Source organism: Leucoraja erinacea, chromosome 4 (genome assembly GCF_028641065.1).
Source record: "Leucoraja erinacea ecotype New England chromosome 4, Leri_hhj_1, whole genome shotgun sequence".
Classification (NCBI taxonomy): Eukaryota; Metazoa; Chordata; class Chondrichthyes; order Rajiformes; family Rajidae; genus Leucoraja; species Leucoraja erinaceus.
This window is the reverse complement of record NC_073380.1, coordinates 74,379,509-74,451,597: the sequence shown is the minus strand read 5'-3', so window position 1 is coordinate 74,451,597 and position 72,089 is coordinate 74,379,509. Positions and strand designations below refer to the sequence as shown.

The 72,089-nt window shown below is 42.4% G+C and overlaps 2 long non-coding RNA genes across 2 annotated transcripts; both read left to right on the top strand.

Moving 5' to 3' along the window:
- Window positions 1-15,164: 15,164 nt before the first annotated feature.
- Window positions 15,165-28,822, top strand: LOC129696557 (uncharacterized). Its single transcript, XR_008723353.1, has 3 exons — window positions 15,165-16,930; window positions 24,460-24,573; window positions 28,605-28,822. It is a non-coding gene; the product is annotated as an uncharacterized LOC129696557 (long non-coding RNA).
- Window positions 28,823-59,077: 30,255 nt separating this feature from the next.
- Window positions 59,078-71,063, top strand: LOC129696556 (uncharacterized). The gene is made up of 3 exons (XR_008723352.1): window positions 59,078-63,868; window positions 64,753-64,871; window positions 68,647-71,063. It is a non-coding gene; the product is annotated as an uncharacterized LOC129696556 (long non-coding RNA).
- Window positions 71,064-72,089: the final 1,026 nt, after the last annotated feature.

The window sequence follows — 72,089 nt, the reverse complement described above, 5'->3', positions numbered from 1 at the left end:
AATCAATAATGCAAAATTGACATTGATTTGTACAAATACTACGAATAGCAAGGGTAAATAGAATAAATAATACGGAAAGATGCAAGGTGATTCAAGTGTGCACTAAATAGTTGTGTGTATATTTCTACATATATTTGGTTTTCTTTGCACAATTTTAAACAATTATTAGACAAAGATCTGCATGATATTTTAAATTACTTTTTTGGAAAATATCTGTTGAATACAATTTAGAGCTGCATACTTGGAATTGGATTGTAGTATATAACTATAACTTATATCTTGGCAGGATTGCATTGGACATTGTTGTAAATATTTGAGTATATTAATTAGATCGTAAGTAATGGTACATTGAGCCATTGATGATTCATGGTATGCTCAATGGATTAATGTCCGAAAGGAAATATTTGGTTTCCAGAGGGATAGTATGGACATTGTGGGCCAAATGGATTCTTGAGGTGGCAGCTCAGTCACTCAAGCCTGATGTGCTGGCAGCTCACTCACGGCTGGTGGGCTGGCTGTTGACTCACGGCTATTCTTTGAAATTCCATTTCAAGCAGAATGTAAGGCAACCAACTTCAAATGCAGTTTCCTACCACTTCAAGCAGGGTGCAAGGTCACCAAATTTGTGCTGTTTCTTACCACTTCAAGCAGGGTGCAAGGCCACCAAATTCGTGCAGTTTCCTACCACTTCAAGCAGGGTGCAAGGTCACCAAATTCAAGTGTGGTTTCATGCCATTTCAAGCAGGTTGCAAGACCAGAAAATTCAAGTGCAGTTTCATGCCACCAAGCAGGGTGCAATGCCACCAAATCCAAGTGCAGTTTCATGCCACTTCAAGCAGGGTGCAAGGCTACCGAATGCTAGTACAGTTTCATGCCATTTCAAGCAGGGTGCAAGTTCACCAAATTCAAATGCAGTTTCATACCATTTCATGTAGGGTGCCAGGCCACAACATTCAAATGCAGTTTCATACCATTTCAAGCAGGGTGAAACCACCATAGAACCACCATAAAACCGCACAAAACACCACATAAACACCACACACAGTTCAGTAGACATTCAGTGTGCTCAGTTGATTCACAGCTCAGACAGAGTTGTGACCTCTCCCTCCCCCATCTTGCAGAGACTGAGCCACACCCACACTTCCGGGTTTTATAATCCCCCTCCAACCGAAAGGGGCGTGACCTTCATGGCGTGATTGACATCAGAGATATTCTCATCATTTTTTAAACACTAATAACACTTTTATTTTTCATTGATGGGAAGAATCCTCTGCACCTGATGAGCGGCGGGGGACTGAGTAAGATGGGAAAAATCACAGCCATAAGTGGTAGCGTTTTATCTAAAATCAATATACAGTGCAAACAGCAAGTTGTCAAGTATCCACTAACAACCATTTTTGCAGTGCAGCATTTCAAAGCAGTTACCATCACCAACAACAACCATTTTTTGCAGTGGTGCAGCATTTCAAAGCAGTTACCACCACCAACAATAATCATTTTTTGCAGTGCAGCCTTTCAAAGCAGTTACCACCACCAACAATAACAACCATTTTGCAGTGCAGCAATTCAAAGCAGTTACCACAACAACAACAACAATTTTTTGCAGTGCAGCATTTCAAAGCAGTTACCACCACCAACAACAACAAAAAACATTTTTGCAGTGCAGCATTTCAAAGCGGTTACCACCAACAACAACATCCATTTTTTGCAGTGCAGCATTTTAAATCAACCACATTTTCATTTTCAAACAACATTAAGGTCACTCACAGTTGAGTAGACACGTGATCAGTGTTATTCACAGCTGACACATGACCACCTCGCTTCCTCTATCTTGCAGATATCATTTAGTGTTCCTACGAATGTTTCTTCAGCTTTTATTCAAGTTTCATGGACATAATGTCCCCTGATGAAGTCATTAGGAGGCATAATGTCAGCATTACTGATTAAAATATTGGTCCTGAAGGAAACATTAACTTCTCCTGCTAGTTCACAAACTGTTATGAAGAGGCTGTTTGTGCCACCTCTCTTTGGCTACTATTTACCTGCACACTTTACTGGATCCCATTCTTCCCAGACTCCCAACACTCTCCATTTTTGTTTCTGTTCACCCATTTCTGTCTATGATCCCTTTTGCAAATTCCCTTTTGATTTTCTTTTTCCTTACTATTATCTATGGATCAATTCAGCTGAATTAAAATCTCCCCACCTAACCCTGGCCTTTTACCATGGATTGGGAACTTGACTAACTTTTAGAAACATTTAAATACTGCTAATGCAAAAGTATGCAGCCCATCATTTCAGTGAATGTTGCCTACTCAGTTCCCTGGTAGGTCAAAGATTCTTCTTATTCGTGCAGATTTGATATTTATTTACAATGTTTTATGACTTGTGGATGTCCTAATGCATTTGACAGTGACAGTCAAAGTTGAAATGCATTTTCTGTTGTAAGATAGAGAAGCAGGCAAACAAATGTAGCATGCTTACACAGACATGTTCACAGAGAAATATGACTTTGATAGACAATATATCCAAAATATGGCATGTGCATGTTGGTACATTGGGCGCCATAGATTAGTTGACAGATACAGCATGGAAACAGGCCCTTCGGCCCACCGAGTCCACACCGACCAGTGATCCCCGGACCTTAACACACACACTCACACTCACACTCACACACACACACACACACACACACACACACACACACACACACACACACACACACACACACACACACACACGCCAATTTTTACATTTATACCAAGCCAATTAACCTACAAACCTGTACATCTTTAGAGTGTAGGAGGAAACTGAACATCTCAGAGAAAAACCCACGCAGGTCACGGGGAAAACGTACAAACTCTATACAAACAGCATCCGTGGTCAGGATCGAACCCAGGTCTCTGGTGCTGTAAGGTCATATGGCAAAAGCCTTCTTAAAGCATCAGAGATAATGCTTTGCCACCGTGCCGCATTATCCTATTTGTTCAGGCATTCAGCAAAATCACCATCTATTAACTGTATGCAGATGATGTTGTGTGGATTTGATGATACCCTATCATTTTGGAGATGTATGGTTCAACTAATGCCATTGCTTACCTTCACAAGGGTGAATGTGCATTTTCCAGCATCAATGATCACTTCTCACCCATCTCCAAATAGGGGTCGGGGTGAATCATTCAGGGCCAAATGTACAGTTAAAGCATGGAAGCACTTGGAGAACGACACAAAGCTGATGTAACTCACCTGGTCAGACAGCATCTCTGGAGAGAAGGAATGTGTGACATTTCAGGTTGAGACCCTTCTTCAGTATCTGCAGTTCCTTCCTGCAGAACTTGGAAAACGTGCTCCTCAGGGTTCTTTGCTCAAAATATTGAACCCCTCTGATCAAAATTAACTTTGTCCATAATCTAAGTTATACATTAGATTAGAACCACTGAGAAGGGCCATCAGTAAAATGTGGATTGGCTGGGAACAGAAATCAAAGATAGTTGAATAGTTGGCGCAAATCAACTCCTACCCCGACAAAAACCTGGACCCACTGCAGTTCGCTTTCCTCCACAACAGATGAGCGGTGTATGCAATCTCGCTGGCCCTCCACTCCGCTCTGGACCACTTGGACAACAAAAACTCATATGTCAGGCTGTTATTGATTACAGCTTGGCATTTAATACAATCATCCTCTCCAAGCTGGTTACCAAACTCGCAGAACTGGGTCTCTGCGAATCCCTCTGCAACTGGATCCTCGACTTCCTCATTCAAAGACCACAGTCTGTTCGTATTGGTGGAAATGTGGCTGACTCGATAACAATCAGCACGGGAGCACCTCAGGGCTGCGTACTCAGCCCCCTTGCTGTACTCACTCTATATTCATGGCTGCGTAGTCGGTCATAGTGCAAACTCCATCATCAAGTTCGCTGACGACACCACTGTTGTGGGATGTATCACTGATGGGGATGAGTCAGAGTATAGAAGAGAGATCGAGCGACTGTCCATATGGTGCCAGCACAATAACCTGGCCCTCAACACCAGCAAAACCAAGGAACTGATTGTGGACTTTGGAAGAGGTAGGATGGGTTCCACAGTCCTGTTCATATAAACAGGTCAATGGTTGAAAGGGTCAAGAGCTTCAAATTCCTGGGCATGCACATCTCTGAAGATCTTTCCTGGTCCGAGAATACTGAAGCAATTGTTAAGAAAACACATCAGCGCCTCTACTTCCCGAGAAGATTACGGAGAGTCGGTTTGTCAAGGAGGACTCTCACTAACTTCTACTGGTGCACAATAGAGAGCATGCTGACTGGTTGCATTGTGGCTTGGCTTGGCAACTTGAGCGCCCTGGAGAGGAAAATACTACAATAAGTAGTAAACACTGCCCAGTCCATCATCGGCTCTGACCTCCCTTCCATCGAGGGGATCTATTGCAGTCACTGCCTCAAAAAGGCTGGCAGTATCATCAAGGACCCACACCATCCTGGTCACACACTCATCTACTACCTACAGGTAGAAGGTACAGGAACCTGAAGACTGCAAAAACCAAGTTCAGGAATAGCTACTTCCCCACAGCCATCAGGCTGTTAAACTTGGCTCGGACAAAACTCTGAACATTAATTGCCCATTCTCTGTTATTTGCACTTCATCAGTTTATTTATTCATGTGTATATATATTTATATAATGGTATATAGACACACAGATCTGTTTTATAGTCATGCTGACTATGTTCTGTTGTGCTGAAGCAAAGCATTATCATTGTCCTATCAGGGACACATGACAATAAACTCTCTTGAATCTTGAATCTAGAATCTCCTAAAGAAAATTGAATAGAATTGCAGAAATGTCCAACTAGCATGGACGTTTTCACTCTGCAGACATAGGTGATTCAAGGAAATTCAGGGACAATTGAATGGAAAAAGGTGAAAGACCTTTTAGTTAGTGATGGGAGGTAGAAAGGAGAAGTTCACAGGTTCTAGGAGCAGAATTAGGCCATTCGGCCCATCTCATCCACTCCGCCATTCAATCACGGCTGTTCTATCTCTTCCTGCTAACCCCATTCTCCTGCCTGCCTTCTCCCCATAACCCCTGACACCCACCACAATATTCAACAATCTATCCCTCTCTGCCTTAAATATATCCACTCTCGGCCTCCACCCCACCACCCACCGCCGTCTGTGGCAATGAATCCCACAGATTCACCCCACCCTCTGGCTGAAGAAATTCCTCCTCATCTCCTTGCTAAAGGTGCTCCGTGCTTTGCTGCTGCTGCCCCCTCCCTGCCCGCTCTCCCAATCTGTCCAAGTCCCCCTGCAGAGAGAGAGTCCCTGCTTCCTCCACACTACCTGCCTGCCTGCCCCTCCACCGATGTTTGTATCATCAAAAAGCTCTTTCGCATAGTCTGCTCATGATGCTCAAGCTTTATTCTGTAAATGTATTACCTTTTCTTCCAATTTTTTAATACTCTGAAATTGCCTTTTGCATTAAATTCACCTCTCTGCGAAATGTTCACATCAACATCTATCCCAGCACCATTCTAAAGGTGTCATTATGAACGACAGACTTGAATCCAATACTCTTCTGGCACTGGAGTTGACAATCACCATTTATTGTTTGAGATGCATATTTAGTGCATGAATTTTAAAATTAAAAGAACCATAAGACGTGGGAGCAGAATTTGGCCCATTGAGCCATTTGATCATGGATGATCTATTGTTCCCTCTCAACCCCATTCTCCTGCCTTGTCCACATAACCTTTGATGGCCTTATTAATTAACAACCTGGCAATCTTCACTTTTAAGATAGCCCACTGACTTGGCCTCCACAACCATCTGTGGAAATGAATTCCACAGATTCACCACCCTCTGGTTAAGGAAATTCCTTAACGGTCATGGTGGTGCTGCGGTAGAATTGCTGCCTTACAGTGAATGCAGCACCGGAAACCGGGGTTCAATCCCGATTACCGATGTTGTCTGTACGGAGTTAGTACGTTTTCCCCGTGACCTGTGTGGGTTTTCTCCGAGATCTTTGGTTTCCTCCCACACTCCAAAGAAGTACAGGTTTGTAGGTTGATTGGCTTGGTAAATGTTTAAAAAAAAATTGTCCCTCGTAGGTTATTATGAGAGGATCGCTGGTCGGCATGGGCCGAAGGGCCTGTTTCCACGTTGTATCTCTAAATTAAACTAAATCTAAATCTCCATTCTAAAGTTACATCCTTTTATTCTGAAAATGTGCCTTCTGGTCCTAAACTCATTAGTGGAAATATCCTCTCTGCATCTACTCTATCAAGACCTTTCATTACTTTATAATGGCTAAATTTGATAATAGCCAAAACCTACACCAAAATATGCGGTAACCAAAAATCAAAAACCTCAAGATTCTAAAAATCTAAGCTTAAAGCCAAAAGTGCAGAGATGAGGGATTAATGTTAACCTGGGTCACTCATCAAAAGGTTTAATAATCTGCAAACTATTTCCAGCACTTTCTGTTTAAGGTTCAGTCTCACCCTTGACTTTACCATCGAATGCAATAATTTGCCATCAAATTCTACTATTTCTGAACTCATTTGAAGATGTCTGTGTGTCAGTTATACGAGTGATTTAGTGCTAACTTTAATAAAATGCCAAATGACCCTTCTTGACATTTTTCAATATTGTATCTTAGCTTTGTGAGATTCTGCAATTAAATGTCATGCAGAAAGGCTGCAAACAGACCCTGGGGTCAATGTGAATTTTCTGCTAACAATGCAATCTCTGGATGTCATTAAATAATAATATTCAATGCACCAGAAGCAAACTTCCATATGGATCATGTGCAGGAAGGGATTGCAGGTGCTGGTTTAAACCAAAGATAGACTCTAAATACTGGTGTAATCTTTGTAATGATCTGACTGTGCAGTGTTAATATGAACATAGACACAAAATACTGGAGTAACTCAGCGGGACAGGCGGCATCACTGGAGAGAAGGAATGGGTGATGTTTTCAGGTCAAGACCCTTCTTCATAATGTGATTCAGGGGAAAGGGAAACGAGAGATATAGATGGTGATATGGAGAGATATATAAAACAAATGAATGAAAGAGATGCATAAAATAAAGTGATGTTGATCAAGACAAGGTGGAGCCCACAATTGGCCATTGTTGGATGTGGGTTAGGTGATAATGAATTATAGCGACAGTGAATCTAGCAGGATGACTAGGGTGAGGGAGTGCCATATGGATTAGTTAGTTTATCTTCATAAAAGATGGCTAATGGTATAGAGGGTAAACAAAACCATAATGGGCCAGTCCCACTAACGCAACTTTTTCGGCGACTGCCGGCACCCATCATAGGCCGCTGCAGGTCGCCAAAAATGTTCAACGTGTTGAAAATCCAGCGCTGACCAGAACAAGGTACGACTCTTTGTGTGACTACTCACGACCATACAGGCTTCACCCCACGACATGTCGCCAGGGTGTCGCCTGTATGGCCGTGAGTAGTCACCCAAAGAGTCGTAGCGTCTTTCTGGTCGCCGCGGGATTTTCAACATGTTGAGAATTTTCGGCAACCTGCAACGACCCATGACGGGTGCCGGTAGTCACCGAAAAAGTGGCATAAGTGGGACAGGCCCATAGGAAGAACAACAAGAAAAAGCATTTGTGCCTCTTATGTTACAAACTATCCTAAGGTGCTTCTCAACAGAGATATCGGGAAGATTTTGACACCTATCAACATAAGGAAATATCAGGAGAATTGTCAAAGCTTGGACAAAGAGGTAGGTTTTAAGATTGTCTAGCTCCTAAATGAAATTGACTTAGACAGAGACATGTGAGAAGAGAAATCTCTTACTCAGGCCTTAAGAATTGACAACAGTTTATCGAGGAAGTTGTATTGGGTTGATGGCGTGGGGAGCTTTAAAACAAGGATCAGGAAAAAGGTGAATGAGACATGCTGTGAACTGTGAGGAGAAAAGCAGGCCATAAAGCTGTGGAATAGCTTTATCGGGATAACACTATGGTGCTATTTGACATTTATGACATCAAATTTTTCAAAATTGCTCATAGGGCACGTAAAGAGATGTTTTCACTTGCTAATCAACAGAGTTATGGTAATAAAAATATCAGTGTATATATTTGGCAGGAATTGATAGTTTCTTGATTAGTACAGGTGTCAGAAGGTTATGGGGAGAAGGCAGGAGAAGGGGGTTAGGACAGAGGGATAGATCAGCCGTGATTGAATGGCGGAGTAGATTTGATGGGCCGAATGGCCTAATTCCGCTCCTATCATTTATGACCTTATGACCTAAGAATCTAAGACAGTGGCTTTCATTGACGCAGTGTAAAAAATTTATGTTCATCCATAACTGGATGTTCGATAAACAATATAACTAATCAGAGACTATGATAGAATTGAGAGATATGGTACACCAGCGTGCATGGGAAGCTGAGATTGTAATCTTGGAAGAAAGCAGAATTGAAGGGCCCGGAAACAGTGGAGGCAATTCTGAATATTATCCCACCACCAAACTGATATTGGTTTATTATTGTCAAATGTGTGTGTAGGCAAAGGGCACAGTGAGTGAAAACTAATTACTGGGCAGTATTACACCTTATCTTACAGTTCGGTTTATTGTCACGTGTACCAAGGTGCAGTGAAAAGCTTTTGTTGCGTGCTATCCAGTCAGCGGAAAGACAACACATGATTACAATCGAGCTATTTACATTGTACAGATACATGATAAGATAATGACGTTTAGTGCAAGGTAAAGCCAGTAAAGTCTGATCAAGGATACTCACCAATGAGGTTGATAGTAGTTCAGCACTGCACTCTAGTTGTGGTAGGATGATTCAGTTGCCTGATAACAGCTGGGACGAAACTGTGCCTGAATCTGGAGGTGTTCATCTCAGGCATCTGTCTCATGCCTTGAGTCTGCTCTCTTGCAGCCATGCTAAACACTTGCATCACAACAGCACCGATTGAGCTTGAACCTCTCAATACTCACAATTAAAAATGAGACCTGCTGGAAACATCACAAACAAAAGTTTATAGAGACACAAGGAATTGCAGATGCTGGACTCCTGAGCACAAAGTGCTGGAGTCTCTCAGCAGGCTAGGCAGCATCTGTACAGGAAATGGACATGTGATTATAGTACAATCAGTCTGAAGAAGGGTCCCACCCCAAAATGTCATCTGTCAATTCCCTCCACAAATGCTGACCAATGTGCTGAGTTACTCCAGTGTGTTTTGTGCGTTAACCTTTCAGTTCTAGAATATGAAGTTCAGTTTATCTTTCCCCAGATGCTGCTTAATCTGTTGAGTGTTCCCAGCATCTTCTATAGTTTTTTAATTTCTGGCCCATTGCAGATACTTGTTATTTGCCAGCTGGTGCTATATGTAGAACAGGATGTTATCAGGGGATAAGTAGAAAGAAAGATAGCTCTGTGTGGTAGATTCAGAGGCCCAGCTTCTGATCATAATAATAATAATAATAATAATAATAACAATAATAATAACAATATATCTTTATTGTCATTGTACAAAAACAATGAAATTAAGATTGCAACTTCCATATCGATGCTATAAACTAAATAAATAAGGTAAAAGTACAAATAGGTCCATGTACACTGAGGTTAATGATTACAGCCGCTGTCACTATGTTGAGATACGTCAGTTGTGCCAGTTGATTATGGGGGCAAAGACAGATTCAGGGGGGCACTTAGCAGACTGATTCGGTGCTGTTGTAGCTCTAGGGGAAAAAGCAATTTCTCAGTCTGGAGGTACAAGATACAAGATACAAGATACAAGATACATTTAATTGCCATTTGGACCCCTTGAGGTCCAAACGAAATGCCGTTGCGGGTGTAATAGGCCTTATAACGTCTGCCAGATGGAAGAAGCTCAAACTGACGGTGGCATAGGTGTGTGGGGCCTTACAGATGCTGATGGCTTTTCTGAGGCAGTGGGCATTGTAGATGGCCTCCAGAGCTGGGAGCTGTATCCCAATGATCTTCTGTGCTCTGGAGACGACCCGCTGGAGAGCTCTCCTATCCGCTGCTGTGCAGCTAAGATACCACACAGAGATGTTTGGATGCTCTCTGTGGTGCAGCTGTAGAAAGTCACCAGCATCTGTTGGGGCAGACCAGCTTTTTTCAGCATCTTCAGGAAAAATGTCGTTACTGTGCTTTATTGACCAGTGCTGTGGTGTTACTGGTCGTCTGAAATGTGTGTGCCCAGAAACCTGAAGCTGGACACTCTCTCCACTCTGTCCCCGTTGATGAAGACTGGAGCGTACTCATCAACTTGTGACCTTAAGTTGATGATCAGCTCCTTGCCATGTCAATGGCCTTCTGACACCCTGTGTTACTCATGCTATCACAGGCCCTTTCAACCATTCCTTAAATCGTCAGCCGTCAACAGATATTTAAATAATTAAATACTTAAACACATATATCTGAAAGATATTAATTGCAACCACATATTAAATAAAATAAATAAAATAATTTTATTTAACATTTAATTCAATGTAATTACATTTAATACAATTATCTTTCCAGGTTAGCAATCCGATTCAAGTAGGTGAAGTTATGCTATAGTACAAACCATATCTGAAGTATAGATGATAGGTCAGGTTCAAAGTGTTTCCTGCCCTTAACTCTGCAAGTACTGGGCCTTGTTCCTGGACTCTCTGCTGAATTTGAAATGCAGTAGAGGTCAGGCACAGTGTCATTCAACTTCATTCACTCAGACTAAAATAGGGTCTCGACCTGAAACGTCACGTAGAAACATAGAAAATAGGTGCTGTAGTAGGCCATTCGGCCCTTCGAGCCTGCACCACCATTCAATATGATCATGGCTGATCATCCAACTCAGTATCCTGTACCTGCCTTCTCTCCATACCCCCTGATCCCTTTAGCCACAAGGGCCACATCTAACTCCCTCTTAAATATAGCCAATGAACTGGTCTCAACTACCTTCTGTGGCAGAGAATTCCACAGATTCACCTCTCTCTGTGTGAACAATTTTTTTTTTCTCATCTCGGTCCTAAAAGATTTCCCCCTTATCCTTAAACTGTGACCTCTTGTTCTGGACTGCCCCACATCGAGAACAATCTTCCTGCATTTGGCCTGTCCAACCCCTTAAAAATGTTGTAACTTTCTATAAGATCCCCTCTCAATCTTCTAAATTCTATCCAGGCTTTCTTCACATGAAAGTCCTGACATCACAGGAATTAGTCTGGTGAATCTTCTCTGTACTCCCTCTACAGCAAGAATGTCTTTCCTCAGATTAGGAGATCAAAACTGTACGCAATACTCCAGGTGTCGTCTCACCAAGACCCTGTACAACTGCAGTAGAACCTCCCTGCTCCTATACTCAAATCCTTTTGCTATGAATGCTAACATACCATTCGCACTCTTCACTGTCTGCTGAACCTGCATGCCTAATTTCAATGATTGGTGTACCACGATACCCAGGTCTTGTTGCATCTCCCCTTTTCCTAATCGGCCACCATTCAGATAATAGTCTGCTGTCCTGTTTTTGCCACCAAAGTGGATACCTCACATGTATCCACATTATACAGCATCTGCCATGCATTTGCACTTTGTAGCCTCCTAGCATCCTCCTCACAGCTAAAACTGCCCCCCAGCTTCGTGTCATCTGCAAACTTGTAGATGTTGCATTCAATTCCCTCATCCAAATCATTAATATATATTGTAAATAGCTGGGGTCCCAGCACTGAGCCTTGCGGTACCCCACTAGTCACTGCCTGCCATTGTGAAAAGGACCCATTTACTCCTACTCTTTGCATCCTGTCTGCCAGCCAGTTCTCTTGCCACATCAATACTGAACCCCCAATACCGTGTGCTTTAAGTTTGTATACTAATCTCTTATGTGGAACCTTGTCGAAAGCCTTCTGAAAGTCCAGATATAACATATCCACTGGTTCTCCCTTATCCACTCTACTAGTTACATCCTTAAAAAAAATATATAAGATTCGTCAAACTATGGTTTACCTTTAATAAATCCATGCTGAATTTGCCCAATGATTTCACCACTTTCCAAATGTGCTGCTATCCCATCTTTAATAACTGACTCTAGCAGTTTCCCCACTACCGAGATTAGACTAATTGGTCTGTAATTCCCCGTTTTCTCTCTCCCTCCCTTCTTAAAAAGTTGGGTTACATTAGCTACCCTCCAATCCTCAGGAACTACTCCAAAATCTAAAGAGTTTTGAAAGATTATTACTAATGCATCCACTATTTCTGGAGCTACTTCCTTAAGTACTCTGGGATGCAGCCTATCTGGCCCTGGGGATTTATCAGCCTTTAATCCATTCAATTTACCTAACACCACTTCCCGGCTAATCTGGATTTCACTCAGTTCCTCCATCTCATTTGACCCCCGGTCCCCTGCTATTTCCAGCAGATTATTTAAGTCTTCCTTAGTGAAGACAGAACCAAAGTAGTTATTCAATTGGTCTGCCATGCCCTTGTTCCCCATGATCAATTCACCTGTTTCTGACTGCAAGGGACCTACATTTGTTTTACCTAATCTTCTTCTCTTCACATATCTATAAAAACGTTTGCAGTCAGTTTTTATGTTCCTTGCCAGTTTTCTTTCATAATCTATTTTCCCTTTCCTAATTAAGTCCTTTGTCCTCCTCTGCTGGACTCTGAATTTCTCGCAGTCCTCTGGTAGGCTGCTTTTTCTGGCTAATTTGTATGCTTCATCTTTTGTTTTGATACTATCCCTGATTTCCCTTGTTATCCACGGATGCACTACCTTCCCTGATTTAATATTCTGCCAAACTGGGATGAACAATTGTTGTAGTTCATAAATTAAGTTTTTAAATGCCTACCATTGCATAACCACCATCAACCCTTTAAGAATCAATTGCCAGTCTATCTTTGCCAATTCACATTTCATAACCTCAAATTCGTAAAAGCTATCACCCATTCCTTCTCTCCAGAGATGCTGCCTGTCCCATTGAGTTTCCAAGAAAGTTTAGGCAATAGAGGGATCTGGATCACATGCAAGCAGAGGAAATTAGTTCAACCAGGCATCTTGTTTGGCGTGGACATTGTGGGTCAAGGAACCTGTTTCGTGTGCTGTACTGTTCTATGCTCTTACCCCAGGAGCTGGTGCAGAAGAAACTTCTCATAAGAAACTTCTCATAAGAAATACAATTACTTTCAGTGTATGTAATCAAACCCTACAATCCCCATCAGCCCTAAACCTGTACAATAAAGTGCAGATGCTTCTCTCATTGTCTGGTTATTCCTGATTCAATCGGTTGGCAAAATTATCTTTCTGTGGGACTTCCTGGATGATAGCTTTTACGAATTTGTCAAGTTCAGCTTGATATTATTACTGAATGCCTATCACCAGGTTACTTTTTCATGAGAATTGCACAGTTTGGTATAAATAAGTAAGCAGGTGGTTTGACGCACTTGGCTTGTGGGTTTCCATTTAATACTAAGGCACGTCTAAGGAGACGGACACCTCACTCCAAGGTTTTTGCGGAGATGTCACCCGCTTACAATGTTTTAAGTAAGAACAGCTTCCACTTATATACCGTCTTCAACTTAGCAAAAGCTTCCCATGACCCTTCAGGGAATGTATAAAACTGCAATAATCTGTTACCTAGCTACATGAGAGGATACTGGCCAGATGATCAAAAAGCTTAGAAAAAGAGAGGTTTGCAAAAGCATCATGAAGTGTGAAGAGTGCTAAATGTTCACAAGGTTTAGGGCGGGGACTTCAGAGACTTGGAGCTGAAAGATTCATTACATTTGATGTTGAGATTGAGGCCAAAATTAGAAGGCTGTGCAGGAGTTGTAGGGCAGGAGGTATTTTGACAAGTTGATCAGCCCATGGAGGTGTTTGAAAATGCAGTACACGTTTGTTATTACACATTTATAATGGATTAAAGTACTGTGGAAGCTCTTGAAATTGACAAGGCATTAACATTGACCAGCGATTGCTTTGATCAGCACTTAACATTACACAATGTAACAAGCAGCCTTTAGTATTGTTATCATGCAGTAACAAAAATACATTTTTAGCTATTAAATATAACTTTATATATTCGGATACGAATCTGGGTCTCTCTGCAACTGGATTCTCGACATCCTGGTCAATGGACCACAGTCTGTATGAATTGGCAGCAACACTTCCTCCTTGATAATCATCAGCACAGAGGCACCTCAAGGATGTGTGATTAGCCCCCTGCTCTTCTCACTCTATATTTACAACTGTGTAGCCGCACACAGTGCAAACCCCATCTTCAAGTTTGTGGATGACACCACCATCGTTGGATAAATTGCAGAGTCAGAGTAATGGAGTAATTTGATTGACTGATCAAATGGCGCCAGAGCAATAGACTATAGACAATAGACAATAGGTGCAGGAGTAGTCCATTCAGCACTTTGAGCCAGCACTGCCATTCAATGTGATCATGTCTGATAATCCCCAATCAGTACCACGTTCCTGCCTTGTCCCCTTATCCCCTGACTCCGCTATTGTTTAGAACCTTATCTAGCTCTCTCTTGAAAGCATCCAGAGAACCTGCCTCCACCGCCCTCTGAGGCAGAGAATTCCACAGACTTACCACTCTCTGTGAGAAAAAGTGTTTCCTCGTCTCCGTTCTAAATGGTTTGCTCCTTATTCTTAAACTGTAGCCCCTGGTTCTGGACTCCCCCAACATCGGGAACATGTTTCCTGCCTCTTGCGTGTCCAAGCCCTTAACAATCTTATATGTTTCAATGAGATAGCCTCTCATCCTTCTAAACTCCAACCCAACTGCTCCAATCCCTCAGCATATGACAGTCCCACCATTCCAGGAATGAACCTTGTAAACCTACGCTGCACTCCCTCAATAGCAAGAATATCCTTCCTCAAATTAGGGGACCAAAACTGCACACAATATTCCCGGTGTGGTCTCACTAGGGTTCTGTACAACTGCAGAAGGACCTCTTTTCTCCTAGGTTTGATTCCTCTTGTCATAAAGGCCAACATGCCATTTGCTTTCTTCACTGCCTGCTGCACCTGCAACAACCTTAATGTCGGTAAGATCAAGGAACTGATTGTGGACTTTGGATGAGGAAGGTCGTCACTTCACAATGTTGTCTCCACCGGTGTTGGAGAGAGTCAGAAGCTTCAAATTCCTGTTTGTGTATGTCTGTGAAGATCTGTCCTGGACCCTTACACTGATGCAATCATGAACTTCTACAGGTGGAGAGCATATTAACTGGTTGCATCACAGCCTGGTTCAGTGACTCAAATGCCCAGGAAGAAAGAAGACTGCAAAAAGTGGTGAACACTGCCCAGTCCATCACAGATTATGACCACCCCACCATCGATGGGATTTACCAGTCGCTGCCTCAAAAAGGCAGCCAGCATCATCAGAGACCCACACCATCCAACTCACACACTCATTTCACCCCTGCCATTGGGAAGAAGGTACAGAAGCCTGAAAACTGTAATGTCCATGTTCAGGAACAGTTTTGTCCCTGCAACCATCAGGCTATTAAACAATACAACCTCCAAATAGGCTTCAAACCATAGATTGGGAGTATTACTTTTTTACTTTGCACTATTATTGCCTATTTACTTGTCTGTTTTGTGTACATATACTGAAGTTATGGGTTTATTATGGGTTTTACAGAGTACTCTGCGGTGCCACGGCAAGTACGAATTCCATTGTTCTGTTTTGTGACATAGGACAATAAAATGCTCTGGCCCTTGAGCAGGACAGGGTTCCCTCACCCCACCACCCCAATGGCCCAGACCTCCCATTTAGCTCTTAAATTCTGAATGTGGGAACCAGCAGCAGAGGCAGGGATTTTTCTTAACCCCCCAGCTGCATTGGACAAGGAGCTGCGGAGCGGCCTTCTTGCGCCGCGGTGCTCCATGTGGTGACGGAGGTCTCACTGGGCTCTCAGTGTCAGGGCACCACGGTTTTGACCCAGTGATGTAAATTGGGGGGAAATCCCTAACTCAGTTATAGCGGACAATCAGCAAAAACAGAACACATCCCACACTCAATGTGGTCTACTATAGTAAAGGTTCACTATGGTAATACAAAAACACTGAATTGTCCCTTAATGATTTATTTGATGTTTCCTTGCCGTAGAGCGGATGGGATATTGCACTAAATCTCTGTATAAAATGAGGTGGTTGTTTCAAATGACCGGGGAACAAGATTTCGATGTTGAATGTCCTAAAATATTTAGATATTGAATGCTCATTTGCAATGAATAGCCTGCATTGTTACAAACTTAGCCTTGTTGGACTGTAATTAGTAAGGTTGCCTTGAATGAGGATGATCCAAAAGATTTAATAGACTGTATTCAGTTCCATGTGATTCTTCCAAGCCAATTCTGCCTAAATCAGCATGAAGTCTAATCTTTCCCTTATCCATTTGGGTTCCAATCTGAGACTCACAAGATGAAATATGATCAAAATGCCTCTATCTTAAAACTGAAAAGGACTTAATTTCTGAATGGCACCATCAAACTGGCTTACTCCAGAATGCATTTTATTTTCAACCAGAATGGATTTACAATTCACTGTGACATTTATGCGCTCTTTGTGAAGAGCCCCATTGCTGTGAGCACTCAACCCTGCCAATGGCAGTAGGAAGGCTTTGTGGAAGCAATAGGCAAATGAATATAAATTGAAGGGTGTTTGGGACTAAAGAATGGACACATAACATGGCTGAAAATAATTATTTTGTATTCAAGGGAAGCTCGACTTATCAGGAATTCACTGCATATGTATATTTTTCTCTGATGTGAATCCTTAATTATATTTAATATTTGTAAAATACAAATCTATCTTTCAGCTCCATGTGGAAGTCGATCCACAGGTTTGGATGGTACAGTGCTGTCTCCAAACTATCCTAGAAATTATAGTACTGGACACAATTGTGTTTATTCCATCACAGTCTCCAGAGAGTTTGGTGAGTGAAATTTAACCAAATTACTTTAGGTATTTATTGTATTATGTTACCAATGGTATATATTTTATTTGGCATAGAAATTTTGCATGACTGCGCATAAGCATGGAAGGAATGCGTGACATTTCTGAAGAAGGGTCTCAGCCCGAAATGTTACCCGTTCCTCCTCTGCAGAGATGCTGCTTGTCCCACTGAGTAACTCCAGCATTATGTGTCTACCTTCGATTTAAACCAGCATCTGCAGTTGTTTCCTACACCTGATATTTGTGGTGTTGATTTTGATATCTCATTTCTCATCTCATTTGGTCCGAATTCATCACCTTCTGTTTTTCATCTTGCTGGGTTTTGCAATAATTTTTGCGTGCATTTTAATTTAAATTTGCTTCTGTACTTTACATTGATTTATTAGTACTGCATTTTGGCAAGTAAGCCCATGCACTTTTTTTTGCTCACTGCCCTGTTGTAGATGTATCCATGGACAGATTTGCCCAGTGTGCGAAGAACACCCGCTCTTTCTGCACAGAACATATCCTAAATCAGTCTAGAACCTTAATAACTGTTTTGCATTTCTCCGCATCTGACACTATACTGACAACAATAATGGAAACAAGAGATTGGAGATGCTGCTAGCTGGAGCAAAAAACATACTGCTGGAGAAACTCAGTAGGTCATACAGTATCTGAGTTTGGGGTGAACCATCTTCACCTGCCACTACCCAAGTTCCATAATTGTTTCTCCTTGTTTGCTTTTAAATATCACCCACCTGCCTCTGTCTCCCAATTCCATCCTTCCCCCACTTGGCTCCAACAGCCCATCATTCATCACCCCTCCTCAGTCCACCCCCATCTCACTCCTACTACACACCTTTATACTGGCTCTTTCCCTTTCCACTCTCAATCCTCGCACAGTGACTCAACCCAAATCATTGACAACTCCTTTACCAGTTCAATCTCCTGAATTCCCCAAGCTGTGTGTTTTATTGGATGCAATAATTGGTCAAAAATAAACATTGTTTTTTTTTGGAGGTTAGAAAATTAACCACTGATTCGGTCTCGTTTCCAAGTATGTTCTATTTCTGAAGTAATTTGGAAGGTTCTGGAGGTCAGAGCCTGGAAATGTGACTTCCGACGCTGTTGCTAGTTTCACAGTTCAGGGAATGTGTTTGTATGTGTTAAACATGATGCTCCTTGTATATTAGGAATAAGAATATTTTATGCTCACATGTGACTAGGCACAGTGAGATTGTCTGCTTGCATACACAATGTTAACAAATAGCAGCCACCTACAGCGCTGACAAAGTTGCAAAGCACGCCAGCTCCTCCTTCCTCCTTTTGTTCTCCAACCCTCCCTCCCCCCCCCCCCCAACCCCCCCAACGTTTTTCCCCACGGGTCCCCATTGTCCTTCTCCTCCCCCCTCACAGTGGTTCTCCAAGCTCTCATCGACCATCGACCGTGGGTCGACCCGCAAAGCTTCACCACCGCCGATGCCCCATCATCGCGAAGCTTCAACGCCACCGCCGCCGAGGCCTCATTGCTGTCAACTTCATGCCTCCATGGTGTCAACACGGACCCGAGCCGCGGGCACCTTTGGCAGCTTTGCCCGACCTAGGCTTCTACCCGCGAGGCCCCGACCCGGGCCCCGACCCGGGCTCCTACGCGGCGATCCGGGAGGCATCGAGATCACAGCTCCTCGATAAAGGCCTCCAGCCGCATTCCCAGTCCACATCCATGGCCAGGCAGGAAGCCTTCTGACCGGGTGGCCCGTCGGGAAACCTTAGAACATGGAACATAGAAACACATAGCACAGGAATAGTCCCTTTGGTCCACAATTAATGTGCAGAACATGATGGCAAAATAAACTAATCTTATCAGCCTGCATATCTATTCATTCCCTGCTAGTCTCTTAAACACCACTATCGTATCTGCCTCCACCACCACCCCTGGCATCACGTTCCAGGCATGCACAATGCTCTGTATAACTATCTTGCTCAGCAACATCTTTTAAACTTTGTCCTACATACCCTACAGCTATGCCTCCAGCTTTTGATATTTTCACCTTGGTTAAAAGGTTCTGACTGTCTACCCCATCTATGCCTCTCATCTTGTTCCTCAATTGAACACCAATGTATTCCAAATTTAGAAAGGGTTAATTCATTAGGCCAACTTAGACTTAAAAGTTAACTGCAGAGGACGTTTTTTCTTTAAAATAATATTGATGTCTTTAATTTACAGATAAGGAAATATGTTTTTTTTAATTATTTACAGCTTTTTTTAAATATCTTCATTCATTGGACAGTTAAGGGGCTGTCCGTCTGTACAAGCTAATTCAAGCATTCTCCCGAGTTTCCCCGGATTCAAACTCAGAGAATTACGGTAATAGCCACTCATAGGTACTCGGGGCTCTCGTGGACATTTTTCAACATGTTGAAAAATCTTCACAAGTCTTCACGAGCTTACCGCGTTTCCTGAGTACCTGCCGTTAGCGTTACGAGTTGATAAGCGACGTCCCGAGGTCCGACGTACCCGCTACATACATTCTATGTGCTTACCACAAATTTGATTTTTTTTTTTTAACTCGGTAAAGCTCTTGAATTAGCTCGTACAGTGGATCAGCCCCTTTAGAATTAGTTGCAAAGATCTGTGACAGCATGAGTTGTAATTAGGCCACAAGGGCAGGCCTCGAGGTCCACCAGCTAGGAATTAGTTGTTGTTCACTGACAGAACGATGGTCACACTTGTGTCCTGCCTCTGTGTAATCTACTATTCTTGCACCTTTGTACTTAAGTATGGTTATACATATGCATAGTAATGTTTTGTTGAACTATATGCACAAAAGGAATTTCACTGTACCTGTGGAAAAAAATACAATTGAAGTATCACTGATCAGAGATAGACACAAAAACCTGTAGTAACTCATTGGGACAGGCAGGGTGAGATGGAATAGATGACGCTTGGGAACGAGACCCTTCTTCAGATCATAGGTCAGCGGTAGCAACAGATCTAGGAGTTTGATGAGACCATGGGAACACAAGAGGATGGTCACCGCACTCTTCGGGCCAGTGCAGGGGTGCGAGCGGATGGCCAGCGTAGACCACTGGCAGCAACGTTACCCCACCCACGTGGCCGATGTGGCCCTGGTGTGCCGGCAGCTGTCCGAGCGATGGTTACAAGTCAATGCCCCCCCTCCCCTCCCTCTCCAACGCTCACACACCCCCCCCCCCCGTCACTCACCTCCCCTCAGCCGCCTTGATGTGTCAGCAGCTGTCCGAGCACCACCTGTGGGTGTAGAGCCCCAACCCCCGATCCCCTCCCTCTCCCCCACCCGGGAGAGAGGGAGGGGAGGTGGGTGGGAGTGGGGAAGTGAGCGAGGGGGAGAGATGGGGGGGTAGAGGGAGAACAGTTGACTGTAAACTATCACAGCTGGAATCTTGCTTTGCTTTACTGTGCGGTCCCTCTGCTGATGCGGAATACCTCCCTACTGGACCCCTTGGTCAGTGGGGTTTTCCACTGGTCTGGCACTGAGCGACGGCTTGCACCATGGCAGACGTCTTCAGACTCCCCAATGCCCTGTAAGTGTGTGTGTGTGGGGGGGGCAGGCTAGAGTGGCTGAGTGGCCTCTGGCATCCTGCTTCCAATGCTCTGATACCTGGAACTGAAAAGGATTTGCACATAGAACTCAAGACACATAAAAACATAAATTACATAAAACATTTAAAAAAGCCAATGCCAAAAAATTTTCAAAGGCGTACATCTGCTTCTCGATGGCCTCCTTTCAGCTGGTGTTGTGCTCACCCCATATTACCGTTTGCAGGAGTTCCCACGGTACCCGCAAGAGTCATTACGGATATCGTACGGATATCGCACTGGCATCTGCGTTCATACAATGTTGCAACGCTGCTCGTCACTCTTGGAGAAATTCAAAAATGTTTGAATTTTCTCCCGAACATAACAAGTTACACGACTACCTGCCATTAGCGCCACGGAGGTCCTCGGTTGTCCACGAATGTTATTGCAGGAGCTTCCCACGATGTTAAACTCTTGTTAAGTCTTGCGTCAGATCGCACCGTGAGAAAGCCCTTTAAGGCCTGATGTAGGTAAACACCCGGTGCCAACCAAATCATGCCGCAGCCTTTCTGCCTGAAGATTACATTGAGTGCCATTTAAATGGGACCAAAGTTTCATTTGGCTTGTGGATAATCAGATCTACAAAATGCTTTGTGCACCGAGTTTGTGTTAGTCTTGGCTGAAAGTTGGGCCTGTCCCACTTGGGCGTTATTTGCACGTCATTTACGCGACATCATTTACGCGTCATGATGCACGACGCACGCATCATGGCGCGTGGTGAGAAGTGGTGGCGTAGTCAGTGATGAGCGGTCGGGCGCGGCGCCCCAGGATTTTGGGATTCACAAACTATTTGCACGCCACCTGCGTGACGCGCAAATGACACACAAGTTGGACAGGCCTTTTACTTCCTGCTCTGTGTTTTCACTGTAGTGTTCTGTTTATATAAAAAACAGATTATGCTTATGCAACTGCTCATCGGACTGGATGTTGCTAGCTTGCTATTCTGTGGATTCAGCCTTTCACATCCTCAATCGATGTCAATCCGACCAACCGTTCAAGTTCCAAACTTTTAATTCACATCTTTAAATAATTCACATATTATTTTGCAAAACAAAGGACACCAAAGGCTTATTTCAATTATTTAGTCCGGGGAATGGACCGATTAAGATCCAGAGGAGAGCTGACTCATAACTATCAACCATTGGTTGGAATTTAAGATGTAAACATGTTCATAGTGAGGCATGAGCATAACCTTGCTCCCGTTTCTTCCTGTTACATTTTCTTTTTATTATATTCTGCCAGACTACATGAATGGAATAATCAGGCTACTTTGAACCATGTTAAAAACATCATCCATAATATGGATGTTGGATTATTATAACAAAGTTTGCAAACTATTAAGCAATACATTTTTTAAATTAAATAAATACTCCTTCATTCAGTGACAGAAAGACAATGCCATTACATAAACTGCATGTTCATGATGAAGTATATGTTGCAGACTGCAACTATCAGGAAAGTGTCTCAATTTATATTTGAAAGGAAAATCAGGTGAGAGAAATGTGTTTCAAATGACTGTCCCAGGAGTCCAAAATTATTTCCCATTTCAGTGCAGTTTTCTCACACTTTTTGTAGGAATTATGCTTCCTTCATCACATTTTTGCATTTACCTCTTTAATAATTTGCCCTACTTGTTTTGAGATTAATATATATAATTTTCATTTTATGTTATAAGAACTCTGTTTTGTATCATTCATTTCAAAATTTGTTCTTATCTATCAAAGGTGGTTGGATCCAAGCTTTCTTCTCCTTTCAGGTGCAGGAACAGTAATATGATCATGTATGTTCATTTGAAAGATCTTAAAGAGACAAGTCAAGAGTGTTTTATTGTCAAGTGTTCCAGATAGAACAATGAAATTCTTACTTGCTGCAGCACAAGAGAACATGTAAACATAGTACACTGTAAACAATATAATAAATGAGTTGGCATTTTTAAAGCTGTAATCACGACTAACGTGTCAAATATAGGATGAAATCTACACTCAGGCTGGCCTCTGGTTGATCCATTAAACTTCACCCCACTCACCTTAGAGCTAGGCTCTCTGGTGTTGGATATTTCCACCTTGTGGGTAAAAAGGTTCTGACTTTGTGCCCTATCTATGCCTCTCATGATTGTATATATTTCTATCATGTCTCCCCTCAACCTCTGACATTCCAGAGAAAACAATCCAAGTTTATCCAACCTCTCCCTGGAGCTGAGACCCTGTCATCCAGACAGCATTCTGGTAAACCTCTTCTGCACCCTCTCCAAAGCCTCCACATCTTTACTGTAATGGGGCAACCAGACCTGCACATAATACTCCAAATGTGGTCGAAACAAGGCTGTACAGAGCTGCATCTTTACTTTCTGTCTCTTATATTCAATAATCAATGCCCCTTGTAATGAATTCAAGCATACCATATGCCTTTTTTTTTAATTTATTTTTTAATTTTTGTTAGAAGCTATTGTACAATAAAAAACAATGATCGACATAGCAATTATATAGTTTTCGTAGAGCTTCAGTTTTAACATTTTATAAACTATTGACTAGATAGGAAAAAAAGGGAAAGAAGAAAGAAAGAAGAAAAAAAAAAGCAAGGAAAAACAAAACAGAAATAGAAAAGGTGAAAAGGACTCGGAGGTATATCCCACTACCTTTCCATACGTCCGCTCACCCAACCCTACCACCGGTTTTGATTTTGTGGTCAACCATTATGTTGTTGAAAAAATTCAATAAAAGGAGACCATATTTTTGAAAATTGATCTGGTTTGTCAGGCAAGACAAACCTTATTTTTCTAGATGTTGTGTCTCGGTCATTTCTGTAATCCACATCTTCACTGTGGGGACTGTTGTCTTTTTCCAGAATGTAAGTATGTTTTTTTCGCAGTTATTAAACCGTAGCCAAGGAAGTGTCTTTGAAATAGTTAACAAAGTTTAATGACTACTGCGGTGATCAAAGTGTATCGTTTCTAAAGCGTACCTTTCTCCAGCCATCTTATTCCATTCTCTTCCTCCTCTACTCATCTCCCACCACTACACACTCCACCATTTCCTCTTTGTCCACTTCCCCTTCTATACCCTCCCACCCATTTCCCCTACAGCTTTACATTTCACTACTCTCTTATCTGACCCTACCATCTCCGTTTCTCTTTTCAGCTTTGTCATCATCTCCACTCTTCTGCCAACCACCCCAGCTCACATGCAATGCTTCAGTCCATTCATGCCTCTCTTGTCCAGTTTTCTCTGCCCTGCTCGTTCAGTCTGAACAAGATTCCTAACCCGAAACGTCATCCTTTCCTTCCGCAGATGCTGCCTCAACCGTTGAGTTTCTTCAGCATTTCGTTTTTCCACAATATTCCAACATCTGTAGACTCTTTGTCACACCTATGGCCAAGTATGGACCGGTACATTTCTCCACTGTGGAATCAAAATTTGTTGTCAATAATATGCCCAGTCATCAGTGCAGCAACTGATCATTTCTTTAGCCTGTTCAAATATTACTTCGAATTTTTCGAGAACATAAACTCACACACGTTGTGTAAGCATATCCCTAATCCAATCAGGATGGAGCAGTTGACCTTCAAAATGATCTTCATAAATGTTTTATGGTTTCTTTTCCTGAAAATACAACCTTGGGGGATATGGGGCTATCAAAGCCTCTAAGACTGAATCAGATAGCCACTGGCCAACCTCATGTAAGCTTCCATTCCCTAGACTGGTGCCACTTTGTACCACTTCAACCTGGATCAATTTCAGGATAAATGGCATCTACAGTGTTCTCGGGCTAAACAACCTGAATGGGCTGCACTAGCTGTCTTGATATGTGGAACCTATGCTTTAGTTACTTTTGTAGAATGTTTGCCATTTTAAATGAGTAAAACCTAAGTAACTTTTCTCTCTCTGCTGGTGCCTTTGCCCCTGTGGCAGTGGTGTTTGGCCAGTTTGTGTTTTTCCAGACTTCCCTTCATGATGTCGTTGACATATTCGATGGACCCACTCAGCAAGCTTTACTTTTGACTTCGCTGTCAGGGTCTCACTCAGGTGAGGTTCAACAATTCTGTGCGACTTTTGGACCTGGTTTCTTTGGCACCATTTAATTTTACCGTGGTACATTAATGTTATTTATTTTAGCACCATTAAAAAGTGTGTAAAGGAAATTCTCTGGAATTCCTACTGAAACTACAGAGAAATGGTGTTACAATTGCCCCCATTGACTTTCAGAAACACTTACACTTATAGGAGGCCTCACTGAAATTCAAGAGATGCTGCTCTTGTAGATCCATTGCCAGATACCTTTGATAAGCAAAATGATGAGCTCTTGAAGCTGTAGGTGAATGCTAAATTGCTATGTCTTGCAGTACAAAGGTACAACGGACATTTATTATCACATACACCAATTGGTGTAGTGAAATTTGACTTGCCATGCAGCACACAAAGACTCAACATTAAAGAATTTAACAATAAACATAAAAACATCCCCCCACAATGGTTCCCACTGTGAGGGAAGGCACAGAGACCAGTCCCCATCCCCATAGTCGGGCCTATTGAGGCCTCTGCAGCCAGCACTATGGTGGCCCGATGTTTCAGGTCCTCTCGCCGGGTGATGATCCTCCGGCTTCGTGAGAACCCTCTCAGCGGCATGGGGCACCTGGTGCTTCCTTACTGGAGCCCGCGGCTCCTGAAGCCAACAGACCGCGCTGGATGGCGCTCCACCACTGGTGATCTCGCTGAGAGATCCCAGGCTCCCGATGTTAAAGTTAGCGTGCCACCCATGGCTGGCTGCTTACCTGCGGTCTCAGCATTCCGGAGCTCCAGAGCGGCGACCCGGGCAAGGCATCGCCCACTCTGCGATAGCGCTCCAGCGCTGTGCCACTGCCGAAGCCGAGGTTCTGGGCGGTCCCCTCAGGAAATGCCGCTCCAGGCCCGCTGATAGGTCGCGAGGATGGGTCGACGGTGCTGTCTAGGGAAAAGACCGGGTAGGGACCAGGAAGAGCAGTTTCCCCCTCCCCCACCCCCACATAAAAAAGAATAGACCTCCAAACAAAGCACTTTTTAACACACTAAAAATAAAAGAAAGAAGTGAAAAGACAAACAGGTGCAGGCTAGGCAGCCATACCCAACTGGACGTGCGGCACCCCCTATCAAGTATCATAAACTCAGAAATGTCTGATGCCAATTATCCCTATTATGTGGTGAATAATAGAATTTTGGGGAAGCTAACAGGAATGTGGGGAAAATAACATCAGTGTAAATGGGTGCTTTGTAGTCGGTGCAGACTTAGTAGATTGAAGGTCTGTTTCCATGCTGCATAACTATGATTATTAATAAGAAAATAATAAATGGACAAAGATTTAGTTTCATTTAGTTTAGAGATACAGTGCGGAAACAGGCACTTTGGCCCACCGAGTGCGCTCCGACCAGCGATCTCCGCACACTACCACTATACTACACACACGAGGAACAATTTACAGTTATTTTAAGCCAATTTGACTGCACGCCTGCACATCTTTGGAGTGTGGGAGGAAACAAGAGATCCCAGAGAAAATCCACGGCGGTCACGGGGAGAACGTACAAACTCCGTACAAACAGCACCCATAGTGAGGATCGTACCCAGCTGCAAGGCAGCAAGTCTACTGCTGTGCCACCATGAAGCCCCTATTTCAACATGTGTAATCTAGTTAAAATCACAGACATCACAGACATTAAATTAAGAGAAAAAGAAAACACCTATCTATGCCACCATTAAAATGAATGGGACTCAGTTAAATACAACAGATATGGCTGATACAAAGTTCAGGAAGTATGAAATGCAGTCTGGAACACATTGATGCACAGACTGTAACCACCACAAAGTTATCTATGCAATTGCTGGAAGCCAACAGGATGTAGCCCATTATCAATTAGCTGAAGGGCAATGGAAAGAACACAATGAGAATGCCCTGTTCTATATATAGCATTAAAGGGCCAGCATCATGCCAAGCATACTAAAAACATAGTCATTATATTACAGGTAAATATTAATATACCTAGAGCATTTCTAAATGCTGTAAATATACATAATTGAACAAATAAAAATCTAATAGTTAAATGGAGTTTTTAATAGCCAGCAGTGGCATAAATTAAAAATATCTGTCTTTAGCAGTGAAATATTGAAACAAAAACATCACATGTCATTATTGAAGAATACGTCCATAGAATCAAGTATTTAAAGTCAACAGGACTTTATTCTAACCATTGGAAGTGTTACGTGATTTGTGATGTGTATGTATTTCTATTTATGTATATCCGTGCATGGAGAAGTTCAAAATAACTTGTTGTTTTGCTAGCAGTTGTCTTCACTTGCTTAATGCATTCGCATTAGTTGACAGCCAAGGTGTAACAAATTCTTTAATTACTTTTAAATAATAACTCAAACTATGATAGGTTAATTGTCATACAGTCTGGCAGCTTGCACTGAATGAGATGAGAATGCAGCTGATTTATTTCCTTTGGCCCAATGAGCTGAAAAGTGCCCAAAGCACCACAACAAATCATGTTGTATAGTCCCTTAATGCACGTTGAATTCTTTAGCACATTTCGATCAATATGTAATTGGATTCCTTTTGATTCAAATTTTGAATTCCCTTGAAGATAAAATTTAATTGGAAAAATATATGAACTTCTGTGGTGGATCTTGTAGCACAGTGACTTCTCTGGGTTTACAATGGCCAATTGACCTACCGAACTGCAAATATTTAGACAAAGAACACATCTTTGGGATGTGGGAGGAATCTGGAGGTTCTGGAAGAAACTAGCAGAATATGCAAACTCCACACAGACATTAGCTCTACCTGGTTTGCCTCTATGCTGCAAATAATATATCTATATTTTTGATTTGGTATTATTTTCAGAAATTATATTCTAAATGCGTCTGATCAATGAAACAGTATTAGTTTTTTCTGGTTGTGGCTTTCGGGCCAACGTTGGTGATGACTGCTAGTTACGGGCAGATTCAAGAACACGCCAGTCCAATAGAAATTATAAACTCGCTCCAGAGATGCTGCCTCACCTGCTGAGTTTCTCCAGCATTTTTGTCTAGCTTCATATTTATGGGATCCTTTGGCCTAGCTATTTGGTAGCCAGATGAAAAAAAATCAAAGCATGTTGCAGTCTTTCCAGTCCATGAAATTCTGCTTTGGTGTGAGTAGGGGGCGCCATCCTGTATGGGTATGGCTGCCCAGCCTGCAGCTGTCCGTCTTTTTCACCTCTGGAATGGCGTTTCCTGAGGGGACTGGCCAGAACCTTGGCTTTGGCGGCAGCACAGCGCTGGAGTGCCATCGCGGAGCGGGCGATGCCTTGCCTGGGTCGCCTCGCTGGAACTCCGGTATGTTGGTACCACCGATTGGAACATCGCGGAGCTGCGGGTCTGTGGAATGGCAAGCCGCGGGCGGCGGCGCTGAACTTTACATCGGGAGCTTGGGCTCTCTCGCCGAGATCACCAGTGGTGGAGCTCCATCCAGCGCGGCCTGTAGGCTTCAGAAGCCACGTTCTCCAGTAAGGAAGTGGCCGTTCCAGGTTTCCCAAGCCGTTGTGAGAATTCTCCCGATGCCGGAGCACCATCATCCGGCGAGAAGGGCCTGGAACATTGGACCTCTGTAAAGGTGACTGCGGAGGCCAAATAGGCCCGACTATGGGTGGACACGGGGATGGGGACTGGACTTTGTGCCTTCCCTCAACTATTTTTTTTAATACCGCTAAGTGTGGTATACTACAAACAATTTTAATGTCCGTTTTTACACCATGCCTTGCCTCTGGTTATTCTATTGCACAGGGATATTTCAAAAATTGAAGCAAATAAATATATCCACTGGAATTAACTTGTCAACCTTCTGTTAATGTTGTGAAATAAAAAAGTGACATATAATTCACCTCCTGTGTCTTGGACAAAATACTGCAGCAAACTATATTGTTATATATTTGTTTGTTACCAGTGAAAAGTAATATATTTCATCTTAGGATCTGTTCATAATATATTTTATTGAGTTGTATTTTATTCCATGAAATAACTATTATTCAAAATATCTTTTATTTAGGAGAGTCCCTTCCGTTAAGTTCGGGTAACCAGATCACAATCAAGTTTACTTCCGTGGGTGTAATAACAGCCAAAGGATTTCATTTTGTTTATCAAGGTAGGTTGACAATTGAAGTTTAATAAAAGCTCTCACAATTGAATTCCAAAGTAGTTGTTTGATAAACATGATTATTACCGTTAATCATACTACAATTGATTATAAATCAAAAGACACGGCAAATTTGGCCTTCATATTAGAAAAAGTATATCTTCACACAATGAGCAATCCACATTTAGAATAGAGACGTAAAGAGAGTAATAAAGGAGAAAATACTAAAACATTCAAGAATCTGTTGGATACATGGCTGTGGGAAGCATCTTTCTGATGATGACTAAGGTAGATCAATCGTCCTTCATTTTATCTGCTGAATCGGTCACCTTGCCATGTGGCTGCCATGCCTATGAAACTGTCTTAATTAAACTAGTGTGTCCAAATATCAGTTTAGCCTTTGAATAACACATTTGAAGGTCGCAGAATAATTCAACGGGAAAGGCAATTCCCTCATTCATTAATCATGATTATTTGTTGAATGATGGAAGTTGTTTGATTGTAAAAGATGCTTGAATTATTTGGAGGATATGACAGAGTGTTGATTGAAGGGACCATGTTGATGTGATGTGTTTAATTTCCAAAATGTGCCACATGAGAAAATGGTTCCCAAATTAACCCAAAATACACTAGCATTGTTTGAAAATTGGCAGTCATAGGGAAAACTGTGTTAAAGTAAATGATTATATTTCTCTTCAAAGAGATAACTAAGGAGTACTCCAGGGATTGGTTCTTGACTCACAAATGCTTACTTTATACATACTTATCTAACTAAATCTTGTGTAATCTAATGATCAGGCTTCCAGCACCTTTGGGAGGGAGAAGGTTAGGGGTTACTGAATTCCAGAGTTTCGCTGTGCTCCAAAAAAGAGAAATATTGCCACACATCAGTTTTAAATGACTGGCCTCTTATTTTGTACCTATGTCCCCTTGTTTGTGATACTTCTCACTAACTCTGAATAAATTGTTTAACCACAAGGGGGCTGAGTTAAAATTGTGAAGAAAATAATTAGAATAACAGCTGCATGGAATGTTTTTCATTATTCGGAGGATAATAGGATTTTATGTAAATTTAATAAGAAAAATCTTCCTGTGGAAATTGAACTGAATGTAATGGAAGAAAGGAAGGGAGGAATCACCTATGAACAAGAAACTGGTGTCAATAAACAGAATGATAAGTAACCCAGTTTAATAATGGTTTCAGTTTGCAATTCAGAATCTTCAGAATCTTCATAATAATGGAAAGCCAGCCAATAAGGATTTGTTATCCCAAAGGCCCTGTCCCACTTACGCCATTTTTTCAGCGATTTGCCGGCACCTGTCATAGTCGCAGCAGGTTGCCAAAAATGTTCAACATGTTAAAAATCCAGCGGTGACCAGAAAAAGATACAACTCTTTAGGCGACTACTCACGACCATACTGGCGATATTTCGCGGGGTGACGCCTGTTTTGTGGTGAGTAGTCGCCCAAAGAGACATACCATTTTCTGCTCGCCGCTGGATTTTCAACATGTTGAAAATTATCAGCAACCTGCTGCGACTATGACGGGTGCTGGCAAGTCGCCGAAAAAATTACGTAAGTGGGACAGGTCCTTAATTCTTAAGTGGCTTAATTGACAAATAGAACACACAGCAACATCACATCAGCTACAATGAGGTGAAATCTGTAGACACAAAATGCTGGTGAAACTCAGCAGGACAGGCAGCATCTCTGGAGAGAAAGAATGGGTGATGTTTCAGGTCTAGACCCTTCTTCTGACAAATCTGTAGATCTAGACAAAATGCCACATATCCACATCTTGATTTACAGACACCACTAATTTGATTTGTAAATTTATGGTGGAAGTGGTGTACATTACATTGGGAACATTTTTAATTTAAAATCGTAGCTCATTCGCACATCCTATATTGCAATAATTTTGGGTTTCAATATCCAAACTAGTATATAGTCAGTGTTCTGCAAGAGAAAACAAAAATAGTTTGAAAAGTAGTCATAGCTGATGCACCTTTTGTCAATTCTTTCACTTTAGTCGTTGAAACTGTTGGCTCATATTTTTTAAATTGTGATTCACATACCAACACGAATACAAAATTCTGCAATTTTGCACTATGGTCATGTCATTTTGTGGATAGATGGAATTTATGCATTCATAAGAAAATCACAATTGTTTTAATTAATATGATAATGATGGCAACTTATTCAATGTACTTCTATAATTGAATGTATTACATCAACTCCATTGTAAGGTTTATTTAGTGTATTTTGATACTAACCCTATTTTCAATTTAACAAAGACAAATTTTTTTTTGGATCATATTTAGCTGTGCCAAGGACCAGTACAACCCAATGCAGTTCCGTACCTGAGCCACGATTTGGGAAAAGAGTCGGGAATGATTTTGCAGTTGGCTCCTTGGTTCTGTTTGAATGTAATCCTGGCTACATTCTCCAAGGTTTGCCAGGAATTAAATGTGCATCTGTACCAAATGCTCTTGCTCAGTGGAATGACTCTCTACCTACCTGCATTGGTGAGTAATGACAAAAAGTTTTAAATGCGAAGGTTGCAAATTTGACGTATTAGTATGGGAATATTTGTATGCATTTTTAAATGCATATACCTGATCTGAATGTTTATAGCTTAAAAAAAAAAATAAAGAATTTAATGCCTTGATTTTCAAATTGACATGCAAATGCTTCTAATTTAAATGGTATCTTGGAAGGAATGACAATGATAAAAATATTTTGTGTTCAATATTTGTAATGGAGAATAGAGAGGGTCAGAGAAACAGGGAAAAAAAGAGCTAAGGGGCTGGAGTAACTCAGCGTGTCATGCAACATCTATAGAGAACATGGATATGTCACATGTTGAATCCTTCTTCAGACTGATTCATGTTCTCCAGAGATACCGCCTGACCCGCTGAGTTACTCCAGCACTATGTCTCTTCTTTTTGTATACCAACACCTGCAGTTCCGTGTTTCTACAAATCTCTCTGGAGTAAGGTACAGAAAGGACAATTTAAGGCCTTGGTGACATGGCCTTACAGGCTTTAAACCCTACTGTGTTGCTAAATGAACTTGATTTACCAATCTAGATACAGTAGCTGAGGTAAGACTTAACCCGCCTCGCAGTCGCCTGGTCAAGCACGCTGACCACGTAAAAGTATTTTGTTTCGTCAGTTGCAGAGTAAACTGTGCCTCTGCCTGCTGGAACCCGATATCAGGCTCTTAGATCCACAGAGTAGGGAGTTTAACTGCAATAACGTTGTTATCTATCACGATGTGTGATGAACGTCAGAGTCACCAGTTGTAGCGGCCCGGACGAGGTCAGGAAAAGGCCAGATGTCAGGCAGGTTCAGAAGTCGTTTTATTCAGCAGGGAAAACACACACACCAGCGAGCAACACCTGGGAAACCCCGTGGCAGACCCACGTCCCTGTCCCTCAAGAGCCGAGGGGGGTTACCCAAGGAGTGGCCTAACCCCGAGGGACCGCCACGATACAGAGGACAAAGATTTGCCAGCAGTTAAAACTCAGGATTTAAAAAAAACCTTTGGAAGTTTTGAACACTTGGAGATAATCCCAAATTGTTAGCAATTAAAATAAGTTGACATCTGTAATAAGTTTGAATACAAAAAATATTTTAAAACGTTTGTAGAGGGATTAAAAACATTAAATTATACCAAGCGATTTACTTTTTGTTGGCTTTAACCATAACTCCATTGTCCAATTTTAAATCGGTTTGGCCAAAAATCCAGGTCGATTCAGGTACAAGATTTCATAACGGACTCAAAATGCTGGAGCAATCAGGCAGCATCTCTGGATAGAAGTGAAGGGTGATGTTTAGGGTCAAGACCCTTCTTCAGTCAGGGGAGAGGGAAACATAGCGATATTGAAGGGTAAGGTGTAAAAACGGGAGATCAAAGGGGACGAAGTTCAAGGAAAATGTAGAATGGATCATTGTTAGCTGAGGGGAAAGTGACAACGAAACAAAGGCAACAATAATCTTTTCTACATTTTTCTTTATCTTCCTCATAAGGTTATAAGGAATAGGAGTAGAATTAGTCCATTCTCTGATCTCCCAGATCTTTTAGTACAAATTAAAATCTGAGAACACTACCGGATTACAACAGCTTTTTTTGGTCTGTGAATTAATAGATAAAATCGTCCTTGAAATGCAAGTTCATAAGTGATAGGACTAGAATTAGGCCATTCGGCCCATTATGTCTACTCTGCCAATCAATCGTAGCTGATCTATCTCTCCCTGCAAACCCCATCCTCCTGCCTCCTCCCCATAACCTGTGACACCTGTACTAATCACCAATCTATCTATCTCTGCCTTAACAATATCCATTGACTTGGCCTTCACAGCCTTGTGTGGCAAAGAATTCCACAGATTCACCACAATCTGACTAAATAAATTTATCCTCATCTTCTTTCTAAAAGAATGTCCTTTAATTCTGAGGCTATGACCTCTAGTATTAGACTCTCCCACTAGTCGAAACATTCCTTCCACGTCCACTCTATCCAAGTATTTCACTATTCGGAGTGGCGGCGCGGCTCTGGCTGCAGCGGCTTACCGGCGGTCCCGTTGTCTTTGTGTTTTTTATGTTGTTTATTTTGTTTGGTTAGTCTAGTTTTTTTGGTTTTAGCTTGTGTTTTTGTGGGGGGGGGGGGGTTTGAAACGGGGTTTGCAGTCTCTCCCTGCGGGGGAATACGACCTTTTTGTCGTATTCCCCTTCTCTGCCTCCATCTGCGCTGAGGCCTAATGGAGCTGACGACCTCGAGGCTCCGGAGGCAGAGCCCGCCAGGGCTCGCTCTGAGCTCGCTCCCGTGAGGGTGGTCCGGCTCAGGGCTGGAAGAGGCTGGGACGCTCCCATGAGGACGGCCAGCCCGAGGGTGGAATGAGGCTCCCGTCGGAGCGGCCGAGCTCGGGAAGGTGCGGCGCTGGCAGCCCGAGGGAGGTTCGGCGCCCAAGTCGGGGCAGCCCAGCCCGGGGAAGAAGCGATCCCAAGTCGGGGCGGCCCGGTCCGGGGGGAGAAGCGACGCCCAAGTCGGGGCGGCCCGGTCCGGGGGGAGAAGCGACGCCCAAGTCGGGGCGGCCCGGTCCGGGGGAGGTTCGGCGCCCAAGTCGGGGCGGCCCGGTCCGGGGGAGGTTCGGCGCCCAAGTCGGGGCGGCCCAGCCCGAGGCTGAAGACAGCACAGTACTCACGTGAGGGTGGCTGGGACGGTGTTCTGGCGGCGGTGGCCTGAGTCCGGGGTTCGGCCGCGGGCCAGCAGCTGCTTCTGCAGGACTGGTGGGCGGCAGCTTCAACCACCCCGGGCCGTGGTGTTTGAGCCGCGGGACTGTTCTTAACATCGCCCGGGGGGGGGGGGGGGGGGTATTGCCCCAACGCAGAGGGAGAAGAGGAGGAAAGAGACTGCGACCTAAGACTTTTGCCTCCATCACAGTGAGGAGATGCTGGGTGGACTCACTGTGGTGGATGTTAATGTGTGTTTATTGTTGTTTTATTGTATGGTATTATATGTATGACTGCTGCAATTTCGTTCAGACTTCGGTCTGAATGACAATAAAAGGCTATCTATCTATCTATTCTGTATGTTGCAATGAGGTCCCCCCTCATTCTTCTAACCTGCAGCGAGTACAGGCCCAGTGCCGACAAACGCTCAGCATAGGTTAACCTACTCTATCCTCTGATCTGTCGGTTTCATACTTTACCCTTCCAAATCTCTGGAACCACCTTTCATCACCATACCATTCCATTTGTCTCCCTCTCCCCTGCCTCTCAGTCTGAAGAAGGGTCTCAACCCGAAATGTCACCCATTCCGTTTATCCAGAGTGCTGTCTGTCCCTCTGAGTTACTCTAACATTTTGTGACTATCTTCAGTGTAAACCAGCATCTGCATTTGATTCCTACACATTCAGAGCTGACTCCCCAGAGTGAATATATAACGTCAGTGGCCATCGACCTGACGGATCTGCACTGACAGATATGATATTCCAAATTCAGGACCTGACAAGAATCCTGGTTCTTGTGTTGTTAATGGCCAGTATTTGGCCACAAGATCTAGATTATTGTGATTCCTTTCACTTTTATATTCTGCAAGCAGTGACAAATGTTCACAAATTCACAACAACTTTTATTTATACACGTGACACTTAATTGCCAAACATAGAAACAACAAATAAGGAGAGGGGACCAAAAGTATGATTAAATCAATTAATTTATAAGAAACTCTTTAATGAATAGAAACTGGAAAATCATTTTATTCTCGAGAATATCACCCAGGAAATTGAAGATGAAGATATAGCTTAGAAGAAAGCTATATATCTGCAAAGAAGGATTAAACAAACTGGAAAATATTTTGAAGGGGTGGGCAGTTTATGTTGTGGTGTGAAAGGTATTGATATGATCAGAAAATGCTACATTAAGAGTAAGGATTAATTCCAGCAAGAAATGTAATAACTTTTAGCAGTGACCATTATAAATTATGGGCGGCACAGTGGCACTGCCGTAGACTTGGGCAAAAAAGCCTGTATCTGCAAACTAAACTGATCTAAATGCAAGGTATTGTGAGAATGGAGGACAGGAACAATGTGCTATTGATGCACACATAGAAAAAGTGAGTTTCAGATGAGCCAAAATCTTTGTAGGTAGAGATAACAAACAAGAATGACGAGTAAATTGACTTCAAAAATTGACATAGGAATGAATGTGGTTTAGGTTGGGGATGAAGTTAAACAGACTTTGTGATGGAAAGTTGGATTGTTGGATATTTATTCAAGATTCAAGAGAGTTTATTGTCATGTGTCCCTGATAGGCCAATGAAATTCTTGCTTTGCTTCAGCACAACAGAACATAGTAGGCATGACCACAGAACAGATCAGTGTGTCCATATACCATTATATAAATATATACACCCATGAATAAATAAACTGATCAAGTGCAAATAAACAGATAATGGGCTTTATCAGAGGCTTTAAGTTCATTCTGATGTTGTACATAAGCTGAGGGTGTTGAATCCATTCACGTAATGTGATTAAGGAAGATGGAATGGACCTAAAGACAATTGATTGAACGTCAAGATTTTAATATGGCTATTTGGACTCAGTCAAAATGGGATATCAAAGAGGTTTTGCCTGACAACAGGAGGATGTGAAAAACTGGGTGTCAGTCCAGCTTTACAAGCTAATACTATGTCTGTGGTTAAAACAGACACCCTTCTAAAGATGGTGGACAATGACAAATAGTAGAGGAAAGCATAGTTGAACAATAAACAGAGAGATTGATAGCCTGAGGTTGAGAGATAATGGTAGCAATTTAGTAGCCACACTAACTTTTATCAACCCAGAAGTAAGTCAAGGCAGGTCTGGCCACAGTTGCTTTGCAGTAAGAAGAAGGGTCTCGACCCGAAACGTCACCCATTCCTTCTCTCCAGAGATGCTGCCTGTCCCGTTGAGTTAATCCAGCTGTTTGTGTCTATTTTAAGTGATAACTGGAGCTCAGGTGCAATGAAAAGCCTTTTCAACTGTTTCAAAATGTTCAGAAACATAAAAAAAACTGTTGAAATAGATTTAAATGAAAATTAAGATGGTACTTTTATTTAAAATACATATAAATAATATAAATTAATTAATCACAGTTATTATGCAATGATCTGAATATGATCACAAACAGTGTTGCTTGCATGAGATAAGCACAAAACACCTAAAATGCACTCAGACAGATAGATTGGTGCAGATTAAAGTGATGTATTAATCCTTTCAATTGTGATTGAATTTCTAGAGAACAATAGAGAACAGTGACAATGATGGGAAGGTTATTATTCATACAGGGAACATTTTTGTTGTGAAGCCAGATAATGCAACCCCATCACTTGAAGCTCGAAGGCAAATATTAAAAAATATGCATATTTTATAGCTTGTTTGGGCACTTCGTCATCATCCTTCACCGTTGACTCTGACACCGAACACATTCTTTGAGACTGTGTTCAAATGACACCAGAAGCCCCAAGTAATTTGTGAGATACACATAGTAGGTGATGGTTAAAGAGGTGTAGGACATGAACATGTCACCAATATGTCAGAGAAATACGTGCTACCATTTTTTACTTCTCGAATACCGCATCCTCATAAATTTTAGTGATGAATACTTTTATCAATATTTTATGGTCTTTTGATCTCAATCTCAAAGGAAAGCATTGCACTCCAACATGAGTTGGAATAGTATAACACAGTGCCTCAATTATAAAATTCCCATCCTAGGTTTCATATCTGACCTTAACCTGTCCTATCTCCTGAACCGGCTCCATTAGAAAGGACCTTGACAGTCTTTTCAGGTGAGGCAGAGGTTCACCTGCACATAGAAACATAGAAACATAGAAATTAGGTGCAGGAGTAGGCCATTCGGCCCTTCGAGCCTGCACCACCATTCAATATGATCATGGCTGATCATCTAACTCAGTATCCCGTACCTGCCTTCTCTCCATACCCCCTGATCCCCTTAGCCACAAGGGCCACATCTAACTCCCTCTTAAATATAGCCAATGAACTGGCCTCAACTACCCTCTGTGGCAGAGAGTTCCAGAGATTCACCACTCTCTGCGTGAAAAAAGTTCTTCTCATCTCGGTTTTAAAGGATTTCCCCTTTATCCTCAAGCTGTGACCCCTTGTCCTGGACTTCCCTAACATTGGGAACAATCTTCCTGCATCTAGCCTGTCCAACCCCTTAAGAATTTTGTAAGTTTCTATAAGATCCCCTCTCAATCTTCTAAATTCTAGAGAGTATAAACCAAGTCTATCCAGTCTTTCTTCATAAGACAGTCCTGACATCCCAGGATTCAGTCTGGTGAACCGTCTCTGCACTCCCTCTATGGCAATAATGTCCTTCCTCAGATTTGGAGACCAAAACTGTACGCAATACTCCAGGTGTGGTCTCACCAAGACCCTGTACAACTGCAGCAGAACCTCTCTGCTCCTATACTCAAATCCTTTTGCAATGAAAGCTAACATACCATTCGCACCTCCTCCAACCCCATCTACTGTATCCACTGTTCCACATGTCAACTTCAGCACATCGGCGAGACCAAGCGCAGGCTCGGCGATCGTTTCGCTGAACACCTCCACTCAGTCCGTCTTAACCTACCTGATCTACCGGATGCTCAGCGCTTTAACTCCCCTTCCCATTCCCAATCTGACCTCTAACTTCAAATAGCCCTTGCTTTCCCTCTCTCTCCATCCCCTCCCCATTCCCAGTCCTCCGACCAGTCTTACTGTCTCCAACTACATTCTATCTCTGTCCCGCCCACTCCCCTGACATAAGTCTGAGAAGGGTCTCGACCCAAAACATCACCCTTTCCTTCACTCCTAAGATGCTGCCTGTCCCACTGAGTTACTCCAGCATTTTGTGACTACCAGCTAAATAATCTCTCTGTGTTCCTCCTTTTCTGGCATTTACATTTATTGTTTGCTTCAAAATTGCTGATCTGCTCTCCGATGCTGAAAGTGCTTTGGGATTCCCTTTATGAACATCACTCCCCTCTATTTCTCTGTCCACATCGAACACTTAAAATCAACATCTACGATCAAATCAATGGTCGTTTTCCTATTTTACCTTCATGCAGCATATTGTGAGTGCCTTGAATATTTGAACGTGTAATAGGCTATAAATAAATAGAAATTGGTATTGTTCAGGTACGAGACTTAGTTTGAAGTCTTCTTGCCAGGTTAATTTGACTTCAATGCATCAAACTGGAACTGCGTGCCAAACTAATTATTGAGAAAAACACAAGTTTTGTGTTGGTTGTCAGATCCAATCTCCTGATAGTTGTCAACGCCTGTCATTCCATTAAAAATTCAAAACTGTACAAAGTAAGATTCACTTACATTCTGGCTGGAGAAGCATGTGGAAACTCTGACTATTTGGAGCACTGCGCCATTTGCTGCCAATTTAAATTCATTGTGAAAGACTGTCCCCTCTAGCTACATTTAGTCATATGGAAGGTGGATTGCACTGTATATCCTCCAAGACAACCCGTGGAGGTCAGCTCACTATTAAAGCTATTTGGAAGTCTCAGATAAATAATGCTCTGCATCTCCTTACTTCTCAAAAATGTCAATCTCTTAAGTACTATTACATATCCAAATACTTCTTTGAGTAGTGATCCATTTACGGTGAAGGGGAAAAAATTTAATAGGAATCTGAGGGGTAACCTTTTCACACAAAGGGTGGTGGGTGTATGGAACAAGCTGGAAGAGGAGGTAGTTGAGGCAGGGACTATCCCAACATTTAAAAAACAGTTAGACAGGTACATGGATAGGACAGGTGTGGAGGGATATGGACCAAACGCAGGCAGGTGGGACTAGTGTAGCTGGTGTGGGGAAGTTGGGCTGAAGGGCCTGTTTCCACACTCTATAGTTTATATTTTTAAACCTGACCATCTTCCACTATTCATATTAGGAACAAAGTTGCATGTTGCAGTATGTGTAGCTTTGCACTTCTCTTGCTGTCAGTGCAACACACAGTTATTCCCTGATTGTTCAATGTACAATTATACACACAATTATTACTTTGCATTGAACACAGTAATCAGGAAACTATTTCCAGCTGTGTACCAATAAACTATTGCTCACTAATGACCAAAATTACATTGATTGTATTCCCTGACACACTAAAACTAATTTTATAAAGTCAGTACCAAATGTGTAGATTCTGTGGGCTGAATCAAGCTAACTGCCAGTTCAACCACTTGGGCCTCAACACATCTTGGACCTCCACACATCTTGGACCTCCACATGTGCAGTTCCAAGCCAAGGTGCAACTCAGATGCCAGTATGTACCACTGATTGCTCTGCTAGTGGGATCATAAGATCATAAGTGATAGGAGCAGTTAGGTTATTTGGCCCATCAAGTCTACTCCGCCATTCAATCATGGCTGATCTATCTCTCCCTCCTAACCACATTCTCCTGCCTTCTCCCCATAGCCTCTAGTTACTTCAGCATTTTGTTTCGACCTTCAATTTAAACCAGCATCTGCAGTTCTTTCCAACACATCCAATCCTTGGAATGTGTTGGGGGACATCACAGAACCACAACATTATGTAAAGCAGAAATAAGGTGGATAATAATGAATGTTTCCCCATGGCAGAGATGTCTCAGTCCAGAACATTAATTATTATCCACCTTATTTCTGCTTTACATAATGTTGTGGTTCTGTGATGTCCCCCTTCCGTCTCCTCAGATCCTAGTAAAATAAACAGAGCAGACTCTTTTTCCTCAGAAGGCTTAGATCATTCAATGTGCGCAATGATATGCTGTACATGTTTTACAATACTGTGTTTGCAAGTGTCATTTTTAATGCTGTTGTCTGCTGGGGCAATAACATCAGTGCTAAAAACAGCAAGAAGTTGGACAAGCTGGTAAAACGAGCTAGCTCAGTGCTGGGGGGAAGAGTGGACTCTGTGATGGATGTGCTTGAGAGGCGTATATGGAGCAAGGTGTGGGTCATCCTCGACAACTCCGGGCACCCCCTCCATGAAATTCTGGAGGGTCAAAAGAGCACACGGAACAACAACCTGCTCCTCTCCCTGCCCTGTAGAATGGAGCGGTTCAGGAGATCCTTCACCCCTGCAGCCATTAGATTTTATAATACTGACCGCTAGGCTGTATGTGCACACTTTGCACTTTTAATAGTTAATTATTGGGTCTTTTTAAGTATTTATTTCTTTCAGATATTGTCCAGATTGTATTTTATGAATTTTTTGTTTGCTTTCGTTCTGAATGTGTGGGATTGTTGGTTGTTGGCTTCTGGACATCTGAATTTCCCTGAAGGAATCAATAAAGTATTATTATTATTAGTATTAAACAACCCAGTCAGTCCCGTCTCTCTTCACAACTGAAGCACTCCATATGAGGCAAAGTCTTGATAAATTTCCTCTGCAATTCCACTGCAATCGTGTCCTTCCTGTACACAAAAAAGCTGGAGAAACTCAGCGGGTGCAGCAGCATCTATGGAGCGAAGGAAATAGGCAACGTTTCGGGCTGAAACCTGTAGTTTGGCAACCAGAACAGCGCAACATATTAAAGCTGTGGCCTAACCAATGTTTCATAAAGTTGTACTAAGACCCTCTTGCACTATTATTACATCCCACTAGTTTGGTTTAGTTTAGTTTATTATTGTTATCAAACACCAAAGTACAGTGTAAAGCTTCTTTGATGTAATCCAGTCAACAAAAAGATTAAACATGATTACAATTAAGCCATCCACAATGTACAGCTACATGTTACAGGATATAACAATTAGTGCAAGATAAAGTTGAATAAAATTTGATTAAAGATAGACCAATGGTCTCTAAAGATAGACCAATGGTCTCTGAGGTAGGTGGCAGGTCAAGATCGCTCTCTAGTTGGTGACAAGGCGGTTCAGTTGCCTGATAACAGCTGGGAAGAAACTGTCCCTGAATCCGAAGGTTTGCATTTTCACTTTTCTGTACCTCATACACGATGGGAGAGGTGAGGAGAGGGATTAGCTGGAGTGAGTCCCATTCCTGATTATGCTGGTGGCCTTGCTGAGGCAGCGTGAAGTGTAGATGGAGTCATTTGAAGGGAGGTTGGTTCTGCAACTCTTCGCAATCTCTTGTGGTTTTGGATGGAGCTGTTCCCAAACCAAGCTGTGATGCATTCTGATAAAATAACTTATTTGCCATATCTTTAACTTTGGTGAGAGTTGTTGGGGACCTGACAAACCTCCTTCGCCTTCTAATAAAGTAAGAGGTCTTGCTGTGCTTTCCTAACCATTGCTTTGATGTGGCTGGACCAGGTCAATTTGCTGGTGTTATTTTCTCCTAAGGACTTGAAGCTATTAATCATCTCTACTTCAGTGTCATCAATGTACATTGGGGTGTATGTACAGCTTTGCTTGTGTTGATCGCAATCTCCTTTGTCTTGCTGACATTGGTGTCTTGGCTCAAGGTTACAAAGTTCCCAATCTCCTTGCTGTACTCCATTTTGTCATTATTAGATATCAAGTCCACTAGGATGGTGTTATCTGCCAAATTGTAAATTAATTAGTCCCCTCCACTGATTGTGGTCTGTTAGGCAAGAAGTCAGTGGATATTTTTAAGGCAGAGATAGACAAATTATTGATTAGAACGGCTGTCAAGGGTTATGGAGATAAGGTGGGAGAATTGTATTAGGAGGCATAGATCAGCCATGATTGAATGGAGGATGGGCCAAATGGCCTAATACTACTCTTATAACTTGTGAAGTCAAGGATCCAGTTGCAGAGGTGAGTGCTGACTAAGTTCCACAAGCTTGGAAATGAACTTGGATGGGATAATAGTATTGAAATGTACTGTATGATACTATAGTCTATGAATATAAGTCTGATGTAGTTGTCTCCCATGTGTTCCCAAATGTCTACTTCACCATCCTATCGACCTGTGCTGCCACCTTCATGGATCTTTGGATATGTGCATCCAATATCACTTGCTCCATTAGGTCTTGTTCTACCCTTATTTATTTTCACAAAATGCAGCACCGTACATTTGTCAGAATACTATTGTTGCCCTGTTCAATTGACCAATATAATTGTGTAGCATAAATCTACCCTTTTTTCTCATTAGCAGCAACACCAATTTTCATGTCATCTGCAACATTACTAATCATACGTACCACATGGATATCTAAGTTGCTAAAATATAAAACAAACAGCAAGTGTCCCTGCACCAATACCTCTGGTGCATGGTTGCTCACAGATTTCCAATCACACAAACAGCTCTTCTACATCGTGTCTTGATACCAAACCTCAGCAAATGAAGTAGCCCATGACAGTATGCAGCAAGCAGCAAGATCTAGGAAACATGGGCTGCCAGGTAGCAAGTTATGCCCCTGTCCCACTTAGGAAACCTGAATGGAAACCTCTGGAGACTTTGCGCCCCATCCAAGGTTTCCGTGCGGTTCCCGGAGGTTGCAGGTGGTTGCCGGAGGTTCCAGGTAGTGGAAGCAGGTAGGGAGACTGACAAAAACCTCCGGGAACTGCACGGAAACCTTGGGTGGGGCGTAAAGTCTCCAGAGGTTTCCGTTCAGGTTTCCTAAGTGGGACAGGGGCTTATCATTCCCAGAGATAGTATCTCCGGCAATGGCAAATTTAACCATCTACCCTTTATATTCAGTTGTGTTACCATTGCTGAGTCTCCCGTCATCGGTGTTCTGGGTCATTACTGGCCAGACCAGGGATTGGGAACCTTTTCATGTTGGAATGCTGCATTAAGTTAGCTGTAATCTAACAAGGCCGCATCCAAGAAACTTCAATTAGTTATACTTCAAAGCGTACATTATTTTGTAAAAATCTACCTACTGTGTACTAACTTCAAAAAAATAAAATAAAAATTGTTAACTCTAAAGTTAACTAACGTTAGTGAGAAGTGAGACGGAGATTCACTGTGATGGATGTTTGTGTAAATCGTGTTGTTTGTGTGTCTTGGTTATTTTCTTGTTGTACGACTGCAGAAACCAAATTTTGTTTGAACTTCGTTTGAGGTTCAAATGACAATAAATTTGTATCGTGTTGTATTGTAACCTTTTAATGACTTTGTTGTGACTGCTTTTTGTGGGAAAGCATTTGAATACTTTCTTGCAACATCGAGGTACACAGTTTCTGCTGATCTTCCAGATGGGTATCCGTCATTTGTGACCTTAAGGGCATCTTGATTTGGGTTAGGTAGGAGAATGTAGATCTGCAGCAATAAGTGGTTGAAAAGCAGGAAAGTGTTTTTCGTGCATGTTGCCGAAGACGTGTGTATCCGATTGCATTTTTCCATTTTTCAATCGGATCTTTCTTCGCGTCAAATAATGACATTAAAATGTCATCATTTGAGAGCTCAATCAATTCCATCTGTAGTTCTTTCGGAGACATCAACTAGATGAGGTTGAAATGCTAATTTGAGTGTGATGTCATGATTCTCAGAGTCAGTGAACCTTCAATTGTATTCTTTAATTAATAAGTCTACAACAGATGCTTATTTTTTAATTAATAAGTCTACAACAGATGCGTATTTTTCAAATGATTCGCATGAATCCTCCTGCTCATCAATGACCTTCACTAACTGGGGAAAATGTTCATCTGGAATTTCATTTTGAAGAAGAAGAAATTTTGAAACGGATAGCTTTTTTCGAAATGTTTGAATTTTTTGCCACATATATATAGACTTAGTTTTACCGTGCAAAGAAACATTCAATTCATTTTGCTTTGACATGATATCACAAAGAAATGCAGTATTTCTATAGAAATCTTTTTTCAATAATTCACATTGCTGATTCTGTTCTTCATGAAATTTAACTATCTGTTCTCACAAAGATAAACATTTTGCTAACACCTGTCCCTGCAATAGCCAACGCACTTTAGAATGATACGGCAAATCCACACTGAATGCCTCTTCGTCCAATTTTAGCATATTACAAAACTGATGATGCTGTGTTGCATTTGCACGAATATAGTTAACAATACTTATAACTTATTGCACAGTGTCACTTAAAATAGTAGATTACAAGGTTAATTCCCGGGATGGCGGGACTGTCATATGCTGAGAGAATGGAGCAGCTGCGCTTGCACACTCTGGAGTTTAGAAGGATGAGACGGGATCTCTTTGAAACGTATAAGATTGTTAAGGGCTTGGACACGCTAGAGGCAGGAAACATGTTCTCGATGTTGGGGGAGTCCAGAACCAGGGGCCACAGTTTAAGAATAAGGAGTAAGCCATTTAGAACGGAGATGAGGAAACACCACAGAGAGAGGCAGGTTCTCTGGATGTTTTCAAGAGAGAGCTAGAAAGGGCTCTTAAAAATAGCGGAGTCAGGGGATATGGGGAGAAGGCAGGAACGGGGTACTGATTGGGGATGATCAGCCATGATCACATTGGCTCGAAGGGCCGAATGGCCTACTACTGCACCTATTGTCTATTGTCTATTTAGCACAGAGATTTTCCTGATGTAAATAAATTTGCAGTGAAAAGAAATGAGAGCATTTGGATCTGATAATATCTTTTTTATCTGTGCAATAAACCCTTCACGTTTTCCTGTCATGGAAGGTGCACTGTCGGAATGTACACTCACTAAATTAACCAAATCCAGTCCAACTTTATGATATTCATCTTGAAAGTTGTTGAATAAATCTATTCCTGTTGTTGTACCCATTAGAGTGTCCAAAGCGAGTAACTCTTCGTAGCAAAGAAAATCTTCAATTATGGCCCGAGTGAAGTATAAAACCTGCACCATGTCAGTAGTATCAGTTGATTGATCCAAAGTGATTGAATAATATACATTTTCTTTTTGAGTATTGCGTGAAGTTGTTCTGTTACGTTGAGGGCTAATTCATCCTAATCATGCATTTGCAAACCTGCTCGGCTCTTCTGCAAAACCTTCATAGTTATTAACAAAAGGAAGGACATCTGGACCTCACCTTATTCTCAACTTTCTTCCAGTTAGACGAAAGTTAACCAAAGTAAAGAAGCATTTTCCCAGGTAGTGTAAACAATATCATCAAGGCTTCACACTTCAACCAATCACAAGATAACAGCACAAACACTCTGCAACATAATTAACAATACTTAATACCTATCCTATGACCAATATTAATCCTGCATTTGCAAACCTGCTTACCTCCTCTGCAAAACCCTCATACATCATAATAAAAGGAAGAACATCTGGACCTCACCTTATCTTCAACTTCCATCTAGAGTCCAGACTCCTTGGAGCTGTGACTCACAGCTTGCAACTTTCATAGAAATTGGCCAAGCAAGCTTTGCAAATACAGAGATTCTCCATTATAAGACATCTTTTATTTGGCCAATTACAACATTTGGATTCATTCAAAAGGCCGCACTTAATAGCCGAGGAGGCCACATGCGGCCTTAAGGTAGCAGGTTCCTCTGGACCTGACTCTCAAATGGACCAGGCAAAGAAATACTTTGCCTGCAGGAACAGATTGGAAATTGGATACCCAAAGAGGAGGGGCTCATTTCCAAACATACCAAGACCTTTTCATCATCTACCAGGCACAAATTGGATTGTGATGAGATATTCTTTACTTTCTTAGATGAGCTGAGTGCCAATAATGCTAAGAAACTGAAGACCATCAGACAAAACAGCCTGTTTGTTTGGCACTCCCCCAATCACCCAACATATTAATTCCCATCATCACCAATGCATGGTGCACGCCATATACAAATGCATTGTAGTTACTCACCCAGGCTACTGTGACAGCCATGACCGAGAAGGATTGGGAAGCAATTGGACAGGCACACAACCACATGTGCTCTCCCACCAAGTTGTGCACATACTGACATCTATTGGCTTCAGGTCCACATTCTGGAATTACTTGCCTAATGACATTCTGGGAGTAGCTTCATCGGACTGACTGCAGCAAAGCAGATGAAGAGCATAGCCCTTCACCAGCACCTCAAGGTCAATTAGAGATGGATAATAATCCTAGCTTTGAGCTGATGAATAAGAAATATCTTAAGGTTCATAAGTTGAATGCAGACAGAAAGTCCATTGCACCACTGCAGCAAGTGGCATGCTGTTGTGCAGCTAGGGATGCAAAGCCTGGAAATCATAATTAGCTGGTACAATCCAATTGAAATTGCTTGGTCCAGTCTTTCCAGCAAATTTCTAGGATTCTCATACACTGTTCAGCATAACCGCTCCCAACATAGCCAGCTTCAAACTTCAACTGGGATTTTGTGTTGATAGATTAGTTTTAAAGTTGCTCCTCTTAAATTTTCACTGTGTCCTTGGTTGTGGACAAGGTGAAACAGTTTATTTTGGCATTGTTATCTTGTCCCTTCAGAATCCGAAACACAGCAAGGTTGTGGTTTCTCTAAGTTTTTATAATGGGGAAATTGTGCAATTTGCATAATTCCTCCTTGCATCTTTTCAATCACTGATTATTCTCTTCTGTATTCTTTCAGTAGCTGCAATTGACTATTTGATTTGTGGTGATTAGGGTTGAACAAATGGATGAAGCGGGAAAACATTTAGTAAAGGAAACGGTTTTAAAAGGAAAGATCTGAAAATTCTGCAGAGAAATAGTAAGATTAAACGAGAACTTACCAGTTTGAAGTTTGATCTGTATTTTATGAGGAGTAAAATTGAGGGAATACATGAAGAGCCCGCTAGTCCGCATGTGCATCATTCTTCAAAGCAGCGGTGTGAATCACAGATACCTGTAATGACTTAAACATAGTAAGATTAGAGAAAAAGATACCAGTCAAGTTTATGATCCAGGGTGGGAGCGGTGGGCATGTATTCCGTCAACGTTACTCCTCATAAAATACAGATCAAACTTCGAACTGGTAAGTTCTCGTTTAATCTTACTATTTTACTTCGGAGTCACGTGAGGGACTCCATGGAGATTTCAAATCTCTGTGATTCTTGCCGTGGACGAGTCCATGACACACATCTGCCTTGGTATAGGGGAGAAATATATTCGACATCCATACGGTATGTAGATGCAACAAACAAATTTATTAACAAAAGAAATCATAACACCCCATATATTCATGGGGACAAATTATATTACAGAACTTAAAATAGTTTTTGAAAAAGTTCCAGTTTCCTCCACTGGTTTATTATAAAATTTACGGAAAGTTCCTTCTCATGACCATCCTGCCGTCTTGAGGATCTGATCCAATGGAACATCCAACTTGTATGCTGCCGACGTAGCTGCAGCCCTGGTGGAGTGAGATTTAAAACAATTAGTATCTATACCTGCTTTTGTAAGTACTTGTTTTATCCATTTGGAAATGGTCTGTTTTGTTATTCGTTTATGAGGCTGTCTGTGGCTAATGAGCAGTGCGTTTTCTGTGCCTCTGATGGTTTTGGTTTGTTTAATGTATTCTTTTAGATGTGTTACCACACACAGTCGCTCACCTGCAGGGTAGTTATTGAAAATCACTTTTAGGCCTGTCGATCCCTGTCTGTTCTGTTTTACCAGTTCCTGGATGTAAAAATGTAAATTTCCCTGCGAACTGGTCATGTTATCCAGCCTCAATTTGTGTAGGGAGTGCGCCCTTTGTGCTGTGACGAATGCCATCAGCATGACCATTTTTAAGGTCAAAGTCTGTAATAACAGGCTAGTGGCTTGGAGTCCAGTTCCTTAGTAGATTCAGAACGATGCCAAAGTCCCATATATGGGAATATCTGGCCTTAGGAGGGTTAGCATTGAATATGCCCCTCATGAGCTTGGTTACCAAAGGGTGTGACCCCACAGGCTGTCGTTCCATTTCTCTCCAGAGGTAGGTAGACAGGGCACTTCTGGCACAGTTGATGGCGCTGTATGTAAGTCGTTCGTCATGGTGTAAATTTACCAGAAATTCCAATACCGGTTGAATGTTCGTAGGTCTGTGGATAATGTTGTTCTGGTTGCAATACCTGTGCCATTTTCTGATATATACTAGATATTGATTTTATGTTGACTCTCGTTGGGCTCCAGCGATCATGTTGATAGCTCTCGTTGTTAAGGCCAGGTGTAATAAAGGAGCTTTCAGGCTCTACAAACCAAACCGTTAATGTGACGATGACAACGATGACTTGTCCTAATTGCTGGATTTACCAGTAGGTCCGGTCTGTGTTGAATGGTGATGTGAGGTTCTAATATCATCTCCTGTACCACTGGGAACCATGGTTGGGTAGGCCAATTGGGTACTATTAAGATACCAGACGCAGAGTCTTGTCTTATCTTACTTAGTACCCGACTGATGAGGCAGAAGGGAGGGAATGCATAAAAGAACAATTTTCCCCATTGCAGCGAAAAAGCATCTGTAGCTGCTGCCCCAGGATCTGGTTCCCATGATACATATTTTGGCACTTGGTGGTTAAGCCTGAATGTGAATAGATCGACATCTGGTGTTCCGTATCATGCTGTAATTTCAGCAAATACTTTTTTGTCCAACATCCATTCGATGTTCTCATTGAATTTGCGTGACCTGGTGTCTACCACTAAGTTTTGTCTACCTGGTAAGTAGGTAGCTGATATCCAAATTCCTCTGCGGATACACCATTGCCAGATCTTGTTTGCCAGATTGTCACATGATGTCGATTTGTTTCCACCCATGTGGTTGATGTATGCTACCACAGTGGTGTTATCAATTTGTAATCTCACATGCTGGTGAGATAACCCTAAGCAATATGACTTAAGGCCGTGAAAAGCTCCCAACATTTCTAAATAATTTATGCCCAAAGTGTGTAGTAATGATGACTCCTGTTCATTCCATCTCCCACCACAGCTGGTGATGGATTCCGTGGCACCCCATCAGAGAGCACTAACTTTCAAATAATTGTATGGTGGCTGTTATTGTTAATTCTGCTTGTTTTACCCTTTTGCCCTATATAAGTATATCATCCAAATAAGCCATCGCAATGTGTTTATGTTCCCGTAGGAAAGCTAAGGCTGGTTTTAATATTTTAGTAAATAACCTAGGTGCGGAAGTAAGTCCATTTGGTAGTGCTCTATATTGCCAGTGTTGATCCATCCAATTAAATTTCAAATAACGTCTGTGGTCACCTGTTATGGGTACTGAATAGTAAGCATCTTTTAAATCAATGCTTGCCATGTAGTAACCTTTGGAGATTAATAGTTTAGCAGTAGCAAAGGTTTCCATTTTGAAGTGAATATATTTTACAAAAACATTCAAATTACTCAAATCTATGATGATCCTGCAACCACCATCTTTCTTATGTTTAATAAAAATATTGGACATGAATTCTAAAGGTTCGTGTTGGGTTTGTTCAATTGTCCCCATTTTATGGAGTCTCTACAGTTCAGCATGTGCTTTTGCTTTATCTTTGCCCTTAAACCTGAACACTCTGTTCGGTACATGCTGGACTGGAGGATTACGTGGTTGTAAGAACTCTATCGTGTATCCCTGGATACTGCTTAGGATATAAGTATCTGATGTTAACTTATACCATGCATCCAGAAAAAAAGTGTAATCTGCCACCAACACCCATGCTTTCGTTAATAAGTAAGGGACCAGACCTACCTACCTCTATGGTTACCTGTGGTCTTATTTCTTCCCTTGTCCCCGAGGACGTTGAGGCCCGGGTGTCTTGAGTTGTGTTGTTGTAGATGGGTGCATCTTCCACGAGGGCCGGCCTGGGCCATGTCCTAAAAAAAAAGACCGTAGTTGGATTGGTCTTGCCCTCGACTGTTCCCCGGAGTAGTCCTTGCGACCCATGGGTGCATAGGGGTGGTACTTCTGGCGTTTGGTTACTTTTATGATTCCCAGGGCTTTGGATTCTTCGTCCAAATATTTTACCTGTTTTGGTAGGTCTCCAAACAGGTAAGTCTTTTCGGTGGTCGTTTCCGTTCTGCATAATCCTGCAAATTTTGGGTCTAGTACCGGCTGTATACTCTTCTTTGTGATATTATCTAGTTCATATTGGGTATTGCAGAAGAGGGCCAGGGCATCTTTCTGGTGTTGATTCATATCTTCCTCATCCAGGGTTCGTGTGAATGCTGTTATCCCTGCGGTGAGGGTTTTAAGTACTTTTTGTAGCAAGACATCCCTTGTCCTGCTGCTTGCTCCTACATGCTTCCAAATACATGCGTTCACGGTTGGGACATTAAGGGATTTACAGTTTCCAGGTTGCAAGTGACGCCCCATGGTGTCAATTAGGGCTTGTCCCTGTAGCTGGTTCAGGGACATGTAATTAATACTTGCCGCTAACCTGACTGGTAAATTATCCCCTGTGAGTTCTGGTTTTGCGAATTGAGCAAAACCAAGTAAGTTCCCACTCACCCCTTGCACTGAGTTTTCCATCAGTTCCTGTTCAGGGTCAGTCCAAATCTGCCCTGCTATGCTATCCTGGGAGGTAATAGACACCGAATACAGCCCTGAATAAGGTACTGCAGAGGGGCTGAATGTCTGCCCAGTATGCCAGACCCCCTCTGGAGTATTGCCTCCATCAGCCGCTCCATTTTCGTCCAGTGCTCTCGGGCACCTGGCTCTTGCGGCTTATCCTGGACCAGCTGCCGCTCCAACGCGGTACAGAGCTTTCGAGAGCTGACCGCTCGCGGTCGTTGGTCCTGCAGCTCAAACGCGTTCCAGTGATCTCGGTCGCTGGTCGCTTGCTGCTCCTCCAATTTCTGCAGCCCCACAGGCCCCTGAGCGTAGGTGGCGTGGGGCTGTTCGAAATCCGAGTCGTCCGAAAGAACGGCTCTGTCGGTTTTACGTTTAGCCTTTCCACCCGCCGGTGGTGAGGCTAGCTCCGGCACAGGTGCTCCCGACAATGGAGACAGCCTGCCATCTGCCGCCGCTGGCTGCCCGTTCCTGCACGGCTCTCGCCCGCCAGCTTTTTTGCAGCTTTGGTTCGTCTTCTGTCCATCCTAGAGGTAAGAAAAAGGTAGATCTCTTACCTGTCTTCGCTGGTTTTATACACCCGCCGTTTAGGAGGAACGTCCTTCCTCCATCAAAATGACTCGTGCAATGCGTGTAGCATAATGATGCGCATGCGGACTAGTGGGCTCTTCATGGAATCCCTCACGTGACTCCGAAGTAAAATAGAAAATTATGTTTAGGAAAAGTTAAGAGAATAAAAGAAACATAGAAAATACTACTGAAAAAAAGCAGTGGTTTTCTAAACGAGAGTATGAAAAAGGGGCCATTGCATTTTCTGGATTATGAAATGTTATTTTGTGACTGTTATTATTTTGATGGGCTCAGATGCCTGAGTTCATGGTCGGGTATAAAGAAGGAAACAGACATTATTTTTTTAAATGTTGGATTGGAAATATTGCCTGGAAGGAGAAAGTTTAGAAAGCCTAGTGTGAACTAAGCTATCTGTTCAGGTGACATCTCTCAACAGAGTTGGTTGAGAATTTGCAATACTGCTACACAATCTTTGAAAATATATGAAGTTGATTCTTACACATAGCAAAGATGGACTCTGGGGACATCCTGTGCATAATAAGACTTTATTCTCCAGATGAGCAGGGAAAAAGCCTGTAAATATTTTGTTTGCAATTAAAAAATGGAACAATGTTTCAAATCTATTATTATTCAATTCACACAGAAACTGTTTTAAGGAAGCCAATTATTTTAATTATTTTGTATCATACTTGTGCAAAATCATATTACAGGAATATGTAAAAATGTCAGCACTTTATCAATGGGAACCTGCCCTAAAATTTCCTTTGCAAAAACTGGTCAGTAACAAGATGGCAGAGGTGAGCTGAGGATCCACCATTTAGTCCTATTTTGCTGCGTGCCTATTAAACTACAATCAATAAATAGACCTTTTTCTAGGGTGTCGTTAAAGCCTTTGTTTCATTTAACATTTACAAAAGGGTAATTTTTTTGATTGCCAATTTCTAGCCTCATCATAAACTGCTATTTCTATTTATGATATGCTCAGAACTATTCAAGGAGATTACATCACAGAGGTGCAAATGTTGGTGGCTTCTCTCAAGATAGTAAAATTGCTTGAATGTTTATTGTTCTTTTAATAAATCCCCAACGACCTGCTGTCTAGTAGCAGCATGTCTTTCTTCTTATATTCACAGCAATGTTACTCTGAGGCATTTCTCTTCAGTTCCTCTGGTTCCATTCTCTTTCAGTGCCCTGTGGTGGAATTTTAACTAAGAGCAGAGGGAGCATTCTGTCCCCGAGTTACCCTGAACCATATGACAACAATTTAAACTGTGTCTGGAAAATCACAGTGCCTGAAGGTGCAGGTGTACAAGTAAGGATGTTCTTTCTATTTACTTTTATCAAATCCGATTATTACGATTTGAGATGTTTGCTTCCATTTGGGTTTGGTTTGCACATGTACTGATGTAACATGAATGCACTGCTTGAAATCATGAATTCATACTAAAACAAAGAGGGGATGCTAGAAATGTTAAAATAAATGAAAATGCTGGAGATAATAAGAGGTCAGTTATCATCCATGGACACAGATGAAGCATACGGCCACCAGTACCTGAAGTTGCTCTTGATCGTTTTCTTTCGTTTTCATCCAGTTATCCCAGTTTTTAATCTAGCTTCTACTTTTCCATGCATCCCACAAACTCTAACATGTATTAAGCACACACATTCAATAACAAACTCAAACATGCATTAAGCACACACACTCAATAACAAACTCAAACATGCATTAAGCACACACAATCAAGTCCAAATGCATTGTTAACATCCACATAGCTGTGTCAAATGCACCACCCTTATTGAAACTACTTACTATTCCCACAAAAAGAATATAAAGTCAACTGTTAACATTTTGAACACATTTTCTTCCATTATTCAAAACCTTTCATGATACTTTTTAATGCCATCCCTCAGCACATGTCCAACCACCTCTGAGGTACCATCAAGTCTGTACCTTTCTCCTTATTGAATATGAATATCATCTCAGCATCCTGCCATCTCAGTCCCCTACATTGTTCAAGGCAAGTCAAGTCTAGTTGAGGTGAATCTATTGACATTAGTCAAGTGTGCTTTATTGTCATATGTCCCAAACAGAACAATGAAATTCTTACTTGCTGCAGCACAACAGAATATGTAAACATAATACCACTTTAAACAAAAAAAAAACGAGAAAAAAGCTCTGTGTGTATGTATGTAAATATATATATATATATTTAAAAAATGTATATATTCAAGATGGGTTTATTGTCACATGTACCAAAAGGTACAGTGAAATTTGAGTTACCATATGGCAACACCAAGTGAAAAGCAACACAACCACATAAAATAAAATGTAACATAAACATCCATCACTGCGGCCCCCCACATTCCTCACTGTGCTGCCTTCTCTCCATACCCCCGATCCCCTTAGCCACAAGGGCCACATCTAACTCCCTCTTAAATATAGCCAATGAACTGGCCTCAACTGCCCTCTGTGGCAGAGAATTCCAGAGATTCACTACTCTCTGTGTGAAAAAAGTTCTTCTCATCTCGGTTTTAAAGGATTTCCCCCTTATCCTTAAGCTGTGACCCCTCGTCCTGGACTTCCCTAACATCGGGAACAATCTTCCTGCATCTAGCCTGTCCAACCCCTTAAGAATTTTGTAAGTTTCTATAAGATCCCCTCTCAATCTCCCAAATTCTAGAGAGTATAAACCAAGTCTATCCAGTCTTTCTTCATAAGACAGTCCTGACATCCCAGGAATCAGTCTGGTGAACCGTCTCTGCACTCCCTCTATGGCAATAATGTCCTTCCTCAGATTTGGAGACCAAAACTGTACGCAATACTCCAGGTGTGGTCTCACCAAGACCCTGTACAACTGCAGTAGAACCTCCCTACTCCTATACTCAAATCCTTTTGCAATGAAAGCTAACATACCATTCGCTTTCTTTACTGCCTGCTGCACCTGCATGCCTACCTTCAATGACTGGTGTACCATGACACCCAGGTCTCGCTGCATCTCCCCCTTTCCCCAATTCCCCCGGCCACCATTTAGATAATAGTCTGTTTTCCCGTTTTTGCCACCAAAATGGATAACCTCACATTTATCCACATTTATCCACAATGAAAGACAATGAAGTCCAATCTCTCCCTCTTTCGTCTCCGCGGTCGGGGCTGTTAAACCATCTGTGGTCGGGCCATCAAAGCTCCAGCAGCTGGCGAACCGCGACCCTCGTTTTGGGGTAATAGGGTAATGGGGTAGATGTGTATATGAGTAAAAATATATATATGGGCGTTTCCATAAATAAGGGTACCAACCTGTGAGATGGGTGGCCAAATTTGAAAGTTATTAAATCATAATGAAATACCACCGCATTAAAAATGGGCTCATTTGTGATGAAAATTGACCAGAAATTTGATCAAAATGTAATACAGAAAAAACAGAAAAATAAATTATTTATAAGACATATAGGACAAATCACTTACTGATTTCTAAGCTCCGTTACAAAATGTCGGCACCTAACCCACCACGAGGCTTATAGTTCAGGCGTTATAATCACATTGTTTGAATTTTATTTCAATCGCGAGTCGGTCAAAAAAAAAACCATTATAGCGTTATAAATAGCATTGACAACATTACCATATAACCATATAACGTTATTCAATAGGAGTAGACTGTATATATATATATATATATATATAAAATTGTTTTTGTTTGCACTACTCACGATTAAAAAAAATTCAAACAATGCGATATGCACATAAAAAACAAACACACAATAACAGTGCAAAAAGACAAAACCTATGCCCCCAGATCTATAGTAGTTCAGAGCTTATTTGAGGTTGTAGTGTTTAATAGCCTGATGGCTGGAGGGAAGTAGGTGTTCCTGAACCCTGATGTTACAGTTTTCAGGCTCCTGTACCTTCTTCCTGATGGCAGGGGTAAAATGAGTGTTTGGCCAGCGCAGTGATCATCACTTTTTGCAATCTTCATGGCTCCGGGATATTCAGATTTATCTAGAAGTAGATGGATGTCTAGGTACAATTAAAATCTTGTTTGCAGAACAACCACAGACACATAGGCTCAGTCAACACACACAAACATAAATTATACATGAATTATACATAAAACATACATTCTGCAACACAGTAGAAAGAAAAAATAGACTGAGAAAAAAACAAGACATTAGTTTAAAATGCGATTAGAAAAAAACAAGTAGTATAAGAGTTGGCCCGTATTGTTCTGTTGCTGATAGTGTATTAGGGTTAAACAGGTTTATAACAAGTACCCGATAGTACGAAAGTAGCTGTTCGTAAACTGCTTGTCTGTACCACCCTTACTGTCTCAGACTACATTCTATATCTGTACTGCCCACTCCCCTGACATCAGTCTGAAGAAGGGTCTCCACCCGAAACATCACCCATTTCTTCTCTCTAGAGGTGTGGCCTGTCCTGCTGTAACTCCAGCATTTTGTGTCTATCTTCGATTTAAACCAACATCTGCAGTTCTTTCCTGGACATTTTGACAGGCTTCTGTACCTCCTGCCTGTCAGTAGCATTGAGTAGAGTATCTTACCCAAATGATGGGGATATCTGATGACAGCTGCCTCCTTCTTGAGGTAGTTCCTCATGTAGAAGCTTTTGATGGTGGAGAGGGCTGTGCCGCCTGTGAAGGACTGAGTTGTGTCCACTGCTCTCTGCAGCCTCTGCATTCCTGCGCATTACAATTGCCATACCAGACCATGATGCAACCAATCAGGATACTTTCTACAGTTCATTTGCAGACATTTGTAAGAGTATTCCGTAACATGCTGAATTCCTTTATACTTACTACAAAAGTATAAGTACTGGTGCATCCGCTTTGAGATCCATGTGCTGAGCCCAGGAACATTAGAAGATGAAAATCGAAACCTGTGCTATTTGCTTCTTTTATTAGTCTAGATTCAGTTTTATCCACATCCGTTGATTTATGCATTCACTTTTAAAGCTGTCTCCTTGTGTGTCCATATCATTCCCAACACTTTCCATTCTTCCTCCTCAATCTCAATGCCTGGAACATTTACCTCTTCAATGAAGATGGATGCAAGGTGTTCATTCAGAACTTTACATGTTTATTGTCTTTCTTATCTTCTTCCGTATTTGGGTTTTCATTGATTTTACCGCTCAAAATCTTTTCAATGTATCTTCTTTGTCTTAATTTCCTTTTTTAAAATTTAATTCCTACAGTTTCTATATTCCTCCAGGCTTTCTGTGCTATTGAGTTATTAACATTATAGAATACACAGCCCTTTTTTTTGCTGCTATATGTTTCGTGCCATCCATGAGGGTTTTGTTATCAACTGCATTGTGTATTTTATGTCTTTACATTTTCAATAAATTGTAAAGGTTTTTTATTACATCAATTTTTCATTTTGTATATCAAGGATTTGGATTGAAATGTATACTTTCAATGTGATGTATTTTTCTAAAAGGATGTATTTATCATTTTCAGGTTCAGGTACTAAGCTTTGCAACAGAGCATAACTGGGACTCACTGGATTTCTTTGATGGAATTGACACTAATGCTCCACGACTAGGCAGCTTTTTCAGGTCAGAATCTGAATAAGACAAATACATATTAAAATTATTTTTAATGCCAACCACTCTTTTCATTAGTTCATTGTTACTTGCTTAACACAAAATGTGGTAATCAAGAAGTATCAGCGAGTAAAGGATTATCAAAACTGCAATAATATAATTTATATTATATTAAGGATGTCAACAAAATAGAGAGAGTACAGAGGGGATTTACTAGAATGTTGCCTGGGTTTCAACAACTAAGTTACAGAGGTAGGTTGAATAAGTTAGGTCTTTATTCTCTGGAGCGCAGGAGGTTAAGGGGGGGACCTGATAGAGGTCTTTAAAATGATGAGAGGGATAGACAGAGTTGATGTGGACAAGCTTTTCCCTTTGAGAATAGGGAAGATTCAAACAAGAGGACATGACTTCAGAATTAAGGGACAGAAGTTTAGGGGTAATATGAGGGGGAACTTCTTTACGCAGAGAGTGGTGGCGGTGTGGAATGAGCTCCCAGTGGAAGTGGTGGAGGCAGGTTCATTGGTATCATTTAAAAATAAATTGGATAGGCATATGGATGAGAAGGGAATGGAGGGTTATGGTACGAGTGCAGGCAGGTGGGACTAAGGGGAAAAACATTTGTTCGGCATGGACTTGTAGGGCCGAGATGGCCTGTTTCCGTGCTGTAATTGTTATATGGTTATATATGGTTATATTGACTGCTTGTACCTTAGATTAGGTAACCACATCTGTCAGTTTTCATTCTTCCCAGTTAAGGTTCATATTTTTCTTTCAAAAATGTAATCTATTTCAGATTATTTAACCAAGAAGAACTAGGCTTTCTAGTTTGTGCTTATTTTGTACCTCTGCAAATCTTTATTAGTTAATATATTACAGTATATAATATGTAATTTACATTTGATAGCATTAGGTTACTACTCTGTTCAAATGATGCAACAAAAACACATGACAGATGACATTTTTTTTGGGTTCACATGCTTGAAAAAACATAATCTGAAGGTCTTTAAAGGCTAATACATTCATCGCATCGACATACTGAGAAATCTTCTTAAGAGTGTGTAAATTTGTGAGTCTGCATTAAAATGATTCTTTTAGCAGATGCTTGTGAAATAGTACATTGCATGATGATGGCAAAATTCCTACTCCAATAACTGCAAATTATTAATTTAAGGCTATTATCAACATTTCCCGCAGATTATTCATCTTCATCTTTGCATGATTAATTCCGATTCATCCTGATTACAACCGACAAGTGTAGCTATATGCAGCTAACAGATGTAATTTATAACTTATCTCTTGCAGCAGATTTATTGATAGACTAGACTAAACGGCAGTCTCATGGGAGGCCTGGTCCCCCAAATGTAACCCATTCCCCCAACGCAATATTCCACCACTCACCTGTTCCCCCAACGCAACCCGTTCCCCCAAAGCAGCATTCCACCACCCAGGGGAGGGGTGTGGGGGGGGGGGGGGGGGGGGGGGGGTGTGGAGAAGGGGGGGCTAGGGGAAGGGGGGTGGGGGATGGGGGTGTGTGGGGAAAGGGGACAGGGGAAGGGAGCGGGTGGGGGGGGGAGGGGGTGGTCACAACAGATGCAGCTCGCACTACGCTCACCACGCACCCTCAGCTTTCGGCCTCAAGCAGCCAATCCCGGTCCCACTCCGGCCTCACTCAGAGGCTTCCGGTCCAACTCACCAATTTCCGGCAGGTCGTGATGGTTGCCGCAGAAGCAGCCCGCATGCTGCTCACTCTCTGCAACCTGTTCACTCTCCTTGAACTGCACACTCTCCGCGAGCTGCACAACACACTCCGGTCCTTCAGCTTTTTATTCTCCTCACCACCGTTATTGACAGCAGGATCCGGAAGTGGTGGTTTTACGATTTTTAAACCTTTATGACTTTTGTACTTTTTCCGATCATCGATCAGAACAAAACTAATTTGACTTGCAACAGAGGAGAAGGGTGAGTAAGGGGGTGAATGATCATAGTGCTATTGGGCGATTGTTTTTGCGCAAATTTAAAAACAACGGTGGTCAAGATGAGAGTTTTAGTAAAAGTATAGATGGAGGAACAGAAACAAAATAGACCCTTAACAGGAAATTCTTACGGCGCATGAAGTTTAGTTTAGTTTATAGTAGACAAAAATGCTCGAGAAACACAGCGGGTGAGGCAGCATCTATGGAGCGAAGGAAATAGGCAACGTTTCGGGTTGAAACCCTTCTTCAGACTGATGTGAGGGTGGGGGGTGCGGGAAGAAGAAAGGAAGAGGAGGAGCCAGTAGGCTGAGGGCAAGCTGAGAAGGGGAGGAGAAAGTAAGGACTACCTGAAATTAGAGAAGTCAATGTTCACACAGCAGGGGTGCAAACTGCCCAAGCAAAATATGAGGTACTGCTCCTACAATTTATGGTGGTCCTTACTCTGGCCATGGAGGAGGCCCAGGACAGAAAGTTCGGATTCAGAATGGGAGATGGAGTTGAAGTGCTGGGCCACCAGGAGATCAGGTTGGTTATTGTGAACCGAGCGGAGGTGTTCGGCGAAGCGATCGCCAAGCCTACGCTTGGTCTCACCAATGTAGAGCAGCTGACACCTAGAGCAGCCGATGTAATAGATGAGGTTGGAGGAGGTGCAGGTGAACCTCTGCCGCACCTGAAATGACTGCTTGGGTCCTTGAATGGAGTCAAGGGGGGAGGTAAAGCGACAAGTGTAACATTTCCTGCGTTTGCAAGGGAAAGTGACCTGAGAGGGGGTGGTACAGGTGGGAAGGGACAAATTGACCAGGGAGTTACGGAGGGAGCAGTCTCTGCGGAAAGCAGACAGGGGAGGAGATGGGAAGATGTGGCAAGTGGTGGGATCACGTTGGAGGTAGCGAAAATGGTGGAGGATTTTTTGTTGTACATGACGGCTGGTGGGGTGGAAGGTGAGGACTAGGGGGACTCTGCCCTTGTTACGAGTGGGGGGATGGGGAGTGAGAGCAGAGTCACGGGGTATTGAAGAGACCCTGGTCAGAGCCTCATCTATAGTAGAAGAGGGGAACCCTCAATCCCGGAAGAATGAGGACATCTTCGAAGCCCTGGTGTGGAACACCTCATCCTGGGTGAGGATGAGGAATTGGGAGTAGGTGATGGAGTCCTTACAGGAAGCAGGGTGGGAAGAAGTTAGTCCAGATAGCCATGGGAGTCAGTGGGTTTACTATGGATGTCGGTCAGTACTCTATCACCTGTGATGGAGATAGTGAGGTCTAGAAATGGTAGGGAAATGTCGGAAATGGTCCAGGTGATTTTGAGTGCTGGATGGAAGTTAGTGGTGAAATGGATGACGCCGGTGAATTCTGTATGGGTGCAGGAGGTAGCACCAATGCAGTCGTCAATGTATCGGAGGTAGAGTTTGGGGATAGGATGGAGAATTGTTCGACATGCCATTTTCACACAGAGAGTGGTGAATCTCTGGAACTCTCTGCCACAGAGGGTAGTTGAGGCCAGTTCATTGGCTATATTTAAGAGGGAGTTAGATGTGGCCCTTGTGGCTAAGGGGATCAGGGGGTATGGAGAGAAGGCAGGTACGGGATACTGAGTTGGATGATCAGCCATGATCATATTGAATGGCGGTGCAGGCTCGAAGGGCCGAATGGCCTACTCCTGCACCTAATTTCTATGTTTCTATGACATACCCTACAAAGAGGCAGGCATAGTTCGGGACCATGCGTGATCACATAGCTTTGCCTTGTCTTTGGAGGAAATGGGAGCAGTCAAACAAAAAGTTATTAAGGGTAAGGACCAACTCCGCTAGGCAGAGGAGAGTATCTGTAGATGGGGATTGATTAGTTCTGCGGTCAAAGAAGAAACGGAGGGCTTTGAGAGACTCTTGGTGGGGGATGGAGGTGTAGAGTGACTGGACGTCCATGGTGAAGATGAGGGAAAGGGGGCCAAGAAAATGGAAGTCCTGGAGTTGATGAAGAGCATGTGAGATGTCTTGAACGTAGGTAGGGAGGGATTTAACTAGGGTGGATAGGATGGAGTCGAGGTATGTGGAAATAGGAAACAGGCAGAAACAATGGGTCTACCAGGACAGTCAGGTTTGTGGATTTTGAGGAGAAGGTAAAATCGGGATGTGCGGGGCTGGGGAACGAAGAGGTTGGAGGCTTGGGAGGGCAGGGAGCCATAGTGGATGAAGTGCTAGAGATAGTGGCCTGGTGCTCGTCTGTGGGGTCATGGTCCAAGGATAAGTAGGAGGAGGTGTCTGAGAGTTGGTGTGTGGCCTCCGCCTTGTAGAGATCAGCGTGCCAGACAACCATGGTACCTCCCTTGTTGGCGGGTTTGATCACCCAGAGTGAGTGGATGTAAATTCAGGTGGGGAGAGGTTAGAGTGAGACGGGAGTGGAGAAGCTGAGGTGGTTGATGTCCCGCCGGCAGTTTAAAGTCGGAAGATGGCCATGAGGGGGAGTCCAAGAGGAGGGGGTCCATTGGAGACGGGAGAAGGGGTCATCTTTGTGGGGCGATATAGTTTAGTTTAGTTTAGAGATACAACGTGGAAGCAGGCCCTCCCATCCACCAAGTCCACGCCGACCAGCGATCTCCGCACATTAACACTATCCTACACACATTTGGGGAAATTTACAAGTTTATCAAGCCAACACACCTGCATGTATTTGGAGTGTGGGAGGAAACCGGAGACGCAGAGAAAACCCGCAAAGTTCACGGGAGAACGTACAAACTCCATACTCACCGCACCCAGGATCAAACCTAGGTCTCTGATGCTGTAAGGCAGCAACTCTACCGCTGCGCCACCGTGCCACCAAAGTGATTCCCAGAAATCTTTACTGAGGGTACATTGCAGACATTAACCTCAGATTGATCTCTGTTTTGCACCTATTGTCTATTGTCTATTGTATATTGTCACTAGGACAAACTAAATGGCAATCAATTGAGATTTGGACTACCAAAGTGGTGAAGTACAGCACCAGTTATATAATACCTTGTTCAAAGCTAAGCTTGAATCTAAACCCATTTGCTGGGTTATAATTCAGAATGCCCCCTTGACTTCTGGGCACTAGGAAAAATGTACCTTTTTCTGTGTACGTTCAAAAACATGAAATTTTCCAAAGGTTGTTATTGGTGTAGTCATCTTCAAGTGTAATTACTGTATGGTATGACCATGGATAAATTCACTTGAAAAATGAATCAGGTTTATGTTATAAGGATAGAAGGTTTCATGAAAAGTGGCTATTTCTCTTGGGGGGGGGGGGGATTACCTTCCGACAGAAGAGGCTGAATTGTCCAAGCCATTTGATATGTTCCCATGGAAGGCTTATATATCGGTTGTGACAAAATCATTCAACAAAGCATATTTACTTTGTTTACCGAGTCCGCGCCGATCAGCGGTCTCTATACCCTTTTTCTAACCAACACACTAGGGACAATTTAAAGAAGCCCATTGACTAGTAAACCAGCAAATCTTTGAAAAGTGGGAGGAAACCGGGGCAACCTGGAGAAAACACACGTGGTCACAGGAAAAACTTACAAAGGCTATACAGACACCGCCATTAGTCATGATTGAACCCAGGTCTCTGGCACAGTAAGGCAGCAACTCTACCACTGCACCACTGTGCCATCCTAAAGGAATCCAGGAAAGCTTTGTTAGTGAGTGCCATTAAGATATTTCACCATGGAATAAATCTTGTTCTGACTTGATAACTATAGTATACCAGATTCTAGCTGTTGCTAGTTCTGAGGAAGTAGGTCTTTCTCAGGGCAAGAATGTCATTTTTCTGTTACTATGAAAAAGCTATCGGAATGATTCACTGATTTTTCCTGCCCAACATAAGTGACTGAGTGCCAGCCCAGCTTCGAGATAATTTGGACTTTGTTGATGTGTGTCGCTCACATCTACAATAATTAAACTACATTGGAGAGGGGAGCTCGAGTAATATTGGGCCAGAACTGCATTGTTGAACGAAAATGGATACTGTTAAAATCCCAGCCAGTGTTTGTGTTGGAAAAAAAATTAACTGGGCCTGAAAACAGTTTATGTATTGCCCATTTCGCCTTGTGTTCCAGGGCAAATTCCTCAGCACCTGAGACAAGAAGGTACAAGCTTGGATATGGTCAATGTTTAGTTTTTTTTCCAGAATAACAGAGTGAATATCTCTGTGAATTAAGTGTGAGCAAAATGAATACGATGCTTTGAAGTGTAATTCATGGATTTCCATTAATTAAAAATTAATATGAAGCTCAAATCAACAAAAGTGATAAGTTTGAATTCAGGTGGAAAGCACATGAGCGTTTTCTTGGCAGTCGCTAGTCCTGCCCACTTTGGATCGAATTGAAAATTAACCTGTTCCTTCATAATAAAGCAGTAAAATTTTACAAGTTCTTCGCTCCTTATTGTCCAACATCATTGATGATATATTCTGGAATTTAGAAGGATGAGAGGGGTTCTTATTGAAACATATAAGATTATTAAGGGTTTGGACAGGCTAGAGGCAGGAAACATGTTCCCGATGTTGGGGGTGTCCAGTACCAGGGGCCACAGTTTAAGAATAAGGGGTGGCCATTTAGAATGGACTTGAAGAAAAACGTTTTCATCCAGACAGTTGCAAATCTGCGGAATTCTCTGCCTCAGAAGGCAATGGAGGCCAATTCACTGGATGCTTTCAAGAGAGTGTTAGATACAGCTTTTGAAGATAGCGGAGTCAGGGGATATGGAGGGAAGACGGGTACTGATTGTGGATGATCAGCCATGATCCCAGTGAATGGTGGGGCTAGCTCGAAGGGCTGAATGGCCTAATCTTACACCTATTGTCTATCTGAAGAGACATTTACCGAGGTCAGTGCACAGGAAAAGTGTTGGAAATGAAAGCATGAATGAAAAGCTGTAAAGTGATTTACAATATTAACCGCCTCCAAATGACCTTGTGTGTTTGGATGCATGTCAATGACTATTTTCCATTTGCTGTTGAGATCATGCTCACTCTTGACAAATAAGAGCATTGATAAAGACAAAAGAAAAGAATGGAATGAAAACAAAATAGTGAACAAAGACGGGTTGTAAAGAAAGCAATGAACTTTTAAACTAACTTTTTGTTAATTTTATTTCATCCTCAGGCACAACAATACCTGTGTACCTCAACAGCACTTCTAATAATTTGTACCTAAACTTTCAGTCAGACATCAGTATTTCAGCTGCTGGCTTTCAACTGGAATATACAGGTAAAGTAGTGATGGTTCACATTAGCCTCTGTTAATCATTTCTGATTGTTTAATCTTTGCTTATCATCTATTTTTCTCACTCAATAAGGTTCTGATCTTTATGTTATTTCTTCTGACAATTACAATATTATCTGCCGCTCAGTTGTTGATTGGCGATTTGACCGACAGTGATTGTGATTATCTCTGATTTTGTCTCAGATTTTTCCCTGTCTGGTAATGCTTATTTTTCTCCTCAGCAGTTTCTCTTGGAAATTCAGGAACCAATGTTTCAATTTGGACATAGGCAAGATAGTTGGTAATCAAGGGAAATGGCGTTAGAAAGTTGAATGTGAAGCCTGTGATAGTTGAATTATTGAATATTTGGGCTTCTGCTGTAAAAATTATGCGCAATGCCAATATAGCAAGCCGTGTCTTTTGACAGAGGTCCTCATCTAATCCAATGGCGATTTTATTTACTGATTTCTTGTAACCAAAAATGACATTGGGCTAAATTTGAACATAACATTTATGTGTGCCCCCAAGGTGAACTGCCCCTTCCACCATTTTTGTTTTCCTATCCATTTATATTGGGTAAACTACATTAAAATGAAGTTTGAACAATATTGCATGAAGAGTAACCATATTGATCCACATTCCAGTGTGCCAATATTGCTATAATCTGTGGCAAACTTGTCTAAGGCAAGGTAATGTCAAGGTGTTTATCATTCAACTGTCTATTCTTGTTATTTAAGAACCATTGTAAAAACAACCGATTAATCTGTTTCATGTGGTCAAAGAAAAGGTGGTGACGTTGCAGAAAGTATCAAATTTCAATATTCAAAGCTCTTTAAAATAGAATGTGCAATTCTAAGTATTTACTGGCGAAGGTGATTATGTCTTTGCAGCAGTTGGATTGGATTCCTGCCCTGAGCCACTTACTCCCAGCAATGGAATCAAGAATGGGAACAGATATTTGGTTGGAGATGTTATATCATTTCACTGTGAACAAGGATACTCACTGCAGGTAAGACATTGGTATTATATCAAACACATCATGACTAATTTTACAAAGCTTCAAAGTGGAAAAGTGAAAGCTTCATTGATATGTGCAGGCAATATTTCAAGCATTTAAACGGGGTATAGAATGATATCCAGAGATGAATCATTATTCCATTCCCACTTGATTTTAACCCAACGTTATATTAATTGTCCTGATTTTAGAGCACATCTTGTTGATATTGTTACAGGGGTGGCACGGTGGCTCAGCGGTAGAGTTGCTGCCTTACAGTGCTTGCAGCACTGGAGACCTTGGTTCGATCCTGACTATGGGTGCTCTCAGTACAGAGTTTGTATTTTCTCCCCGTGACTATAAGGGTTTTCTCTGAGATCTTCAGTTTCCTCCCACACTCTAAAGACGTACACGTTTGTAGGTTAATTGGCTTGGTACAGGTGCACAACCTTTTATCCGAAAGCCTTGGGACCAGACACTTGTCGGATTTCGGAATTTTTCGGATTTCCGAATGGAAGATTTTTAGCGTAGATTAGGTAGGTAGCGCGGGCGGCTTGAAAAGTCTGGAGCGGCTGCCTCCTCCCCGGAGACCGGGGAATCATTGTAAATCATTGCTTAAATGTTAGTCAGTTAGTTGGGAGGGATTTTATGTGGGGGTGAAGGGGGAAACTTTAATTCTTAGTCCCCTACCTGGTCGGAGAGGTGGGGAGCGGGCAATGCCTTACCGGGTCGCTGTGCAGTAAGCTCCGGAGCGCTATGGCCGCCGACTCCCAACATTGTGGAGCTGGGGGCTGCGAGCATCCGGCCGCGGGCGGCGCCGGTTGGAGCTCCGACCCCGGCAACTCTACCCCTGGCTGCGCGGTGCTCCAAATCCAGCGCCGCCCGCGGCCGGACGCTCGCAGCCCCAGCTCTGTGATGTTGGGAGTCGGCGGCATCACAGCGCTGGGATACCAGCGGGGAGCAGGCAATGCCTTACCGGGTCGCCATGCGGTAAGCTCCGGAGCGCTGTGGCCGCCGACACACAACATCGCGGAGCTGGGGCTGCGGGCGTCCGGCCGCGGGCCGCGATGGATTTGGAGCGCCGCGCAGCCAGGGGCAGAGTTGCCGGGGTCGGAGCTACAACCGGCGCCGCCCATTGCCGGACGCCCGCAGCCCCAGCTGGGAGTTGGCGGCCACAGCGCTGCAAAGCTTACTGCACGGAGACCCGGAAAAGCATTGACTGCTCCACGCCTCTCCGACCAGGTAGGGGACTAAGAATTAAAGTTTCCCCCTTCAACCCCCCCTTCACATAGAAGCCCTCCAAACTAACTGACTAACATTTAAGCAATGATTTACAGATGTTTAAGTGTCTCCCCGGTCTCCGGGGAGGGGGCAGCCCCTACAGTAGTACAGACCTGGGTTGACCGTGGGTCGTTTCGGGTCATGTTTGGCGCCAAACGCGAGCTTTGGTGTGCAGACGACATCCTGGAAAAAATGGCCGGTTTTCGGAGTTTTTCGGTTTCCGGAACTCCGGATAAAAGGTTGTGCACCTGTATAAGTGTAAATTGTCCCAAGTGTGTGTAGGATTGTATTAATGTGGGGGGATCGCTGGTCGGTATGGACTCGGTGGGTTGAAGGGCCTGTTTCCATGCTGTATCTCTAAAACTAAAAATAAGTAAAAATGGACAGAATCTCGCCATGTCATTTGGCCTGGTTTTTACTCATGGTCAAAGACGTCACTGGAAATGACAGTATTTATTGCCCTTCCCCAATTACTCATGAAGGGATCACCTACTTAAAGTGCTACATTTCTACCATTGATTCTGACGAGTGTTTCTTCACCGCTTGGCAATATAGCTCATGGAAATCTCTTGATCAAATGGTTCAGTGATAAGTGGCCAATGGGATCTTGATGATGATTGGGTTCTGCGATGAGCCGCTCTATGCCAGTTGCTGCCGAGATATTCTGACAAAGGTGAGAGTAGAGTAGCGGATGGATATTAGTTGAGAAGGTTGTTGGGGGCGCTCATGCCGAGAGAGTGCAACATGTGCCTTGGATCATCCTGTTGGATTACTGTAACAGGATTCTTTATCTGCAATCTTCAACGTGGAGTTAAAGCCCTGCTAGTTCACAGTTTACAGAATGTTTGATCCATTCATGGTAAATAAATATATCTAATGGTTCCAAGCTGGAATACTGTGTAACTGGGGGTGAAGTGGTCGTTTCCCGCTCGGTGCTTCAGCTCACAGTTTTGAGAAAGCTGTTGAAATATGTATTAGCAATTTGCACCAATGGATTTTGTGGCTGTTGAGATGCTGCCATGTTGAATGCAGTGAATGTTTAAGGTTGTATGTGAGTTGCTTTGCCATGCATGGTATTAGGTTTCTTAAGCATTGTTCGAGTTGTAGTCATCCATGCATAAGGATAGTATTCTTTCACTCCTGACTTGTGGGTTTGTTGATAATTTCTATGGGAAATAAGGATTTGAGGCATTCACTACAAGATACAATTTACTGTCCTGTGCCTTAAGCAATGGTATTCATGAGCCTAGTCTAGTTAATTTTCTGTTCAATGGTGACTCCCACTTTGTGAGCATTCACCTACATGCAAGACATGACAGTTTAAAGTGGACACTGCAAAACATTCTGAGATTAAGCATCAACTCCTTCTGTACTTTCCAATACATGATATAATTAGGTGCTGGCTTATAGCAGTTTGAAGAACAATCTCTACCCAAAACGTTACTCATTCCTTCTCCCCAGAGATGCTGCCTGTCCCGCTGAGTTACTCAGGTATTTTGTGCCTTGAATTATGTGTTCTGAAAAGAGATCTTCTTTCACAGCTGGTCATGAAATTCAGTTTATCTTCCTCAAAAGAGTTTGAACATGGATTTGCTATCTGGCATGTAATTTTCTAGGCAGACACAAAATGCTGGAGTAACTCAGCGGGATCGGCAGCATCTCTGGAGAGAAGGAATGCGTGACATTTCAGGTGGAGATCATTCCTCAGACTGATATCAGGGGAGTGGGCGGGACAGAGATGGAATGTAGTCAGAGACAGTAAGACTGGTGGGAGAACTGAGAAGGGGGAGGGGATGGAGAGAGAAAGCAAGGGCTATTTGAAGTTCAATTAAGTCAATGTTCATACCGCTAGGGTGTAAGCTACCCTAGCGAAATATGAGGTGCTGTTCCCCGAATTTGGGCTGGGCATTCACTCTGACAGTGGAGGAGGCCCAGGACAGAAAGGTCAGATTGGGAATGGGAGGGGGAGTTAATGCTGAGCAACTGTGAGATCAGATAGGTTAAGACGGAGAAAATCTGGCAAAGGAATGGGAACAGGACAAAGCCTGGCAGGTGTTAAATTGAGGCAGATGAGGTCTTTATCTGATAGGTAGATAGTTGAACAAAGGCCTGAGATGAAGAGACAAAATATGTGAAATAAAATGGAAGAAGTGCAAATTGTGAAGTCAGAGGAAGGACTATAGGTGCTGGCAGAGGCGAGGGGAGAAATGGGCAGAAACTGCTTCAGCTCTCTTTGGTGCCTTTGAAATTACAGGCCATCATTTTATAAGCATTTTTTAAATAAATGTACACAAATGTTAAATTCCAGTGCAGCGTTAACTTTAAAAATAGTGGTGTCCTCCAGTAATAATTGAATCTCGTATTGACTCTGGCATGGCTATCTCTTTAATCAGTTCTTAAATCTTGCATTTTCTTGCAAGCCATTGCTACAGGCTTGTTTACGTTTGTATATTTGTGTTTTATTTAACCAAATGATAGATCTATAAATGATACATTTTGCTTTTTTTAGGGGCATTCCCATATAACATGCATGCCGGGACCAGTCCGAAGATGGAATTACCCTATCCCCATGTGTGTAGGTATGTGTGTTTACAATTTGTGAAACTGTATTCCTGACCTCCCCACCTCTCTCATGAACCAATACCTTTTTCAGTTTGACATTGATTGTGCTTGATCTTAGTTGAAGAGAAAATTGATTTATTTCCTATCCCGGTCATAATGCTCTTTGAGATGAAGTGGGAGAGGTGCGATAAACAAGAGGCTTAAAAATCGATATGATAATTCTTAAAAAGAAAGCAGAATGGCTTCCTTGCAAACAGGCCTTCGGTCATGTGTTAACGTTTCCTGTTCAAAATGTTGGACTCGCATTCTGAAGCAGCACGTTCTTCCTTATCAAATGCACAACAAGTTCTCCTGCAGTGTATCTTTGCATGTATTGTCCTGTTTGCAAAGCATTTAAAAAAATGGAACACGTAGCCACAAAGTTAACAGAGGCCATTGTCTATGCTGGTGTTAATGAATGAGTTTATTGGCCAAGAATTCACAATACTTTGTCTTGGTGCTCCGCGCGCAAGTGACAACATAACATACAGTGACATTCATTCCTCATCCCATTCTTTTTTCACTTAGCCCTATCGAATGGGTGACAGTTGCGATGTTGTTCATGTCATGTGATTCGGCGGCCATTCGGCCCATCGAGCCTACTCCGTCATTCAATCATGGCTGATCTATCTCTCCCTCCTAACCCCATTCTTCTGACTTTTCCCCATAACCTCTGACACCCATACTAATCAAGAATCTACCTTAAAATTATCAATTGACTTGGCGTCCACAGCCCTCTGAGGCAAAGAATTCCACAGATTCGCCACCCTCTGACTTGTTGTTCAAATAGGTGGTGATTGTGTTCACTGGTTCACTGTGTTGGACATGACCAATTTCAAGGTCCTAAAGATAAATGGTGTAGCCTAATAGAGTAATGTTAATTTGATTTATTTCACTTGGCAGGGTCAGTGATTTACGTCTGGCATCATTATTGGATTACACAATCTTTCTGTTGTGTAAGATGGGAAGATTTACAGATGTGTAGGAAGAAACTGCAGATGTTGGTTTAAACCAAAGAACCAAAGATAGATGCAAAAACGCTGGAGTAACTCAGCGGGACAGACAGCATCTCTGGAGAGAAGGAATAGGGGACGTTCCGGGTCGAGACTCTTCTTCTGCAGAAGACACAGGCGGAAGCGAGTGGAGAAATGGGGAGAAACTCCTTCAGTTTTCTTTGGTGCCTTTGAAATTCCAGGCCATCATTTTATATGCAATTTTCTGAAGAAGGGTCTCGACCTGAAAGGTCACCTGTACCTTTTCTCCAGGGTTTATAGGTGTTCACTTAGAGATGTTTTGTTTTGTGGAAAATACAGGTGATGTATTTATGAATAACAAGTGCAGTTATCCACCTGAATGCTGCATAGTAATTACCTAATTGCTGTCTGCTGCGACACAAATGAGCATATAAGGACTTTGATGTTGATGAATAACGTAACTTAAAAAGACAAGAGTTTTTTTTTTTTAACCTATGTGACAGCATTTAATAAGATTTTTCTTTCTGATTGACTTTGGAAATCATCAGTAGAAGAAATCTGATTATTTATATAGAAGTTAAGCGTCAGTCACATTTTTTTTTCTCGTATTTATTATCAACATATCAATTTGAGACAGGGAAGATGAAACAAGCAACTCTATGGGCAGCACGGTGGCTCAGTGGTAGAGTTACTGCCTTACAGCACTTACAGCAGCAGAGACCCAGATTCGATCCTAACTATGGGAGTTGTCTGTATGGAGTTTGTACGTTCTCCCCGTGACCTGCGTGGGTTTTCTCTGAGATCTTCGGTTTCCTCCCACACTCCAAAGACGTACACTTTTGTAGGTTAATTGGCTTGATAACATTTGTCCCTAGTTTGTGTAGGACGGTGTTAATGTGCTGGGAACTCAGGTCGGCGTGGACTCGGTGGGCCGAAGGGCCTGTTTCCATGCTGTATCTCAAAACTAAACTAAACTATTGCTGAACTGATGAGCACTTGAAGAGTTTGTTTAATGTTTATGAGGCATAAAATCTTTTGCAATGTTTACTGCTAAAGAAGCTTTCTATGATGAGCCGAGTCATGCTCGAGGAGCCTGAAATCACTGTCTGTTATCATTAATACATTATCTAATCGAGGTTAATTCAAAAGGGGGACACCAAAAGCTGGAGTAACTCAGCAGGACAGGCAGCATCTCTGGAGATAAGGAATGGGTAGCATTTCAGGTCGAAACCCTTCTTCTAAAAACCCATCTGAAGAAAGGTGTCACCCATTCCTTCTCTCCAGAGATGCTGCCCGTCCCGCTGAGTTACTCCCGATTTTTGTCTCTATCTTCGGTTTAAACCAGCATCTGCAGTTCCTTCCTACATTCTTAATTCAGAAGGGACCTGGTCACTGGCCAATATAGTGGCAACCAATCTTGATGGGTGGAGCAATCTGGAGACATTTTATCAGTTTAGGGGCAGATGATATATCCTGGAAAATCAGCACTGTTGGAATCTGGTCTTTGCTGTTAAGCCTTTAAGCGATCTGGCATTCAAATGCATTTAAAATCTATTAAAATTGAAGCTTAAAATTGAAGTTTGCAAATAAGTGAAACAAGTTAAATGAAACAAAATCTGTTCCTAATGTTGTTCCTTTTGTTTAAGAAGAAAAGTAGAGAGAATCAAAGGAATTATAGGCCGGTGAGCCTCATGTCAACGGTAGGGAACTTATTGGAGAGGATTCTGGGATTTACTTCCATTTCAGATTCAGATTCAGATTCAATTTTAATTGTCATTGTCAGTGTACAGTACAGAGGCAACAAAATGCATTTAGCATCTCCCTGGAAGAGCGACATAGCAAATGATTTGAATAAATAATAATAAGTGTCCGGGGGGGGGGGGTGGTGATTGGCAGTCACCGAGGTACGTTGTTGAGTAGAGTGACAGCAGCTGGGAAGAAGCTGTTCCTCGACCTGCTGGTTCGGCAACGGAGAGGCCTGTAGCGCCTCCCGGATGGTAGGAGGGTAAACAGTCCATGGTTGGGGTGAGAGCAGTCCTTGGCGATGCTGAGCGCCCTCCGCAGACAGCGCTTGCTTTGGACAGACTCAATGGAGGGGAGCGAGGAACCGGCGATGCGTTGGGCAATTTTCACCACCCTCTGCAATGCCTTCCGGTCGGAGACAGAGCAGTTGCCATACCATACTGTGATGCAGTTGGTAAGGATGCTCTCGATGGTGCAGCGGTAGAAGTTCACCAGGATCTGAGGAGACAGATGGACCTTCTTCAGTCTCCTCAGGAAGAAGAGATGCTGGTGAGCCTTCTTGATCAGAGTTGAGGTATTGTGGGTCCAAGAGAGGTCATCGGAGATGTTGACTCCCAGGAACCTGAAGCTAGAA